Here is a 57,916-nt window from a genome sequence, read left to right on the forward strand (position 1 = left end):
ATATGATCTCCATGTATAATACATAAGGGGGGATATGATCTCCATGTATAATACATAAGGGGGGATATGATCTCCATGTATAATACATAAGGGGGATATGATCTCCATGTATAATACATAAGGGGGGATATGATCTCCATGTATAATACATAAGGGGGGATATGTTCTCCATTTATAATACATAAGGGGGGATATGATCTCCGTGTATAACTACATCAGTGGTTCATATAGTGAAGTCATTCATCCTGAGGTCATCACAGAGGACAAGGGGGCGCTCTTTATGTCTGGAGGAAAAGAAATGTAATCTCCAAACACGGAAAGGTTTCCTCACAGTAAGAGCTGTGAGAATGTGGAATAGACTCCCTCAAGAGTTGGTTGTGGCCAGCTCAGTGGATTGCTGTAGGAAAGTCCTGGATTCTTTCTTGGATACACAGAATATAACTGGATATAACATTTATAGGTAAAGTTGATCCAGGGAATATCCGATTGCCTCTCGGGGGATCAGGAAGGAATTTTTTCCCTGCAGGAGCAAATTGGATCATGTAGCACAGTGGCTAAATGGTTAGCACTTCAAATCCCAACCACAGTACCACCTGCCTGGAGATTGTATTTTCTCCGTGTGGGTTTCCTCCGGGTACTCCAGTTTCCTCCCACACTCCAAAGACATGCTGGTAGGTTAATTGGCTCCTGTCTAAATTGTCCCTGGTATGTGTATGTATGAATGTGAGTTAGGGACCTTAGATTGTACGCCCCTTGAGGGTTAGGGACTGATGGGAATGTACAATATATATGTAAAGCGCTGTGTAAACTGATGGCGCTATATAAGTACCTGAAATAAATAAATAATAAATGCTTTGCTGGGTTTTTTTTGCCTTCTTCTGTATAAATGGTGGGTATAGGATTATAACTTTTTTAATGATTGTACTAGATGGACAATTGTCTTTTTTTCAGCCAGACTATGTTGGTATTCCTCCTATTAGAACCAAGGATGAGTTATTGATTACTTCCCCTGATCCCAGGGCATGGTCTACCCCCACTAGCCACAGTCCAGCCCCCTTAAAGCCTAAAACTGGCCCTTTGTTTAGAACGTTTGGAGACCCCTGATCCATACTTTCCCTTTTCATACCTTTATTCAGGAATGGCAGCCTTTATGATCCTCTGGATCAACTGTGGGTGTAGGATTATAACTTTTTTTAATGGTTGAACTAGATGGACTTTTGTCTTTTTTCAGCCAGACTAACTATGTCGGAAGAAAAATAAATTCAGACTTATCCAGACTTCTTCATATGATTACAATACAGCATACTTTATAAAACCCTTCAAATAATCAGCAACCAGAGATGAGCTTGAGTTCAGTCTGAATATGGAAGCTTGCTGTATCGTTGGGACAATGCACTGTGGACCGAAGATATCCCCCGCCTTGCATGGCACATATACAATGGGGTGGTGATGCACATGACACCATTGATCCAATATGGCCACTTAGCCATTGAAGGACATAGACTCAATATGACCACCTAGCCATTGAAGGACATAGACCCAATATGGCCACCAAGCCATTGAAGGGCACGGATCCAATATAGTCGCCTAGCCATTGAAGGACACAGATCCAATATGGCCGCCTAGCCATTGAAGGACACAGACCCAATATGGCCGCCTAGTTATTGAAGGACACAGACCCAATATGGCCACCTAGCCTTTGAAGGACACAGACCCAATATGGCCGCCTAGCCATTGAAGGACACAGACCCAATATGGCCGCCTAGCCATTGAAGGACACAGACCCAATATGGCCGCCTAGCCATTGAAGGGCATAGACCCAATAAGGCCGCCTAGCCATTGAAGGGCATAGACCCAATATGGCCACCTAGCCATTGAAGGGCATAGACCCAATATGGCCACCTAGCCGTTGAAGGACACAGACCCAATATGGCCACCTAGCCGTTGAAGGACACAGACCCAATATGGCCACCTAGCCGTTGAAGGACACAGACCCAATATGGCCACCTAGCCGTTGAAGGACACAGACCCAATATGGCCACCTAGCCGTTGAAGGACACAGACCCAATATGGCCACCTAGCCATTGAAGGACACAGACCCAATATGGCCACCTTTTTTGTGGTTTTTTTTTTTTTTTAGCACTGATCAGTTCCCCCCCCCCCCCCCGTGTCATAAGTCCCGCTATAAGTCGCTGTTAACCCCTTCCTGCCCAGTGTCATTAGTAGCGTCAGTGCTTTTTATTAGCACTGATCACTGTATTGGTGTCACTGGGGATGTCAGCGACACCAAGTCAGTTTTCCCCCCAGTGTCAGAATGCCCGCCGCAATCCTGCTATAAGTCGCTGATTGCCGCCATTACTAGTAAAAATAAAAAAATCCCAGTATATATACTGCCATTTGTAGACGCTATAACTTTCACGTAAACCAATTAATTTACACGTATTGGGATTTTGTTTTTCAGCAAAGACATGGAGCAGAATACATTCTGGCCGAAATTTATGATGAAATTTGATTTTTTTTTTTTACTGAACATGTTTAATAGCAAAAAGTAAAAAATATTGTTTTTTTCTCAAAATTATTTTTGTTATAGCGCAAAAAATAAAAAACCGCAGAGGCGATCAAATACACCGAAAGAAAGCTCTATTTGTGAGAAAAAAGATTCTCAAAATTAAAAGCTGACTCTAAACTATAGTGTGAAATAATTTTTTGTGGGTTTTTTGATGTTCAGAAAGATAGAACTTCCGTGTAAAACATTTCCCGCACTCAGGACATGAATATGGCTTTTCCCCCGTGTGAGATCTTCGATGTATAACAAGGTCTGATTTTCGTGCATAACATTTCTCACACTCTGGGCAGGAATACGGCCTCTCCCCTGTGTGAGATCTCAGATGTATAACAAGGTCTGATTTCTGTGTATAACATTTTCCACACTCAGGGCAGGAATGTGGCTTCTCCCCCGTGTGAATTCTATGATGTTTAACAAGTTCTGGTTTCCCTGTAAAACATTTCCCGCACTCAGGACATGAATACGGCTTCTCCCCTGTGTGAGATTTTTGATGTTTGACAAGGTCTGCTTTTCGTGGATAGCATTTCCCGCACTCAGGGCAGGAAAACAGCTTTTCCTGCATGTGGCATATCTGATGTGCAGTAAGTCTACACTTCTGAGAAAAAGATTTTCCGCACTCAGGACAGAAATACGGCTTCTCCCCCGTGTGAGCTCTTTGATGATTAACAAGGTGTGATTTCCATGGGAAACATTTCCCACACTCGGGGCAGGAATAAAGCTTCTCTCCCGTGTGCAATCTCTGATGTATAGCAAGATCTGATTTCTGTGAAAAACATTTCTCGCACTCAGGACAGGAATGTGGCCTCTCCCCGGTGTGAATCCTCTGATGTCTGTAAAGACTAGACTTCTCTGAAAAACATTTCCCGCACTCAGAGCAGGAATAAGGCTTTACACCTGTGTGAGACTTTTGATGTCTAAGAAGATCTGAGTTCCGTGTATAGCAGTTTCCACACTCGGAGCAAGAGTACGGCTTTTCCCCAGTGTGAGATCTCTGATGTCTAACAAGGTCTGATCTCCGTGTGAACCATTTCCCGCACACAGAACAGTAATGTAGCTCCTCACCTGTGTGAGATCTATAATGTATGACTATATCTGATTTATGGAGAAAACATTTCCCGCACTCAGAACAGGAATGCAGTTTTTCACCCATGTGAGATCTCTGATGTACAGTAAGATTTGATTCAGAATTAAAAGTTTCCCCACATTCAGAACAGGAACATTTCTCCTCCTCCTGAATTCCGGCACCATCCCCCACAGTACGAGGTTGCTCAGAGTCAGAGGGATTTGATGGTCCATCCACACTGTGAAGTCCACCATTCATAGCTGAGCTCATTGTCGTTTCTCCTGCACAATCTCTTGTGATCTCCTCATCTTCCATTTTACAGCTTAGAGGTGAAGTGAGACGATCCTTTGAGGGTTCCTCGATGGTGTGTCCTGGAATAATATAAAAACATGATCAATAGATACACGAGGGTGAGTTCACCTAAATCAAGATTCCATCTGGATCAGGTAGGTTTTAGTGACCAGATGTTCTCTGTAGATGTCCCAACCAGCTGTGACTTCCCCTCTTCAGTAAAAGGTCCTTTGGTTCTCCCCCAGATCACATCTACAGTAAAAGGTCCTTTGGTCCTCTCCCCAGATCACTTCTACATTTCCCCAGCCTTGTCAGAAGAGCAGGAACCAACAGAAACTGGGAGGGGCATGCTCTTCACACAACCACAAGCCTAGGTACTGGGTCATGTGATCTCTGATAAGGAAGAGGCTCAATGTTCAAACCCTTTGGCATAGACCAAAGTGACCACAAGCCTAGGCACTGGGTCATGTGATCTCTGATAATAAAGAGGTCCAAAGTTCAGACTTGGGAGAACCTTTAGTAGAGAACAAGTCACCATGGGCCTAGGTATAAAATCAAGATTCCATCTGGATCAGGTAGGTTTTAGTGAGCAGATGTTCTATGTAGACATCCCAACCAGCTGTGACTTCCCCTCTTCAGTAAAAGGTCCTTTGGTCCTCCCCCCAGATCACTTCTACATTTCCCGAGCCTTGTCAGAAGAGCAGGAACCAATGAGGACTGGGAGGGGCATGCTTTTCACACAACCACAAGCCTAGGCACTGGGTCATGTGATCTCTGATAATGAAGAGGTCCAAAGTTCAGACTTGGGAGAACCTTTAGTAGAGAACAAGTCACCATGGGCCTAGGTATAAAATCAAGATTCCATCTGGATCAGGTAGGTTTTAGTGACCAGATGTTCTCTGTAGACATCCCAACCAGCTGTGACTTCCCCTCTTCAGTAAAAGATCCTTTGGTCCTCCCCCCAGATCACTTCTACATTTCCCCAGCCTTGTCAGAAGAACAGGAACCAATGAGGACTGGGAGGGGCATGCACTTCACACAACCACAATCCTAGGCACTGGGTCATGTGATCTCTGATAATGAAAACGGTCAGACTTGTAGAACCTTTAGCATAGAACTAGTGACCATAGACCTAGGCCTCTTTTGATAAACAGCACCAGAAGGTGCTTGAAACATTATTTTTTTCTGGAAATAAGGGTTTCAGGTTTTGATGTTACTCCTTATTGCCATGAGCTGAACATACCTGGGTTTGGGGTTCAGGGTACGTTTGTCACCTAAGTGCGGATGCCAAAGTCTGAACCCCATTGAAATAAATGGATGATGAATTGCAGAAATCAGTAACAACCATTATCCACACTAAGAGGCAAGGAATTCATAATCAAAAAGGGGGTTTGGCACTGCCCTGTGGAACACAAAAAAAAATCCCCTCATCTATACCAGACCTTTAACTTGGATTAGGTATTGTATAGATGTTAATGGGTGACCCAATGCAAAAAAAAATAAAAAATCTTTAGGTTTCCTCTAAAAATACATAACCGACTATATCCTTGATGAGGGTCTGGTATGGATATCAAGAGGGACCTCCCAGAAAAAAAAAAAAATGGCATGAGATATGAAACCCTTATCTGAACATGCAGGGAGGGAGGGGGGTGCGTGGGGGTAAGCATATGCCCCCGCTCCCCAAACATATCAGGCCACATGTCCTCAACATGAAGGATACCTTGCTAGGGGGAGACTCCACTGGCAGAGAACATTGTTCAAATGTTGATGAGAGCAAAGGCTTCTTCCCCCACAACCCTGGCACAGTGGTTGTGGGGGGTCTGCGGGGCAAGATCACTGTAATCTGGAAAGCCCCTTTAGAATAAAGGGTCCCACTGACATCCCCTTCCTTCTGGGCTAGCCAAGCTGCATTGCTCAGATGATAGTCTGGTATGGATTTTGGTAGGGGAAGGGGCCACATTTTTTTTCTTGTTCTTTCGATTCGGTTCACTCTTAAGTGCCCGTTCATACCGGTGCGATTTGGGGATTGAAACGGCACCTGAAATTGCATCTAGTGAATGTCGGCATCTTAACCTGTGTGATTGGCTGCAGCGCAATTTGCGTGACCTTTTCTTAGTTTCTATTATAAAATTTTGTAAACAGGTAATTTTTCTCCATCGCTGATGTGCTTTGATGAGGCTGCACTGATAGGCAGCACTGATGGGCACTGATAGGAAGTACTAATGGGCACTGATAGGCAGCACTAATGGGCACTGATAGGCAGCACTAATGGGCACGGATAGGCAGCACTAATGGGCACTGATAGGCAGCACTGATGGGCACCGATAGGCAGCACTAATGGGCACGGATAGGCAGCACTAATGGGCACCGATAGGCAGCACTAATGGGCACCGATAGGCAGCACTAATGGGCACCGATAGGCAGCACTAATGGGCACCGATAGGCAGCACTAATGGGCACCGATAGGCAGCACTAATGGGCACCGATAGGCAGCACTAATGGGCACCGATAGGCAGCACTAATGGGCACCGATAGGCAGCACTAATGGGCACCGATAGGCAGCACTAATGGGCACCGATAGGCAGCACTAATGGGCACTGACAGGCAGCACTAATGGGCACCGACAGGCAGCACTGATGATGCTGCACTGATATGCAGCAAAGATGGGCAATGATAGGAGCCCCAATGATCAGTGCCGATCTGCTCTCTGACAATTACTGGTTATCGGCAGTACTTCCCTCATGCAGTGGCAGCGTGAGGAAAGTGCAGCCGACCGGCAACTGTATTTGCTCCGTGATCGCTGTGTCATTGGACACAGCTGATCACGTGGTAAAAGGCCGCTGTGATTAGCCTTTTACCACATCATGTGATCCCCCTTAAAATTCAGACCAGACCTGAAGGATCTCGCATGAAATTTGGGGAGGACCCCACACGTTTTTATGCGTCAGCCACTATCTCAGCCATGACTGGTTGTTAGGACAAGGTCAAGTATGCAAAATTTGAACCACACCTAAAGCCCATCCCTACTCCTTACTTTTTATCCCAACAAGACTGCTGATAGAGTTGTACGTTAAAATTGAGCCATAAGTCAACTCAAAGAAGAGGGACAAACCTAAGAATCTACATAAATCATGTCTGAGTACATAAATTGTGTCTACAACACAGAGAAGGGGGTTTATCTGAGAGGAGAGAAGAAATAACTCGTAGGTTGGGTATCCGTGACTATTAGCAACCTATTATTGGCTGACATCACTCATCTCCCTCCCTACTCTGGACCAATCAGTGAGCAGTAACAGAGCAGAGATAACAGAAGAATATATTGTGGCTCACCTGTGCTGATCTCTGTAGGAGTGTCCTCCTCTTTGAATGTCCTCATTATTCCAGCCTCCTCCGTATATTGCTGATCATCCCTCACATACGTCTCTTCTACTTCACCCTCAACTTTCATCTTCATCAGATCTTCACCCTAAACCAACAGAATGGCAGAAATAACATCTGTAATATAGAAGGATTTATGATGTGAGATCACATAGAAAATATCATCTTGTAGAGTCCACACATCGTCTCCACATGTCAGAGTGTTCCATCACTTTATGTTCCAGACCCTCAACTCCACCGACCTGATGATGGTGAGGGATGGTGTGACCTTCCTGTGTGGAATCCCGGGAATACAGAGGATGGGGACATCTCTCTGGTGGGTTCCCATGACTGGATCCATCTACCTGATGATGGTGAGGGATGGTGTGACCTTCCTGTGTGGAATCCCAGGAATACAGAGGACGGGGACATCTCTCTGGTGGGTTCCCATGACTGGATCCATCTGTAGGAAACACACACACTGACTGAATCCATTGTTTCTATGTGTTTATCAGATGATGGGGGATCTAGGTGGATCCTCCGTACTGCTCTCTCCTTTACAATAAAGTCTCCTCTTACCCGGTGATGTGAGGGGCGGCTGATTGTCCATCATGACGTCCTTGTAGAGATCCTTGTGTCCTTCTAAATACTCCCACTCCTCCATGGAGAAATAGACAGTGACACCCTGACACCTTATAGGAACCTGACACACACAATGATACAGTCACCATCCAGACACATCCCTTGTCTGTTACTGGAGAATGTCCCAGAATTCCCGGCACCGCTCACCTCTCCTGTCAGCAGCTCCATCATCTTCTTGGTGACTTCTAGAATCTTCTGCATGTTGTGTCTCTCAGGTTTTAGGGAGTCACATGGAGGCACTGTGATGGTCATATGATCACCTGACTTCAGAGGAGAAAATCTCTGTATTCAAACAAAAATGGTAATATGTCACATTCCCAGAATCCTCCTCACCTCTCCGGTCAGGTCTGTTTTATTAATAGAAATGAGTGATGTCATGTGACCTCCCAGAATCCTCCTCACCTCTCCGGTCAGCTCTGTTTTATTAATAGAGATAAGAGTGATGTCATGTGACCTCCCAGAATCCTCCTCACTTCTCCGGTCAGGTCTGTTTTATTAATAGAGATGAGAGTGATGTCATGTGACGTCCCAGAATCCTCCTCACCTCTCCAATCAGGTCTGTGTTTTGTAATTATAGAGATAAGAGTGATGTCATGTGACCTCCCAGAATCCTCCTCACCTCTCCAATCAGGTCTGTGTTTTATTAATAGAGATAAGAGTGATGTCATGTGACCTCCCAGAATCCTCCTCACCTCTCCGGTCAGCAGGTAGATGATCTCCAGGGTGAGGTTTAGTATCCTCTCAGTCATGTGACTCCGGTCCTCCTCCATCCTCATTGATGTGGTCATGTGATCTATGCAGGTTTCTCTGTAGATGGATAGCAGGGAATTATCTGGAAGGTATTGATTGTACAATATTAGGATGGGGATGTAAGGGGTTAATAGGTGGACTCTTTGCTCTCAATTTCTCCTTCATGGTGATCACTGCTGTTCTTAACCACTTCAATACCGGGCACTTTCACCCCCTTCCTGCCCAGGCCATATCTCAGCTTTCAGTGTTGTCGTACTTTGAATGACAATTGCTCTAGTCATGCAACATTGTACTCAAATGAAATCTGTATAATTTTTTTTGGCAGATAGAGTTTTATTTTGGTGGTATTTAATCACTACTGGGTTTGTAATTTTTTTGCTACATAAATGAATAAATACAGAAAATGTGTGTGTGTGGGGGGGGGGGGGTAACTCGCTTTTTCTTAGTTTCTGCTATAAATATTAGCAAATAAATAATGTTTCTGCATGAACTTAGGCCAACATGTATTCTGTTACATTTCATTGGTAAAAATAACCCAACTCAGTGGATATTGTTTAGTCTGTAAGAAAGGTACAGAGTCTACACACTATGGTATATATATTTAGAGATCGATCAATCCTGATATACTGACGGCCGATCTCATTTCTTGAGGCCCTGAAATGTGAGGATAGTACAAATACCCCCCAAATGAACCCTTTTTGGAATGTAGACAGTATTTAGTATAAGAGGTATTTAGTATGAGCCAAGATGGGTTCTTTGAAGCTGTAATTTTTTTGTCACAATTTTTTGGTTAACGGGGAAACTAAATACATTTTTTTTTTCATAAAGTTGTCATTTTACAAGATATTTCTCACACAGTATAGGCATACTTACAATTACACCCCAAAACACATTCTGCTATTCCTCCAGAGTATGGGGATACCACATGCAAGACTTTTTCACAGCCTGTATGCATAGAGGGGCCCAAAATCCAAGGAGCACCTTTGGGCTTTCAAAAAGTATAAATTACCGCCCGTAAAAAATATGGCCACGGGCCGGCTTCAGAACTGCACCTTTTATGAATTAGGTCTTAGAGGGCTGGAAGGGAAGCCAAGAGTGGGAGCACCACCCAGCCTGATCCTATGCACTTCAAATTTCCTGCCTTCTTTCCCTCTCTGCCAAACAGTCCACTTTCATTGCCTCCCCCCACCCCCTTCCTCTCCTGAACCTGGTCAAGCTACATCTTCTTTTCTTATTAGGTCTCACTGCCTCTTCTTCGCCCCGCCTGGTGTGTGTCATTCACTGGAGGACAGGACATGGACTCTGTAGGAGAACTTGGAGAAGAGGACAGACAGATGGTGATGGGAGGAGCCACCCGGAGGACCATGCCTGACTGATCTGCATATGAGCCAACAGAAGGAGATCAGTGACAGGCAGCTCCTGTCTCTTGTGGGCACAGAAAGTCTGCAGGGGAGGGGTCACTGATAAAAGGGGGAATGAATACACCAAGGTAAGGGAGGACACTGATATAAAGGTTCCTCCTTATATCAGGAACTCTCCCTTACCTTAGTGTAGAAGGTGGTCTGTTCCAGGCATTCCCCCTTACATCATAGTCTGCAGGATTCCCTTACAATACATGGGAGAACTCTGGAGTGTGGACCCTGATGTAAAAGGGAACTCTGAAATAAAGGGCAATGCTGTAGACCCTGGTGTAAGTGGGAACTCTGATGTAAAGGGGAACACTGTGGACTCTGATGTAAGGGGGGCCCTGGTATCCAGAGATCACCTTACATCAGAGTTCCCCTTTTCACCAGAGTCCGCAGCATTCCCCCTTACATCATGTTACATCAAAGTCCGCAGAGTTTTCCCTTGCACTGTAAAAGGGAACCCCGCAGACTCTGATGTAAGGGGGAACTCTGTGCTCAGTTATGCAAGATAGAAGGGTGGAGCTTCCAGAAACATAAACTCAATACAATAACCGTAGCCTCCAACACTCATGAGAGAGAACATAAAATAATAATCCTTGTGTGGTAAATAGCAAGGCACTCAAAGTTGTAATGGGGTGTCAACAGAGGAAACTAGTCCTGATCTCTGAAAGAACCCCAGACCCTTGCAGAAAATGGAAGCACCACATCTCTTCAGAGCCATGCTAGGGCTTAGAGAAGTGATACCAGGGAAAGCCCCCTAGTGGAAAGAGAGGTGGGGAAATGGGGTCAAGCTATGCCATTTATTTAACCCATCCCAGACTGCCAAAAGTAGGGTTAGACAGCATGCATGGGGGAACTCTGTGGAGTGTGGATCCTGATGTAAAGGGGAACTATGATATAAAGGGCAATGCTGTAGACCCTGGTGTAAGTGGGAACTCGGATGTAAAGGGGAACACTGATGTAAGGGAGCGGCCCTGATAACCAGAGATCACCTTACATCAGAGTCCGCAGCATTTCCCCTTACATCAGAGTTCCCCTTTACATCAGGGTACGCAGAGTTCTCCCTTGCACTGTAAAAGGGAACCCTGCAGACTCTGCTGTAAGGGGGAAACGGTGTCAAGCTATGCCATTTCTTTAACCCAGTGTTTCTCAACTCCAGTCCTCATGGACCCCCAACAGGTCATGTTTTCAGGATTTCCATTATTTTGCACAGGTGATTTGATCAGTTTCACTGCCTTAGTAATTACCACAGCTGTTTCATCTGAGGGAAATCCTGAAAACATGACCTGTTGGGGGTCCATGAGGACTGGAGTTGAGAAACACTGCTTTAACCCAACCCAGACTGCCAAAGCAGGGTTATGCAGAAGGGGCTGCCAGCCCTCTGTGTGAACCGTCAAGCCAGGGTGCATGCGCCAGATTGCGGCCCGCCAATGATTTCTCTGGGTCAACCTATCATTTATCATGGACATGGAAGGTTTCAATTGACAATACACATCAGGGAGCCAGGGGGTACAAAGAGAGATCTGGTAAACCTAGACCACCTTTAGTGCGACACAAAAGGTTATAAAGATGGCTTGCTAATCCACACAAACCAGGGGCGGACTGACAACTCATGGGGCCCCCGGGCAATAGGGGATCATGGGGCCCCTGTGTCCTTGCCCAAACTCAAAAAAGCCTATAAAAAAGGTACCAGAGGCATTTCATGGGGCCCCCTACTGACCCCGAGCCCTCGGGCAGCGCCCGAGTTTCCAAATGGTCAGCCCCCCCCTGATACAAACCTAGTAAATTCACAACGTATCTGAAGGAAACACATCTTAGGCAGTTTTATGGGGACCATTTGTAAGAGGAGTGCCATTTTTAGGGTATTTATCCTGCCAAGCCAGGTAAATTGCACTTTGCCCCAGATTTTTAGATCTTCCCTTACTGCTTGAATAAGAGAAGGGAAATTAGAGCGGAGGGGAGAACTGAGCGATCAGAGGCCTTTGATCACTCAGTTCTCAGTCTTAGAAGTGGCCAATGCTGCATCCACCTCAGAGAGTATGTATGTTTTTTTGCAAACCCACACTTCTCTTTTAATTATTATTAATATAACTTCTCACCAAATGGATTTTTTTTAACCACTTGAGCCCCAGAGGATTTACCCCCCTTAATGACCACACCTTTTTTTGCTATTTGGCGCTGCACTAATTCAAATGATAATTGCGCGGTCATGCAATGCTGTACCCAAACGAAATTTACGTCCTTTTTTTCACACAAATAGAGCTTTCTTTTGGTGGTATTTGATCACCTGTGTGCTTTTTATTTTTTTGCGCTATAAACAAAAAAACCACGAAAATTTTGGAAAAAAAACAATATTTTCTACTTTCAGCTATAAAAAATATATCGTAAACTCAAAGTTAGTCATAAATTTAAGCCAAAATGTATTCTGCTACATGTTTTTGGTAAAAAAAATCCTGTGCATTAGCGGGCAAACTGGCGCTATCTAGGAGGGGCGCTAACACTATCGGAAGTCACCAGTGACACTAATACAGTGATCAGTAAAAATCTGTTCACTGTAATCAATGACACTGGTGACAGGGCAGTGAAGGGGTCAACTCGGGGGGGGGGCGCCATCAAGGGGTTAGACGGGATTACTGGTGTATTAGCGGGCAATCTGGCGCTATCTGGGAGGGGCGCTAACACTATCGGAAGTCGCCAGCGACACTGATACAGTGATCAGTAAAAATCGGTTCACTGATCAGTGACACTGGTGACAGGGCAGTGAAGGGGTTAACTGGGGGGGGGGGGGGATTAAGGGGTTAAATGGGATTACTGGTGTACTAGCGGGCAATCTGGCGCTATCTGGGAGGGGCGCTAACACTATCGGAAGTCGCCAGCGACACTGATACAGTGATCAGTAAAAATTGGTTCACTGATCAGTGACACTGGTGACAGGGCAGTGAAGGGGTTAACTGGGGGGGGCGATCAAGGGGTTAAACGGGATTACTGGTGTACTGGCGGGCAAACTGGCGCTATCTGGGAGGGGCGTTAACTCTATCGGAAGTCGCCAGCGACACTGATCAGTAAAAATCGCTTCACTGATCAGTGACACTGGTGACAGGGCAGTGAAGGGGTTAACTGGGGGGGGGGGGCGATCAGGGGGTTAAATGTTACCTAGAGTGTTCTGTCGGTGTAGTGTTTTACTCACTGTTTGGATGTCTTCTTCTCTGTCTGGAACGGAATGTGTCCAGGCAGAGAAGAATGACATCATATCCTGTCCTGTGTAAATGTCAACAAAGGACAGGATAGGACAGGGACCGATCATGTGATTTCAGCCACAAATCACTGGCTGAAATCTAATGATTGATCCCTCCTGGATCGAATCCTGTCACCTGCGGGTCGACGGGAGCGCGCGTGCGCCCCCTACCCGCGAATGTGTCGGGAGCGCGGAGCACGTTTTAAAACATGGTTTTGCGCTCCACTGCCGCCCTGCACACGTATATACACAGTGGCAGGGCGGCAAGCGGTTAAAGATCCATTTTTTGGTCCATGTCCCCCAGGGCAGTGCCCAGCCCCCCCCCCCCATACCATTTGTCTGACAACCTCTTGCCTATTAACCTAAAAAATGGCCATTACTGTTTTCTTTAACATTCGATTCCCATTGACCTCAATGGGGTTCAGATTCGGCACCAGAACGTTGGTTGTGTTCTGTGGAGCCGTCTCCCCCCAAACCCAGGTATGTCCATCTCATCTCCAGGGAGGAGGTGACCCATCTCCACAATGAGGAGAATGTTCCGGCCCCGGAAGTGGGGGAATGTTGTGCCCCTGAAGGGGTAAATCTGGGTTCCCACACTATATATGTGTGTATCATCATCTGCTGGAGATAAAAGACGTCACAGTGACTATGGAGGAAGAGGACGGACGCGACTATGGAGGAAGAGGACAGACGTGACCATGGGGGAAGAGGACGGACGTGACCATGGGGGAAGAGGACGGACGTGACTATGGAGGAAGAGGACGGACGCGACCATGGGGGAAGAGGACGGACGCGGCCATGGGGGAAGAGGACGGACGCGGCCATGGGGGAAGAGGACGGACGCGGCCATGGGGGAAGAGGACGGACGCGGCCATGGGGGAAGAGGACGGACGGGGCCATGGGGGAAGAGGACGGACGCAGCCATGGGGGAAGAGGACGGACGCGGCCATGGGGGAAGAGGACGGACGCAGCCATGGGGGAAGAGGACGGACGCGGCCATGGGGGAAGAGGACGGACGCGGCCATGGGGGAAGAGGACGGACGTGACTATGGGGGAAGAGGACGGACGTGACGGGGGGGGTTACTGGGTATAAATAGGAAATAACATCTTATTACCTCCTCTGCTGCCACTTCCACCAACGTCTCCTCTCTACTTCCTCCCCAATCACCTCTCACCTGGAACTTCCTGTCTGTACCTGACATCACTACCTGTCTGTATACCATAGAGACTTCCATTCTCAGTATAAGTGAGATTACCACCTAGTGGTGCTCAGAGGAACTGCAGCCCTGAAAAATGTCTCGTAGTGTGAACATGGCCTTGTGCTGCCTAGTCCAGCCTTTCTCAGCCAGGGGTCCTCCAAAGGTTTCTAGGAGTTCTTTGAGCAATGAACAATTTCTGTCTCTCAGTAACAACTGACATCAATGATCTGTAAGGGGGGCAGTCTTCTCACTAATGATGATGTAAGAATGTCCTTCCCCCACTGACCACTGATATACGGGGGTCCTTCTCCCATCGGTCACCAATGTAAAGGACCACTACACTGACCACTCATATAAGGGGGTCCTTCTCCCATTGCTCACCAATGTAAGGGACCACTACACTGACCACTGATATAAGGGGGTCCTTCTCTCATTGGTCACCAATGTAAGGGACCATTACACTGACCACTGATATAAGGGGGTCCTTCTTCCATTGGTCATTAATGTAAGGGACCACTACACTGACCACTCATATAAGGGGGTCCTTCTCCCATTGGTCACCAATGTAATGGAACACTACACTGACCACTGATATAAGGGGGTCCTTCTCCCATTCCTCACCAATGTAAGGGACCACTACACTGACCACTGATATAAGGGGGTCCTTCTCTCATTGGTCACCAATGTAAGGGACCATTACACTGACCACTGATATAAGGAGGCCTTCTCCTATTGGTCACCAATGTAAGGGACCACTACACTGACCACTGATATAAGGGGGTCCTTCTCTCATTGGTCACCAATGTAAGGGACCATTACACTGACCACTGATATAAGGAGGCCTTCTCCTATTGGTCACCAATGTAAGGGACCACTACACTGACCACTGATATAAGGGGGTCCTTCTCTCATTGGTCACCAATGTAATGGAACACTACACTGATCACTGATATAAGGGGGTCCTTCACCTATTGGTCACCAATGTAAGGGACCACTACACTGACCACTGATATAAGGGCTACTTGTTCAGTAGGAGCCGAGCATCACATAAAGAAATTATATTTCTTCCACTTTTATATATGACAGCTAACCACTGTCACTAATTTCTAAGGAAGCAGTAGGTGCTTGCACCCGTGACGTCCCTAGAAACCACTGATGTCATGGGGAATCCCCACCATGTAAGCAAAGTAAGCCACTGGCCATATTTGGGGAATCAAGTCACCACTATCTCCATTCCTTCCTTTAGATAACAGATGACACCATGGGGAGCTGTCATTTGGCTAGTAGGACCATGTACTATGTACCCCATACTCATTCATGTTGGGTGGAATCTGGGGACCCCTTATTATTAAAGGAGCTTCCAGATTCTAATAAGCCCCAAGCCTACAGATCCCCACAACCACCAGCCAGGGTTGTGGAGAAAAGGCCCTTGTCCTCATCAACATTGGGGCAAAGTGCTTTACCTCAGCCAAAGCCCCCCCCCATGTTGAGGGTACGTGGCCTGGTATGGTTTAGGAGGGGTGGTGTATGCCCGCTCCCTTCCCTTTCCTGGCCAGCAAGGCTGCATGCTCAATTAAGGGCCTGGTATGGATTTCCTGGGTGACCTGGGTGACCTTGTGCTTTTTTTTTTTTTTTGCATGAGGATCCTCATTAAAAAGGGTCTCAAAAGGTCTGGTATGTATTTTAGAGGGGCTTAATATGATTTTTTAATTCTTGCCGTAGGCTGTGATAGAGAAGAGCAGAGATGCCCCTTCACAGGCAGGATTAGGACCCCCCCCCCCCCCCCCCCAGGCATGTTGTTTGGAGTTGAAAGGAATTGAAAGTTTCACTGTAAGCATGTTCCCCAGGACAGTGCCCCCCCCCCACCATGTTGATTTTTGACACCCTAATGCCTATTAGCCCAGATAATGGACGTTTTCCATTTGGCTCCCATTGATCTAAGTAGGGTTCAGGATTCGGCATCTGAACATTTTGAAGCTTTCTGAACACTGCTTGAACTGAAGTCAGGGCAGTTTGGTTCATCCCTATTAGAGAGCCAGTGCCACATCCCCGACCACCCCATTCAGCTGTGGCTTTCAGGTAACCAAATGGGAGGAATTTGCCCCCCCCCCCCCACCTAAAATAATACTAATGCTCTTCAGGTTAAATATGGATTACAAAGGCAGCCCAATGCAAAAACAAAAAAAAGTGGGGTCCTCCCCCCAAAATTCATTTCAGTCCCGAAAAACAAACAAAAAGCACAGGGTCCACCACAGAATCTATACTAGACCCCTGTTCAAGCCTGCAACATGGCTGGCCAGGAAAGGGAGAACATGCATGTGCTTCACTCTACCTCCTCAACCATACCAGGCCACATGCCCTCTACATAGGGGGAGCATCTTGCCGAGCTCATTCACTCCTGGATGAAAAGTTGAACAAGTTCAATGCATGAGCTCCTATTGGGGAACATGAGGAATCTGTATAACCTAAGGCATTGGGAAACGTATATCTGTCTGCATAAAACAGGGGAGATATTGGAACTCTAATTCATGGTCACCTGGAAATAATCAAAAGGAGAAAGTCCATCAAAAGGAGAAAGTCCATCAAAAGGGGAAAGTCAATCCAAACCGTGAGATTGGTCAGACTCCCCTTGGTATCACTCTGTGCATTGCCAGGCTAGGTCTTGGTTACAGAGTGAATGGTGATGCTGTTCATACGATATGGAACCCTCATCTCCATCATGGACATTTTCTTCAGCTTCTTTCTCTTCTTAGTAAATATGATAGAGACCTTCACAATGATATAAAAGAGTTGGGGTCCGGAGTAGTCATGGAAAAGCCCAGCACCCCAATAGTAGAGGAAGAGGTGGTCTGGTGACATTGAGAAGACTCCGGTCAGTCTCTGGATCTCCATCATTGGAAACACGGTGAGACAACAAATACTCCAGGATGGTGGAGGAGCTGTTGGTGTCAGTGTGGAAATGGACAGAACACGGGAGGATGACACTGAAAGAACAATACAGCTTCATTCTACGATATGTCAAAGAGAGAGAACGGTGCAGGAGAGACTTTTCTCTCTAATAAATATCAGCAGAAGACCCAGAGAAAGCCTGTTCTGTGTTCTGAAAGAGCCAATGGAACAGTTCTTCTTTATTATTATTACTCTATACCTAGTGACTGTATGACTGGCATGGCTCTAATACTCTACTTTACCTGACCACTGCACTCTACAAAGGGCTGTATATGAAGTACTCCTGACCACTGCACTCTATACACAGGGCTGTATATGACATGCTCCTGACCACTGCACTCTATACACAGGGCTGTATATGACATGCTCTTCACCACTGCACTCTATACACAGGGTTGTATATGACATGCTCCTCACCACTGCACTCTATACACAGGGCTGTATATGACATGCTCCTGACCATTGCACTCTATACAAAGAACTGTACTGTATATGACTTGTTCTTGACACTGCACTCTTTAAGATGGGCTATATATAACATACTCCTGGCCACTGTGTTCTGTACACAGGTCTATATAAGAAATACTTCTGACCATTGCACTCTGTATGTTGGGCTGTTTATGACATGTGCCTGATCACTGCACTCAGGGCTGTATGTTACATCCACTGCACTCCGTACACTGAACTATGTATGGTAAGCCCTAGACCGCCACACTTCTTAAGATGGGCTATATAAGCCATTTACTGGCCAATGCAATCTCTACACAAGCCTGTATAAGATATGCTTCTGGCCACTGCACTGTAAGATGGGCGTTATATGACATGTTGCTAACCACTGCACTCTGTATAGTGAATTGTATATTGTATACTCTGTTCTGACCACTACATTCTGTATACTGGGCTGTATATGACATCCACCTGACCACTGCACTCTGTATGGAGGCTGTATATGATATACTGCTGAGCACTGCACTCTGTATGCTGTTCTATATATGGCATCCTCCTGACTAGTGACCACTGCACTCTGTATGCTGGGCTGTATATGACATCCTCCTGACCACTGCATTCTGTATGGAGGTTGTATATGATATACGCCTGAACACTGCACTCTGTATGCTGTTCTATATATGACATACTGCTGACTACTGCACTCTGTATGCTGACCTGTATATGACATCCTCCTGACCACTGCACTCTGTATGGAGGCTGTAAATGATATACGCCTGAACACTGCACTCTGTATGCTGTTCTATATATGACATACTGCTGACTAGTGACCACTGCACTCTGTATGCTGGGCTGTATATGGCATACTGCTTACTAGTGACAACAGCACTCTGCATCTTGTACATGACATACTGCTGACCACTACACTCTGTACGCCAATATATACATGACATCCTCCTGACCACTAAACATTGTATGCTGAGTTGTATATAACATCCTCTTGACCGCTGCACTCTGTATTGAGGCTGTATATGATATATTCCTGAACACTGCACTCTGTATGCTATTCTATATATGACATACTGCTGACTAGTGACCACTGCACTCTGTATGCTTGGCTGAATATGACATCCTAATGACTACTGCATTGTGTATGGAGGCTGTACTGTACCCCCCATATCCAGCAAAAGACACCCCCCCCCCATATCTAGCAAAGAGACAGCCCAATACCCAGCAAAAGACATCCCCCATATCCAGCAAGAGACATCCCCCATATCCAACAAATAGGAATGTCCCATAACCAGCAAAGAGAACGTCCCATATCCAGCAAAAGACACTCCCCCATATCCAACAAAGAGACTACCCATATCCAACAAAGAGACAGACCCATATCCAACAAAGAGACAGACCCATATCCAACAAAGAGACAGACCCATATCCAACAAAGAGACAGACCCATATCCAACAAAGAGACAGACCCATATCCAACAAAGAGACAGACCCATTTCCAGCAAGAGACAGGTCCATATCCAGCAAGAGACAGCCCCATCCAGCAAATAGATAGCTCAATCCAGCAGAGAGCCCAGTCAAAGATACAGCCTCATATCCCATAAGAGACAGGCCCATATCCATCAAAGGGACATCCCAATATCCAGCAAGAGACATCTCCCATATCCAAAAAAGAGACAACCCCATATCCAGCAAGACACAGCCCTATACCCAGCAAGAGACATCCCCCTATCCAGCAAAAACTGCCCCATATGAAGAAATAGACAGCCCCATATCCAGCAAGAGACATCCCCCATATCAAAAGAGATAGTCCCCATATCCAACAAAGAGAGATTCCCATATCCAGCAAGAGACAGCTCAATATCCAGCAAAGAGACAGTCCCATATCCAGCAAGGAACAGCTCAATATCCACCAAAGGGACAGGCCCATATCCAGCAAAAGACAGCTCAATATCCACCACTGCAGTCTGTACCCTGGGCTGTATATGATATACTCCTGACCACTTTACTCTGTACCCTGGGCTGTATATGATATACTCCTGACCACTGCACTCTTCACCCTGGGCTGTATATGATATACTCCTGACCACTGCACTCTGTACCCTGGGCTGTATGTGATATACTCCTGACCACTGCACTCTGTACCCTGGGCTGTATGTGATATACTCCTGACCACTGCACTCTGTACCCTGGGCTGTATATGATATACTCCTGACCACTGCACTCTGTACCCTCGGCTGTATATGATATACTCCTGACCACTGCACTCTGTATGGTGGGCTGTATGTGATATACTCCTGACCACTGCACTATGTACCCTGGGCTGTATATGATATACTCCTGACCACTGCACTCTGGACCATTATTAGATTGCCTCTAAACTGATGACCTCTTAAAACGTTGCCCATGAGAAATTTTTGAGCATCAAAGTTTGCCGTCATTACACACAAACACAATTTTTTTTGTTCAATACATTTTTTTTATTCTAATTTAACATTTAACAAGACTGCAGTAACAAAAGAAAAATTAGGAAATAGTACAGGCAGAAATCCGATTGGTCAGGAAAATCATTTGTCTGCAATGTGGAGGCGGAGTCATTATTCATTTGTCTACAATACAAAACGTGTTACAGCGCCTTGAAAAAGTATTCATAACCAAAAACATCCATGTATTTTATTGGGATTGGATGTGATAGAGCATGGGTGTCAAACTGGCGGCCCTCCAGCTGTTGCCAAACTACAAGTCCCATGAGGCATTGCAAGATTGACAGTTACAAGCATGACTCCCAAAGGTAGAGGCATGATGGGACTTGTAGTTTGGCAACAGCTAGAGGGCCGCCAGTTTGACACCCCTGTGATAGACCAACACAAAGTGGCACATCATTGTGACGTGGAAGGAAAATGAGAAATGGTTTTCAACATTTTTTACAAATAAATCTGTGAAAAGTGTTGCGTGCATTTGTATTCAGCCCTTTATTCTGGTACCTCTAACTAAAATCTAGTGGAGCAAATTGCCTTCAGAAGTCACCTAATTAGTAAATAGAGTCCACCTGTGTGTCATGTGATCTCAGTATAAATACAGCTGTTCTGTGAAGCCCTCAGAGGTTTGTTAGAGAACATTGGGGAACAAACAGCATCATGAAGGCCAAGGAGCACACCGGACAGGTCAGGGATAAAGTTGTGGAGGTGTTTAAAGCAGGATTAGGTTATAAAAGAAATCTCCCAAGCTTTGAACATCTCATGGAGCACTGTTCAATCCATCATCCAAAAATGGAAAGAGAATGACACAACTGCAAACCTACCAAGACATGGCCGTCCACCTAAACTGACAGGCTGGACAAGGAGAGCATTCATCAGAGAAGCAGCCAAGAGGTCCATGGGAACTCTGGAGGAGCTGCAGAGATCCACAGCTCAGGTGGGAGAATCTGTCCACAGGACAACTATTAGTCGTGCACTCCACAAATCTGGCCTTTATGGAAGTGGCAAGAAGAAAGCCATTGTTGGAAAAAAGCCATAAGAAGTCCTGTTTGCAGTTTGTGAGAAGCCATGTGGGGGACACAGCAAATGTGTGGAAGAAGGAGCTCTGGTCAGATGAGACCAAAATTCAACTTTTTGGCCTAAAAGCAAACCGCTATGTGTGGTGAAGAACTAACACTGCACATCACCCTGAACACACCATACCCACTGTGAAACATGGTGGTGGCAGCATCATGTTGTGAGGATGCTTTTCTTCAGCAGGGACAGGAAGGCTGGTCAGAGTTGATGGTAAGATGGATGGAGCCAAATACAGAGCAATCTTAGAAGAAAACCTGTCAGGAGTCTGCAAAAGACTTGAGACTGGGCTGGAGGTTCCCCTTCCAGCACGACAATGACCCGGAACATCCAGCCAGAGCTACAATGGAATGGTTTAGATCAAAGCATCTTCATGTGTTAGAATGGCCCAGTCACAGTCCAGACCCAAATCCAATGGAGAATCTGTGGTCAGACCTGAAAATTGCTGTTCACAGACGCCCTCCATCCAATCTGACAGAGCTTGTGCGATTCTGCAAAGAAGAATGGGCAGAAATGTCCTCTCTAGATGTGCAAAGAGACATCCCCAAAAAGACTTGCAGCTGGAATTGCAGCCCAAGGGGGTCCTACAAAGTATTGACTCTGGGGGGCTGAATACAAATCACAGATTTATCAGTCACAAATGTTGAAAACCATTTCTCATTCTCCTTCCACTTCACAATTATGTGCCACTTTGCGTCGGTCCATCACATCCAATCCCGATAAAATACATTGACATCTTTGGTTGTAACATGACAAAATGTGGGAAATTTCAAGGGGTGTGAAGACTTTTTCAAGGCACTGTACATTATTATAACAAAGTATTGTAGAAAAGATCCCAACATAGAAAATGGGGGAAAGGAGGAAATATTCCCGGGTATGAAAGTGAAATCTGTGTACGAGGAACACCTTAACCATGACCACCATTTTATTCTCCGGGGCCTCTGCTTTCAGGAAATAGATGTTTGGGGGCTTTAGCCAATCAACAGGCCCGAAATCTGTATTTTAACATGTGAGAGGGTTAATGGGAGCTACCTGGAATCACACTCCTGGGGTTACACTCTAGAAACTAGAGCGCCCCCTAGCTGCAGCCTGCAGGAGGTTGGTTCATTGAACGACTACATACTCCCAATCGTTATAGAAACGTTTCCTGACAATTAGGGGTCTATTCATAAAAAAATTATATGCCGGTGAAACGTTCCTTCTGTGTGAATGAGTAAAAAACAAATGTTAATCTTTTGCAAAAGCTTCCGCCACAAAATGTACTCAGCCAATGAAAGGTGATGACTCCATTTTTATTCTTCTCCTGCTATCAATGGCCAACCCGGTCCCACACTTCATCCATGTCTTTGGTGACCTCTGATCTCCTTATGAACTGTTTCTTCCATGATGAAGATCAGCCATGGAGTATATCTGAGGTGTATATCAGGGTGTGCTTCTTCCCCACGAGAGCTGGGATGTCCAGCAACATTCATCTAGAAGACATTTCCCGCACTAAAGGTGCTAATGCACCTCCAGGGTTGTGTGGGACCCCGATGTACAGGAAGACAGGACTTCAGTGCGGAACATTTCCCTCACTCAGAGAAGAAAAGTTTCTTCTCCCTTATGTGAGATATCTGATGTAAGTAAAGACTGGACTTCCTTGAAAAACATTTTCCGCACTCGGAACAAGAATATGGCTTTTCCCCCGTGTGAGACCTCTGATGTGCTGTAAGTAGTGATTTTTGTACAAAACATTTCCCGCACTCAGAACAGGAATACGGTTTTTCACCTGTGTGCAATCTCTGATGTCTGTAAAGAATGGACATCTGTGAAAAACATTTCCCGCATTCAGGGCAGGCATGCGGCTTCTCTCCTGTGTGCAATCTCTGATGTGTGTAAAGATTTGCCTTTTTTGAAAAACATTTCCCGCACTCAGGACAGGCATGTGGCTTCTCTCCCCTGTGCAATCTCTGATGTCTGCAAAGATATGACCTCTGCGAAAAACATTTTCCGCACTCAGAACAGGAAAATGGCTTCTCCCCTGTGTGAGACCTCTGATGTGAGACAAGTTGTGATGTTTTTAGAAAACATTTCCCGCACTCAGTACATGAATACTCCTTCTCACCTGTGTGAGATCTTTTATGCACATCAAGATTGGATTTAAAATTGAAACATTTCCCGCACTCAGTACAGGAGAAACTCTTCCCTGTTGGAAGGCCGGCCCGGTCCCGCAAAGTTTGAGGGTCTGCAGGAGAAGAGGAATACGATGGTCCATCTACACTGTGTGGTGCCGGATGGACATTGGAGGGAGCCGGGTTTTCTCCTGGACTATACTGTGTGATGTCCTCATCTTCTACTTTCCAGTCAAGAGACAAAGTGAGACAATCCTCTGAGGTTTTCCTCATCTCCCGGCCATGGACTAAAATACAAAGACAAAAAGGATTACTAGACAGGAGCTGATTGGTTCCCCCAAACCAGGACTCCGCCCACATCAGGCAGCTTGGTCTCTGAGGAGCTTACAATTCCACCCTCAAGGGAACTAGGAAATGGCTCCTCTGATCTCCTACCAGGTCATTTCTTTATTCATGGACCTTAGTCAGAGAGTGAGGAAACAACCAGAACTGTCTTTTATAGGAGGGACAGTGATGAGGGGATTATAGGACGAGGGTCCCCACCCCCTCTATCACTCATCACCATCTTCCCAACACAAGAAGTACTGCACTTCCTTATTTAGTCCATGATTTAGTCATGAAGAACAGCGGGGCTGAGCCCCACCAGAGGTCAGAGAGTGAGGATGGGGGGAGAACAACCAAGATGAAGACTGGACTGATCCTGAAGACCACCATCATTGGGGTATTGACTCCTCCCTCATTATCACTTTCAGTTTAAGGGTCCAAAGTTGGAGGATGTTATCACATTATTATCACCATGTAAAAGTCTGTGCTCCAATCACATCATCCGATATAAAATGTCCAGCTGGTAGGAAATGGGGGGAACAAAAGAGAATACATATTATGCTTATACACTGCTCAAAAAAATAAAGGAAGACTTTGAAAACCCATCAGATCTCAATGAGGACGAATCTCCTGCCGGATCTCTATACTGATATGGACGGGTAATGTGTTAGGAATGTAAGGACGCCCCATTGTTTCATGGAAATGAAAATGATCGACCTACAGAGGACTGAATTCAAAGACACCCTGAAAATCAAAGTGAAAAAATGATGCAGCAGGCGAGTCCATTCTGCTGAAATGTCATTGCAGCAACTCAGAATGGTCCTCAGTAGTTTGTATGGCCCCCATGTGCTTGTATGCATGCCTGACAATGTTGGGGGAGGCTCCTAATGAGACCACGGATGGTGTCCTGGGGGATTTCCTCCCAGATCTGGACCAGGACATCACTGAGCTCCTGGACAGTCTGAGGTGCAACCTGGTGGCGTCAGGTGGACCGAAACATGACATCCCAGAGGAGTTCTATTGGATTTAGGTCAGGCGAGTGTGGGGGCCATTCAATGGTATCAATTCCTTCATCCTCCAGGAACTGCCTGCATACTCTCCCCACATGAGGCTGGGCATTGTCGTGCACCAGGAGGAACCCAGGACCCACTGCACCAGGAGGAACCCAGGACCCACTGCACCAGGAGGAACCCAGGACCCACTGCACCAGGAGGAATCCAGGACCCACGGCACCAGGAGGAACCCAGGACCCACGGCACCAGGAGGAACCCAGGACCCACTGCACCTGTTTAGGGTCTGACAATGGGTCCAAGGATTTCATCCCCATACCTAATGGCAGTCAGGGTGCCATTGTGTAACCTGTAGAGGTCTGTGTGTCCCTCCATGGATATGCCTCCCCAGACCATCACTGACCCCCCACCAAAACGGTCATGCTGAATGATGTTACAGGCAGCAGAACATTCTCCACGGCTTCTCCAGACCCTTTCATGTCTGTCACATGTGCTCAAGGTGAACCTGCTCTCATCTGTGAAAAGCACAGGGTGCCAGTGGTGGACCTGACAATTCTGGTGTTCAATGGCAAATGCCAATCCAGCTCTATGGTGCCGGGCAGTGAGCACAGGGCCCACTAGAGGACGTCGGGCCCTCAGGCCCCCCTCATGAAGTCTGTTTCTGATTGTTTGGTCAGAGACATTCACACCAGTGGCCTGCTGGAGGACATTTTGTAGGGCTCTGGCAGAGCTCATCCTGTTCCTCCTTGTACAAAGGAGCAGATACCGGTCCTGCTGATGGGTTAAGGACCTTCTACGGTCCTGTCCAGCTCTCCTAGAGGAACTGCCTGTCTCCTGGAATCTCCTCCATGCTCTTGAGACCGTGCTGGGAGACACAGCAAACCTTCTGGCAATGGCACCCTGGAGGAGTTGGACTGCCTGTACAACCTCTGTAGGGTCCAGGTATGGCCTCATGCTACCAGTAGTGACACTGACCCTAGCCAAATGCAAAACTAGTGAAAACCAATCAGAAAAGATCAATAGGGAAAAAATGTCAGTGGCCTCCACCTGTAAAACCATTCCTGTTTGGGGGTTGTCTCATTGTTGCCCATCTAGTGCACCTATTAATTTCATTAACACCAAAGCAGCTGAAGCTGATGAACAACCCCCTCTGCTACTTACCTGACCAGATCAATATCCCGGAAGGTTCATTGACTTCATACTAGACTCTGATTACAAAGTCTTCCCTTAATTTTTTTTTTGAGCAGTGTATATAGCAATGGGTGCAGGGTAGACAGCAGAAGTCAGGACTATGTAATGTACAACATATTGTAGAAGATACTATATAGTCCTAACTGTTGTATCAGAATGATGTAATGTACAACATAGAGTGTATAGTGCAGGGGTCAGGAGTATATAATATACAACATAGAGTATATAGTGCAGGGGTCAGGAGTATATAATATACAACATAAAGTATATAGTGCCGGGGTCAGGAGTATGGAATGTACGACATAGAGTATATAGTGCAGGGGTCAGGAGTATGTAACGTACAACAGAGTATAAAGTGCAGGAGTATGTAATGTACAACAGAAAATATAGTGCAGGGATCAGGAGTATGTAATGTACAACATAGAGTATATAGTGCAGGGGTCTGGGGTATGAAACATGCAATATAATTGATAACATATAAGGGTCAGGGCTCACATTAATGGCATTCAGCAATCAGTGGTAGCCTAAATGTTTATTTAACTGAGACAAGTTGCAGAGATCCCACCCCGCTGCCTCCCATCTCCTGAGACTGCACTCAGTGACTTGGGTCTGAGACTATACAGACATATCCCTCCACCCGGCACAGCCAGCAGACTACAGAAAAAGTAACTCTGAAACCCAGAATTGCTCTGACAGAGATCTTGCTAGACCTGGACATGAGATTCAAGGCTCATAACCCTGGTGCCTAGGTTGAGCAATGCCCTATGGGAAAAAAGCAACACTTTTCTGCCAGTGGAACCTCAAAATCTCCATAAATACATTCTAGATACATAAATTGTGTCTGCAGCACAGAGAAGGAAGATTATCCGAGAGAAATCCAGGAATACAGGACGGGGAACACAGCTCAGGAAAGTGACCAGGGGATTACAGGCTGATATCACCCAGTCCCCGCCCTACTCTGGACCAATCAGTGAGCAGTATGGGTGGAGGAATGGATTTAGTGTTCATGACCCACCTGTGCTGATCTCTGTAGGAGTGTCCTCCTCTATAAATGTCCCCGTTATTCCATCCTCCTCCATAGACTGCTGATCATCCCTCACATACGCCTCTTCTTCTTCTGTCTTTATCTCAATTTTAGGATCTCTCAGGTTTCCACTCTGAAAATACAAGAAAAATGACAAATTGTAATAATAAAGATATTTTACAGATCCTAATGATAATAAAAATGACATCAATGGTAACAATGCAGATAATGTACAGATCCTAATGATACTATCAGTGATTGTTCCTCATCTACCTGATGATGGTGAGGGATGGTGTGACCTTCCTGTGTGGAATACAGAGGACGGGGACATCTCTCTGGTGGGTTCCTGTTACTTGATGGCTCCTTGTAGAGAGCGTTCTGTCTCTCAGAAAGCTGCTTCATCACTCCATACTCCTCATCCTCCTCTTTATACTCTTCTTTGACAACAATTTTATAATCCCCGAGGATTCCACTCTGAAAGCACGAGACATTTATTGGAACAAACACACTTTTGTACAAGGAAATTCTATATGCTGCGCTAATGCTGTGGGAGTCTGGAGGTACTACATGTAAAAGTCATTTTTACCTACAATACACCTCCCTCATCAATGTGTATTCAAATGTGCTCCATCACCAAATGCGGGTGTCGATAATGCCTGCCTATGTTCAACCTGTCTGTGTTGGTGTACTTACATGTATTCCATATATATGGCACTTTAACCACTTCCAGTCTGGACACTTTCCCCCCCCCTTCCAGTCCGGACACTTCCCCCCCCCTTCCAGTCCAGACACTTTCCCCCCCCCCTTCCAGTCCGGACACTTTCTCCCCCCTTCCAGTCCAGATACTCCCCCCCCCCTTCCAGTCCGGACACTTTCCCCCCTCCTTCCAGTCCGGACACTTTCCCCCCCCCTTCCAGTCCGGACACTTTCCCCCCCCCTTCCAGTCCGGACACTTTCCCCCCCCCCTTCCAGTCCAGACACTTTCCCCCCCCCCTTCCAGTCCGGACACTTTCTCCCCCCTTCCAGTCCAGATACTCCCCCCCCCCTTCCAGTCCGGACACTTTCCCCCCTCCTTCCAGTCCGGACACTTTCCCCCCCCCTTCCAGTCCGGACACTTTCCCCCCCCCTTCCAGTCCGGACACTTTCCCCCCCCCCTTCCAGTCCGGACACTTTCCCCCCCCCTTCCAGTCCGGACACTTTCCCCCCCCCTTCCAGTCCGGACACTTTCCCCCCCCCTTCCAGTCCGGACACTTTCCCCCCCCCTTCCAGTCCGGACACTCCCCCCCCCCTTCCAGTCCGGACACTCCCCCCCCCCTTCCAGTCCGGACACTTTCACCCCCTTCCAGTCCGGACACTTTCACCCCCTTCCAGTCCGGACACTTTCCCCCCCCTTCCAGTCCGGACACTCCCCCCCCCCCTTCCAGTCCGGACACTTCCCCCCCCCTTCCAGTCCAGACACTTTCCCCCCCCCCTTCCAGTCCGGACACTTTCTCCCCCCTTCCAGTCCAGATACTCCCCCCCCCCCTTCCAGTCCGGACACTTTCCCCCCTCCTTCCAGTCCGGACACTTTCCCCCCCCCTTCCAGTCCGGACACTTTCCCCCCCCCTTCCAGTCCGGACACTTTCCCCCCCCCTTCCAGTCCAGACACTTTCACCCCCTTCCAGTCCGGACACTTCCCCCCCCCCTTCCAGTCCGGACACTTCCCCCCCCCCCCCTTCCAGTCCGGACACTTTCACCCCCTTCCAGTCCGGACACTTTCACCCCCTTCCAGTCCGGACACTTTCCCCCCCCTTCCAGTCCGGACACTCCCCCCCCCCCTTCCAGTCCGGACACTTTCCCCCCCTTCCTGTCCAGGCCAATTTTCAGCTTTCAGCGCTATCACACTTTGAATGACAATTGCGCGGTCATGCAACACTGTACCCATATGAATTTTCTAGCATTTTTTTGAGACAGATAAAGCTTTATTTTGGTGATATTTATTTTTTGCTATATAAATAAAAAAGTCTGACGTATGAGTGCTGCCAGCATTGCTGCAGAGGTTGAAGGGGTGGGGGGTCAGCCTGTCAGTGGGGCCAGCATTGCTGCAGAGGTTGAAGGGGTGGGGGGGTCAGCCTGTCAGTGCTCAGACCATACGCCGCACACTGCATCACATTGGTCTGCATGGCTGTCATCCCAGAAGGAAGCCTCTTCTAAAGATGATGCACAAGAAAACCCGCAAACAGTTTGCTGAAGACAAGCAGACTAAGGACATGGATTACTGGAACCACGTCATGTGGTCTGATGACACCAACATCAACTGATTGGGTTCAGATGGTGTCAGGCATGTGTGGCGGCAACCAGGTGAGGAGTACAAAGACAAGTGTGTCTTGCCTACAGTCAAGCATGGTGGTGGGAGTGTCATGGTCTGGGGCTGCATGAGTGCTGCCGGCACTGGGGGGGGCTACAGTTCATTGAGGGAACCGTGAATGCCAACATGTACTGTGACATACTGAAGCAGAGCATGATCCTCTCCCTTCGGAGACTGGGCCTCAGGGCAGTATTCCAACATGATAATGACTCCAAACACACCTCCAAGACCACCACTGCCTTGCTATAGAAGCTGAGGGTTCAGGTGATGGACTGGCCAAGCATGTCTCCAGACCTGAACCCTATTGAGCATCTGTGGGACATCCTCAAATGGAAGGTGGAGGAGCGCAAGGTCTCGAACATCCACCAGCTCCATGATGACGTCATGGAGGAGTGGAAGAGGACTCCAGTGGCAACCTGTGAAGCTCTGGTGACCTCCATGCCCAAGAGGGTTAAGGCAGTGCTGGAAAATAATGGCGGCCACACAGAATATTGTCACTTTGGGCCCAATTTGGACCTTGTCACTTAGTGGTGGACTCTTTTGTTGCCAGCGGTTTAGACATTAATGGCGGTGTGTTGAGTTTTTTTGAGGGGACAGCAAATTTACATGTTATACAAGCTGTACACTGACTACGTCACATTGTAGCAAAGTGTCATTTCTTCAGTGTTGTCACATGAAAAGGTAGAATCAAATATTTACACAAAATGTGAGGGGGGGGACTCACTTCTGGGAGATACTGTATGTGCATTTCTTAAGTGCTTTTATGCAATAAATACGGTATAACCCTATGGAAGTCTCCTTTCGATTGCTTTACTGCGGGGGAGGAGCATTGTGGCCGTTTGAAGTGTTCCCTTATAAGAGGACTACAGGTTTAAAGGGCAGCGGTTGCTAAAGGGCAAAGGAGACAGATTCACTCTAGTGGCTTGCCAAAGCACCCAAAAGCGCTTTATGACCTACCTTGGTGGTCAAAACCTTGTAGTGAGTGGGGCACTGGAGGGTGAGCACGAGTGGATCACTTATCACCGTTTTTGCTGGCAAGATCACCAAATTGTACCACTATACCACATTGATCATCTTGATGTGGAAGGTGTTTTATAGCACCTGGACTTTATTTTCATGAACTGACCTGTTATTTGCATTTGTATGTGTCACGAATCCCCCACACGCCACGCCCACAGCGACTAGCTAACCAATGCGCGCACGTGCAGCCATGACTTGGGGGTAAGAGGGAATAAAGGGGACTCAACTTTGAATATATAAAACCGTATATAAGATCAGCCGTGAAATACTTCCACAGCCCGCACTACCTTTGGCCACCACCAGATGCAGAGTCCACTCCAATCCAGCTGGTCGACCACAGACTGGCAGATACAAATCTTACATACAATCTGATGCACTGATTAGAGTTGAGGACCAGCTTAGTAATTACACACCCTTCTAGAGTCCCTCCAGCTACCTACAGCATGAACCCCGGTGTTAATCACCCTTCCACTGTCCACACACCCCCACACCAGACACACCACAAAAGGTAGCCTGCCACCACCCAACAGTTTATCCACAGAACGGTCTGTTGGGACACCCTACACACACAGATCTCCGTCTGGCCGATCTGTTACCTTTTACAATCTGCACGCAATCTGCCCACACACAGTGCAATTGCATACAGATTGGCAATGAACTTGACCGAGCGTTTAAAGGCACTAAAATACAATACAATCTAATCTCTCCAATCCAATCTCTCCAAAGATATGAGTCCGTGCTTAAATACACAGAAGTCACTAATTAATTTTAAGCTTTAATTTCCCGAAAGTGGGCGGTGCATAAAATATGTACAAAATATAAAAAGTTACAGAAATACAAAAAATACAAGAAGACACACAAATGACTATTCACTATAAAATAAAAAGGGAATAACACAGAATAAAACTTTTACCAAGATCTATCCTGCGACTGGAGCAAGTCAGAGCGTCAGCAATCCGTTAGTCCAGTGGTCGGCAAGCCGCGGCTCGCGAGCCACATGCGGCTCTTTACACGTTTTAATGCGGCTCTTGTGTGCCGGGCGCCCGCTCCCCTCCCTCCTCTCGGGCGGCAGGGACTCTGCAGCGTGATCCAAAAAAAAACAGCCAGGGCAGCGCGCTCAAATGCAATGATTGGCCAGTCTCGCTGCCACTCACATCCTGATAGCCAGTGATTGGCTGTCAGGATGTGTGTAGGCGGGGCAGCGTGACGAACGTGAGAGGAGCTAGGCTCCTCTCACAGTCCGCCCTGAAGACCGGAATGGCGCGGGAACACGGCGAGAGGAACGCGCGGAGCAAAGGTAAGTGAATTGACACAGGGGGGACTTGGCTTACTACTTGCTACTTACTTACTACTACTATATGAGGGATGAATTAATATGGGGGATGAATTACTATAGGGGGGATGAATTACTATAGGGGGGATGAATTACTATATGGGGGATGAATTACTATGGGGGATGAATTACTATATGGGGGATGAATTACTATGGGGGATGAATTACTATATGGGGGATGAATTACTATATGGGGGATGAATTACTATAGGGGGGATGAATTACTATATGGGGGATGAATTACTATATGGGGGATGAATTACTATATGGGGGATGAATTACTATGGGGGATGAATTACTATATGGGGGATGAATTACTATAGGGGGGATGAATTACTATAGGGGGGATGAATTACTATAGGGGGGATGAATTACTATATGGGGGATGAATTACTATGGGGGATGAATTACTATATGGGGGATGAATTACTATGGGGGATGAATTACTATATGGGGGATGAATTACTATATGGGGGATGAATTACTATAGGGGGGATGAATTACTATGGGGGATGAATTACTATAGGGGGGATGAATTACTATGGGGGATGAATTACTATATGGGGGATGAATTACTATATGAGGGATGAATTACTATATGGGGGATGAATTACTATGGGGGGATGAATTACTATGGGGGATGAATTACTATATGGGGGATGAATTACTATATGGGGGATGAATTACTATATAGGGGATGAATTACTATAGGGGGGATGAATTACTATGAGGGATGAATTACTATGAGGGATGAATTACTATATGGGGGATGAATTACTATATGGGGGATGAATTACTATATAGGGGATGAATTACTATAGGGGGGATGAATTACTATGAGGGATGAATTACTATGAGGGATGAATTACTATATGGGGGATGAATTACTATGGGGGATGAATTACTATATGGGGGATGAATTACTATATGGGGGATGAATTACTATATGGGGGATGAATTACTATGGGGGGATGAATTACTATGGGGGATGAATTACTATGGGGGATGAATTACTATATGGGGGATGAATTACTATATGGGGGATGAATTACTATATGGGGGATGAATTGCTATATGGGGGATGAATTACTATATGGGGGATGAATTACTATGGGGGATGAATTACTATATGGGGGATGAATTACTATGGGGGATGAATTACTATATGGGGGATGAATTACTATGGGGGATGAATTACTATGGGGGGATGAATTACTATATGGGGGATGAATTACTATATGGGGGATGAATTACTATGGGGGATTAATTACTATATGGGGGATGAATTACTATGGGGGATGAATTACTATATGGGGGATGAATTACTATAAAAACTTATTGAAACTAAAAACAGTGTACCATCCTATGTATTTTCAGTTTTAAAAATGTGGCTCTCAAAATAAATTTCAATCGTGGTTTTGGCGAGATTTAGCTCAGTTGAAAAAAAAGGTTGCCCACCACTGCGTTAGTCAAGTAAAACTGGCTCCATACAAATCACAAATGTCACAATGCCCGGGTACTCCTTTTATGGGGATATGGACGTAGGCGGGTCATTAGTCTTCAGCCAATTGACCATGGGGGGCTGCCCCTGTACCTCCATGGGGGGCTGCCCCTGTACCTCCATGGGGGGCTGCCCCTGTACCTGCCCACAGGATGTTCTGGGGGCTGACCGGCCCAAGTTCAATCAGACTAAAACCGGCTTGAAACACCAAGTCTGGGATTGGATTTCCGACACCAGCACATCGGCCCGATCACGACAGTACCAAACACCATTCGACTGTTGCGATCCAGCGCCACCTAACCATTTCCTGCATTTTCCTGGCCTTCTACCTAAGTCACAAATATGATTTTTAGGTGTCGATGTGGCCTACAGAGTGCCCAAACAGAAGGGAGTATGTTCATCTCTCTGCAACTAATATTTTAGCTTTTATGAGAGATGAAACATACCCCTTTTGATGTATGGATATACGTTTTAGCTCCCCCCAGACAGATCGAGCCCCCTGCTTTCATGAAGCCGAAATGTCTCGAGCCACTTCCTTTAAACCGGTTTCACCAGAAGGTGACAACCTTATTAACACAAAGGTGTCACATTCTGGAAGCCAGGCTTTTCAGCCGCTAATTGATGCCTCTGTGTCTGAGTTCCTCTGACTGAATATACATCTTTAATGACAATGGAATGTCCCTACAGTTACGATTACATATTGCTACTGATCACATCTTATCTACTTAAATCTGTACATTTATGTCACATGCACGTTACATCATGTCACATGTACGTTACAGTATGTTTCTCAAATCACTCAATTTGTCTGCACTAACAGTTTTATAGGTGTTCAAAACACTGTACTCTAGAGTAACATTAATAATGGGGGAGGTGTATTGTAGTCCCCATCCTTTTTTATTATTTTTATGGGTTAGGGGCAATTGTAATCACTATAAGGAACAAAACATTATTAAATATATACCTCCTATAGAGGGAGGTGTATTATAGCACTTTATTTATTAGATTGCACCAACACAGACAGGTTGAAGATAGGCAGGCATTATCGACACCTGCATTTGGTGATGGAGCACATTTGAATACACATTGCTGAGGGAGGTGTATCGTAGGTAAAAATTACTTTTACATGTAGTACCTCCAGACTCCCACAGCATTAGCGCAGCAGATAGAATTTCCTCATTTACACACAATAATTTTTGTTTATTGCTAGCAGCAACCTCTGGATTTCCTTTTAACCGCTGCACAGAATTTTGAAGATACTGACTCTTTTGTATAATTCTTATCTATCAGTGATTGTTCCCCATCTACCTGATGATGGTGAGGGATGGTGTGACCTTCCTGTGTGGAATCCCGGGAATACAGAGGACGGGGACGTCTCTCTGGTGGGTTCCCATGACTGGATCCATCTGTAGGAAACACACACACTGACTGAATCCATTGTTTCTATGTGTTTATCAGATGATGGGGGATCTAGGTGGATCCTCCGTACTGCTCTCTCCTTTACAATAAAGTCTCCTCTTACCCGGTGATGTGAGGGGCGGCTGATTGTCCATCATGACGTCCTTGTAGAGATCCTTGTGTCCTTCTAAATACTCAGCACTGCTCACCTCTCCTGTCAGCAGCTCCATCATCTTCTTGGTGACTTCTAGAATCTTCTCCATGTTGTGTCTCTCAGGTTTCAGGGAGTCACATAGAGACACTGTGATGGTCATATGATCACCTGACTTCAGAAGAGGAAATCTCTGTATTGAGGAACCAATAGGAATATCATGTTAGACTCCCAGAATCCTCCTCACCTCTCCGGTCAGGTCTGTGTTTTATTAATAGAGATAAGAGTGATGTCATGTGACCTCCCAGAATCCTCCTCACCTCTCCGGTCAGGTCTGCGTTTTATTAATAGAGATAAGAGTGATGTCATGTGACCTCCCAGAATCCTCCTCACCTCTCCGGTCAGGTCTGCGTTTTATTAATAGAGATGAGAGCGATGTCATGTGACCTCCCAGAATCCTCCTCACCTCTCCGGTCAGGTCTGTGTTTTATTAATAGAGATTAGAGTGATGTCATGTGACCTCCCAGAATCCTCATCACCTCTCCGGTCAGGTCTGTGTTTTATTAATGGAGATAAGAGTGATGTCATGTGACCTCCCAGAATCCTCCTCACCTCTCTGGTCAGGTCTGTTTTATTAATAGAGATGTGATTTCATGTGACCTCCCAGAATCCTCCTCACCTCTCCGGTCAGGTCTGTGTTTTATTAATAGAGATAATAGTGATGTCATGTGACCTCCCAGAATCCTCCTCACCTCTCCGGTCAGGTCTGTAATTTATTAATAGAGATAAGAGTGATGTCATGTGACCTCCCAGAATCCTCCTCACCTCTCCGGTCAGGTCTGTGTTTTATTAATAGAGATAAGAGTGATGTCATGTGACCTCCCAGAATCCTCCTCACCTCTCCGGTCAGTAGGTAGATGATCTCCAGGGTGAGGTTTAGTATCCTCTCAGTCATGTGACTCCGGTCCTCTTCCATCTTCATTGGTGCCATCATGTGATCTATACAGGTCTCCTTGTAGACGGATAACTTTGGGAAATGAAAGTAAGAATGATTTGGATGGTATTGGTCACATGATGAAGATGTGGATGTGAGGGGGGAATAGGAGGGTTGCTGGACATTGAAGAACTACTGCCTTCATGGGAACACATTTAGTTTGGACTGTTTAGTGTTTGCTACAGAACCCTCTTGGCCTGCTGAAACAAGAATTCCCTTTTTCTGTTGGGTTCGTTTTACTTCTGAACTGGTTTTACTTACTTTTACATCTGCAGACAATTAATGATAAATATAATCCTTCCTTTGACTCGTTTGCTCTGAGGTCAATTTAGGGCCATCATGATGTCCAGGAAAGGGAATTTGCTTTCTTTTGGTCAGAGTTGCTGGCTAATCAGGATAATTGCCAGAACTCCAGCTTCAAGGCTCCAATCACCCTAATGACTGACAGGAGTTATGTCAATCTCACTCTCTGCAGTAAGAGAAGGGATTGGATAGAAGGAGGGTGCTGCTAGCGGAGTAAAGAGGAATCTGTTCCCATGCCTCCAAAGCCAGCCCAGTGTGGGTAGGAGGAGGACGGCGAGGGTTGAGGGGATTCCCCCTGTCTGTCCCAGGTTTTATTCCCTAAAGGGTGCACAGCAGTCAGGCACACAGTAGTTTCAATATCTCCACACAATAACCAGGCAGAAGTTTCTTTTTTGTGTTTATTGTTTGAAGAACTTGGATGGGGAATAGTGTGAGCCTTTGGATACTTTAAAACTAGTGCAACTTTCCTGAGGACACTCTAATAGAAACTCCCCTCTCCTAGGCAGGCCTTTAGTGAAAAATGATGTGGACATCCGCTCAGGGGGATCCCGCACTGGAAAATGCCCTAATCTAGTAAATCTAGAACAGTCTCTCACAAAAGAGGACAAAAACAGAAACAGTCTCTCCAGGATCAATCCCTCTCTCAGGCCTCTACTGACTGTGTCCCTGTATACATGGATGCTTCCTTACAGTATCAGCCAGACCTTGTAATGTGAGCCTCCGGGCCAGATCCTCAGCAGACTTTCCTCCAGACTGTTCTCTCATCTTCATCAGTCGACCCACCAGTTCTACCTGAGCGTGGATTGCAATGAACCTCCTACAGTCTTCAAATATATTGCCCAAGAGGGCAGACAGCCCCTTGAGGCTGAGTTTCTGTCCACTAGGTCAAAGGACCCTGCTGTTCTAGGCCCCAGACTATTTATGCACACCTCAGCCTCTTGCTGGTCACCTTCTAGACCAGGGATTGGCTGAGGCTGCATGAATATTCAGCTCGAGGTCCGCCTCTCCCAACTCAGTATATTCCAGAACTTACTGGAATGTGGGGGGGGAGTAGTTGAAACTGTAGCCAGCAGAACCCAAAACAGCCAGGAGCAATCAAACCTGCTCCACTGGCTACAAAGGAGCCAAAAACTGACTGGCAACCTAACTAGGAGGGTGCTACGCCTGGATGCCAACTATATCGGAGTATCTGGACATTGTACAGAGTGGCAGTGGGCTCCTGGGGCTCTGAATTCTAGCACTGGCATTGCCAGAGCCATGGGAAGGCATTGGGCTACCTCCCCCAGTTGCATAGCGTTGACTCCCAGCCACACATTACATGATGCTCCTCTAAAGATGAGTGCCCACCAACAGGTAAAGGAGTGCCCTTCTTCATTCCACTTGATATCTTGGAATATTTTTTTGACCAGTGAGATGGTAAGAAGGTGAAGGTTGCCCTGGAGTTCTGTAAGGAGGTCTGAAATGTAAGGGCAGGTGGGAGGACCATTGTAGACCAAGAGCATCCCTGTATCTTAGTGTTCGCTCCTCACAAGACCTCCTACTTTCTAGCTCCCTGGTCTCCTCCTCCCACGCCCGACTGCAGGACTTCCCCCATCCTCTGGAACTCTCCAACCCAATCCATCAGACTGTCACCTACCCTCTTCACCTTCAGGCGCACCCTGAAAACCCATTTCTTCAGGGAAGCCTACCCCACCCTCACCTAACAGCTGAACTCCTCCACTCCTCCTACCACCCCATCCCCCACAGCCATCTCCTCCTGTATCACCTTCCACTCCCTCCTAGATTGTAAGCTCCAAGGAGCAGGGCCCTTGAACCCCTCGTGTATTGTATTGTTACTGTATTGTCTCATGTTCTGTCCCCCACTATAATGTACAGCGCTGAGCAAACCTTTTGGCGCTATATAAATACTGTATAATAATAATAATAATAAGTGTTCCTCTAAGCTCTACAAAATGATGAGAATATTCTAGCCCCAAAAAGAAGAAAAGGTTCTGACCTTGAAGGGGTTAATCTGGGTTCCCACACTATATATGTATCATCATCTGCTGGAGATAAAAGACGTCACAGTGGCTATGGAGGAAGAGGACAGACGTGACTATGGAGGAAGAGGACGGACATGACAGGGGGGTTACTGGGTGTAAATAGAACATAACATCTTATTACCTCCTCTGCTGCCACTTCCACCAACGTCTCCTCTCTACTTCCTCCCAACTCACCTCTCACCCGGAACTTCCTGTCTGTACCTGCCATCACTTCCTGTCTTTACCTGACATCACTTCCTGTCTTGGTAGAAGTGAGTTCACAATCTTGCGGAGCTCAGAGGAACTGCACCCCTCGAGAAACATCTCCTATAACTTAATATACACTATATTGCCCGCAGTATTGGTCTCCTGCCTTTCCACACACGACCTTTAATGGCCCCCCAGTCTTAGTCCGTAGGGTTCAATATTGAGTTGGCCCCGCCCTTTCCACACACATGACCTTTAATGGCCTCCCAGTCTTAGTCCGTAGGGTTCAATTTTGAGTTGGCCCCGCCCTTTGCAGCTATAACAGCTTCAACTCTTCTGGGAAGGCCGTCCACAAGGTTTAGGAGGGTGTCTATGGGAAGGTTGGACCATTCTTCCAGAAGCACATTTGTCAGGTCAGGCACTGATGTCGGGGGAGGAGGCCTGGCTCACAGTCTCCGCTCTAATTCATCCCAAAGGTGTTCTATGGGGTTGGGGTCAGGACTCTGTGCAGGCCAGTCAAGTTCCTCCACCCCAAACTGGCTCCTCCATGTCTTTATGGACCTTGCTTTGTGCACTAGTGTGCAGTCATGTTGGAACAGGAAGGGGCCATCCCCAAACTTCCCACAAAGTTGGGAGCATGAAATTGTCCAACATGTCTTAGTATGCTGACGCATTAAGAGTTCCCTTCACTGGAACTAGGGGGCCAAGCCCAACCCCTGAGAAACAACCCCACACCATAATCCCCCCTCCACCAAACTTTACACTTGGCACAATGCAGTCAGGCAAGTACCGTTCTCCTGGCAACCGCCAAACCCAGACACGTCCATCGGATTGCCAGACAGAGAAGCGTGATTGGTCACTCCAGAGAACATGTCTCCACTGCTCTAGAGTCCAGTGGCGGTGTGCTTTACACTACGGCATTCAACGCTTTGCATTGCACTTGGTGATGTAAGGCTTGGATGCAGCTGCTCGGCCATGGAAACCCATTCCATGAAGCTCTCTACGCACTGTTGTTGCGCTCATCTGAAGGCCACACCAAGTTTGGAGGTCTTTAGCTATTGACTCTGCAGACAGTTGGTGACTTCTGCGCACTGTGCGCTTCAGCATGCGCTGACCCCGCTCTGTCATGTGACGTGGCCTACACTTGGTGGCTGAGTTGCTGTTGTTCCCAGTTGCTTCCACTTTGTTATAATCCCACTAACAGTTGAGCGTGGAATATTTAGAAGCCAGGAAATGTCACGGATGGACTTATTGCACAGGTGACAACCTATCACGGGACCAGCCTTGGAGTCACTGAGCTCCTGAGAGCGACCCATTCTTTCACCAATGTTTGTAGAAGCAGTCTGCATGCCTAGGGGCTTGATTGTATACACCTGTGTCCATGGAGGGGATTGGAACACCTGAATCACATGATTTGAAGGGTGGGCCCAATACTTTTGGCAATATTGTGTACTGGAATTGTTATTTATTTATACTAGTAATGGTGTTGATCAGGGACTTATAATGGGACTGCAATAGTACTGCGGGCAACGTGGCACTAACTGACAATGTGTGAGAACTGAATAAGTGACACTGACATCTCCAGTGACACTAATACAGTGATCAGTGATAATATACACTGACCCTGCACTAATGACACTGGCTGGGAAGGGGTTACCACCGAGGGGCAATCAAAGGGTTAACTGTGTGCCTAACAAGTGTGAAGTGTTTACTGTGTGCTGATATTACTTAAGGGATGTACTGTCAGATAAGAGCTCTGTGTTGTTTACAATCAAAGAGCTCTTTCCTGTGATTCGCTCTGCCGATTGGTGGGTCCTGGCCATAAATCATTGGACGGGACCTGCTGATTGGCTTGTGGTGTAACGAATGACAGCACAGCTGGGGCTGCAGGCGCATGCACATACCCCCTACCTAGAAGAGCTGGATCACATCAGATATGTGATGCAGCGCAGAGCAGCCACTCCGGAGTGAGACCCCAATAGGCCGGCCCTAGAGGATGCAGAAATAAAAGAGAATGAAGAGTATACTTGCTGATGTTTCAAAAAAAGTTTCTAGACACAACTTTTTTTCTGTGTCCAGAAAGCCATTGTTGGAGCATGTACTTTAATTAGGGGCGGGGCATTCATTTAATTTGATGATTCTGATCCGGATGGTGAATGCTGAAGACACAACAAACCAGAAATATTTGATATGACAGAGTGGACTTTCATTATCACCTTCCTGCCATTTGTCAGGGGCCCCAGGCTGCCCATCCCCCCCCCCCCACCATTACACCCACAGTACAATCCCCCCAGGACAATCTGCCCCCCCTACAATCTCCCCCAGGTCAGTCTGCCCCCCAGTACAACTCCCCCAGGTCAGTCTGCCCCACATTACAATCCTCCCCAGGCCAGTTTGTCCCTAATACATATACCCCAGATCAGTCTGTCCTCAGTACAATCCCCCCAGTTCAGTCTGTCCCCATTACAATTCTTACAGTTTGGTCTGTCCCCAGTACAAACTCCTACAGTTCAATCTGTCCTCAATACAGTCCCCCCAGTTTGGTCTGTCCCTAGTACAACCCCCCAGATCAGTCTGCCTCTCAGTACAACCGCCCAAGTCAGTCTGCCCACAATACAATCTCCCCGGTTTAGTCTGTCCCCAGTACAATCCCCCCTCAGTTCAGTCTATACCCCAGTACAACCCCCCAGGTCAGTCTCCCCCCCTACAATATACCCTAGGTCAGTCTGTCCCCCAGTACAATCCCCCCAAGGTCAGTCTTCCCCCCAGTACAAGTCCCCCAGGTCAGTCTATCCCCCAGTACTTCCCCAGGTTAGTCTGCCCCCCAGTACAATCCCCCCCAAGACAGTCTGCCCCCCAGTAAAAGGCCCCCAGGTCAGTCTATCCCCCAGTACCTCCCCAGGTTAGTCTGCCCCCAGTACCCCTCCAGGTTTATCTATCCCCCAGTACCCCCCCAGGTTAGTCTGCCCCCCAGTACAATACCCCCAAGGTCAGTCTGACTCCAAGTACAATACCCTCAGGTTATTCTATCTCCCTATATCCCCCAGGCCAGTCTGCCCTCCAGTACAATCCCCCCAGATCAGTCTGTCCCACAGTACAACCCCCAAGGTCAGTCTGTCCCCCAAGTACAAACCCCAAGGTGGGTCTGCCTCACATTACAATCCCCCCCGCCAGGTCAGTCTGTCCCTAATACAATTCCCCCAGATCAGTCTGTCCCCAGTACAATCCTCCCAGTTCAGTCTTTCCCGGTACAATTCCCAGAGTCTGTATCTGTCCCCAGTTCAACCCCCCCAGTTTGATCTGCCCCCAGTGCAATCTGCCCCAGTTCGGTCTATCCCCAGTACAACCCCCCACCAGTTTAGTCTGTCCTCAGTACAATCCCCCCAGTTTAGTCTGTACCCAGCAGAGTCCCCCTCAGTTTGGTCTGTCCCCAGTACAATCCCCCCCAGTTCAGTCTGTTCCCAGTACAGTCCCCCCCAGTTCGGTCTGTCCCCAGTACAATTGCCCCCCAGTTCGCTCTGCCCCCAGTACAATCCTCCCAAGTTCGGTCTGTCCCCAGTACAATCTGCCCCAGTTTGGTCTGTCCCCAGTACAACCTCCCCACAGTTCAATCTGTCCTCAGTACAGTCCCCCCAAGCTTGGTCTGTCCCCAGTACAATCCCCCCTAAGTTCAGTCTATACCCCAGTACAACCCCCCAGGTCAGTCTTCCCCCCCATACAATATCTTCAGGTCAGTCTGTCCCCCAGTACAATCTCCCCCAGGTCAGTCTTCCCCCCAGTACAAGTCCCCCAGGTCAGTCTATCCCCCAGTACCTCCCCAGGTTAGTCTGCCCCCCAGTACAATATCCCCCCAGGTCAGTCTATCCCCCAGTACCTCCCCAGGTTAGTCTGCCACCCAGTACAATCTCCCACCAAGTCAGTCCCCCCCCCCCCCAGTACCCCCCCCAAGGTTAGTCTATCCCCCAGTACCCCCCCAGGTTAGTCTGCCCCCCAGTACAATCCCCCCAGGTCAGTCTGCCTCCCAGTACAATACCCTCAGGTCAGTCTGTCCCCCAGTACAACCCCCCAGGTCAGTCTGCCCCACATTACAATCCCCCCCCCCCGCCAGATTCCCCCAGATCAATCTATTCCCAGTACAATCCCCCAGATCAGTCTTTCCCCAGTACAATCCCCCCAGTTCAGTCTGTCCCCGGTACAATTCCCACAGATTGGTCTGTACCCAGTACAATCTGCCCCAGTTTGGTCTGTCCTCAGTACAATCCCACCAGTTTAGTCTGTACCCAGTACAGTCCCCCTCAGTTTGGTCTGTCCTCAGTACAATTCCCCCCTCCAGTTCATTATGTCTCCAGTACAATCCACCCAGTTCATTCTGTCCCCAGTACAACCCCCCCAGTCTGGTCTGTCCCCAGTAAAATCCCCCCCAGTTTGGTCTGTCCCCAGTACAATCCCCCCCAGTTTGGTCTGTCCCCTGTACAATCCCCCCAGTCTGGTCTGTCCCCAGTAAAATCCCCCCCAGTTTGGTCTGTCCCCAGTACAATCCCCCCCAGTTTGGTCTGTCCCCTGTACAATCCCCCCAGTCTGGTCTGTCCCCAGTACAATCCCCCCAGTCTGGTCTGTCCCCAGTACAATCCCCCCAGTCTGGTCTGTCCCCTGTACAATGCCTACAAGTTTTGTGGTATATTTCACATACATTTTTATTGTCATTTTGGTCTTTAATTTCATACAGAGAGGAGCTACACTGGGTGTATACTGGGCATTATTCCTTCTACTGATCAAACAATGGGGCCCTATTCCTTTCCCTGATAACGAGAACAGGGCCCAATTCCTCCCACTGAAATTAATAGTGTCCCAGTGACACCAGCGATAGGGTACATGTCAGGGCTCCGGGGTGTGACCAGAGGTATGTGACTGACGCAGGGAAACGCAGGCTTCAGATATGTTATAAACAATAAGACAATTTATTAAAGACTAACAATACATAAACGCAGTGCAATACTAAAACATAACACAGTGCAAACGAACCAAACCAAACCACCAACAGATAACAATATATACAATGCAAGCGTCGTCAGGCAGGCCGGGTCAATAACAATCGGGCAGGTAGGAACAGGGGGTCAGGCAGAGAATGGTCGGGGTCACAAGCCAGGGATGAAACAGGAGAAGTCAGCAGAGGTCCGGAATCAGGCAGGGTCAGCAACGAATCAGACAGAGACAGGAACAGGAATGCAGGAACAAGATACAGGGCCCAGGAAAAACACACACACCAAGGCAGAGACTGCAGGTCTGGCCATCCCTTAAATACACCTGCATGATCAGTTTCAGATGTTTGGCTGGCTGCAGGGTTGAGTCTCTGATTGCCGGGAGCACCTGCTGGCCAGCCCTGGTACTGCAGCCCACAAGTCAGGTGAGTCCCACCATTACTGGCAAGTCCATTCCTGACAGTACCCCCCCCCCCTCAAGGAGCGGCCTCAGGATGCTCCAAACAGTCCTAGCTGGGCGAAATGTTCCACCGCCCGGGTCTGGTAACTGGAGGGATATCAAAGACTGGCACATCGGGCAGGACTCCGGGCAGCGGCACATTGGGCAGGACACCGGGCAGCGGCACATCGGGCAGGACTCCGGGCAGCGGCACATCAGGCAGGACTCCGGGCCGCGGCACACCGGGCAGAGGCACATCGAGCTGGACTCCGGGCAGAGGCACATCGGGCAGGACTCCGGGCAGAGGCACATCGGGCAGGACTCTGGGCAGAGGCACATCGGGCAGGACTCCGGGCAGAGGCACATCGGGCAGGACTCCGGGCAGAGGCACATCGGGCAGGACTCCGGGCAGCGGCACATCGGGCAGGACTCCGGGCAGCGGCACATCGGGCAGGACACCGGGCAGCGGCACATCGGGCTGGACTCCGGGCAGCGGCACATCGGGCTGGACTCCGGGCAGCGGCACATCGAGCTGGACACCGGATCACCAGGCGGAGCAGCGGGCACCGGATCACCAGGCGGGGCGGCGGGCGCCGGGCCCCCAGGCGGGGCGGCAGGCATCGGGGCCCTCAGGCGGAGCAGCGGGCACCAGGCCCCCAGGAGGGGTGATGGGCATCGGGCCCCCAGGCGAGGCGACAGGCATCAGGCCCCCAGGCGGAGCGGCGGGCACCGGGTCATTAGGCACCACAACGGGCATCGGGTCACCAGGCATCAGGTCATTTGGCTCGCCAGTGGGCACCGCGTCATCTGGCAAGGCAGTGGGCACCGAGTCACCAGGCACGACAGTGGGCTCCGAGTCAACTGGCATGACCGCGGGCACTGGGTCAGACATTGGATCGTCTGGCCCGACAGCGGGCATCGGGTCACCAGGCATGACAGCGGGCACTGGGTCATCAGGCATGGGATTGTCTGGCTTGACAGCGGGCATCGGGTCACCAGGCATGACAGCGGGCACTGGGTCACCAGGCATCAGGTCATTTGGCTCGCCAGCGGGCACCGCGTCATCTGGCAAGGCAGTGGGCACCGAGTCACCAGGCACGACAGTGGGCTCCGAGTCAACTGGCATGACCGCGGGCACTGGGTCAGACATTGGATCGTCTGGCCCGACAGCGGGCATCGGGTCACCAGGCATGACAGCGGGCACTGGGTCATCAGGCATGGGATTGTCTGGCTTGACAGTGGGCATCGGGTCACCAGGTATGACAGCGGGCACTGGGTCACCAGGCATCAGGTCATTTGGCTCGCCAGCGGGCACCGCGTCATCTGGCAAGGCAGTGGGCACCGAGTCACCAGGCACAACAGTGGACTCTGAGTCAATTGGCACGACAGCGGGCATCGGGTCACCAGGCATGACAGCGGGCACTGGGTCACCAGGCATCAGGTCATTTGGCTCGCCAGTGGGCACCGCGTCATCTGGCAAGGCAGTGGGCACCGAGTCACCAGGCACAACAGTAGGCTCCGAGTCAACTGGCATGACCGTGGGCACTGGGTCAGACATTGGATCGTCTGGCCCGACAGCGGGCATCGGGTCACCAGGCATGACAGCGGGCACTGGGTCATCAGGCATGGGATTGTCTGGCTCAACAGCGGGCATCGGTTCACCAGGTATGACAGCAGGCACTGGGTCACCAGGCATCAGGTCATTTGGCTCGCCAGCGGGCACCGCGTCATCTGGCAAGGCAGTGAGCACCGAGTCACCAGGCACGACAGTGGGCTTTGAGTCAACTGGCATGACCGCGGGCACTGGGTCATCAGGCATTGAATCGTCTGGCAAGACTGCGGGCACCGAGTCGTCTGGCAAGACTGCGGGCACCGAGTCATCTGGCAAGACCGCGGGCACCGAGTCAACTGGCGGAACAGCGGGCATCGAGTCAACTGGCGGAACAGCGGGCATTGAGTCAACTGGCGGAACAGCGGGCATCGAGTCGTCTGGCAAGACTGCGGGCACCGAGTCAACTGGCAAGACTTTGGGCACCGAGTCAACTGGCGGAACTGCGGGCACCGAGTCAACTGGCGGAACTGCGGGCACCGAGTCAACTGGCGGAACTGCGGGCACCGAGTCAACTGGCGGAACTGCGGGCACCGAGTCGTCTGGCAAGACTGCGGGCACCGAGTCGACTGGCGGAACAGCGGGCACCGAGTCGACTGGCAAGACTGCGGGCACCGAGTCAATTGGCGGAACAGCGGGCACCGAGTCAACTGGCAGAACAGCGGCCATCGAGTCAACTGGCGGAACAGCGGGCATCAAGTCGTCTGGCAAGACTGCGGGCACCGAGTCAACTGGCGGAACAGCGGGCACCGAGTCGTCTGGCATAATAGGATCATCAGGCTGGATCAGTTCATCGGGCTGGGTAGAAACATCATGCTGGGTAGAGACATCAGGCTGAATGGAGGCATCAGGCTGGGTGGAGGCATCAGGCTGGGTGGAGGCATCAGGCTGAATTGTGGGCGCCGAGGCACCAGGCTGCACCTGTTAGGAATGGACTGGCCAGCAATGGTGGGACTCACCTGCCTTTTGATCTGCAGTACCAGGGCTGGCCAGCGGGTGCTCCCAGCAATCAGAGACTCAACCTTTCAGCCAGCTAACACCTGGAACTGATGATACTGGTGTATTTAAGGGATGGCCAGACTTGCAGACTCTGCCTTGGTGTTGTGTTTGTCCTGGGCCCTGTATCTGTCCTGCTTCCTGTTTCTGTTCCTTTGCTGACTTCTCCTGCTCTGATCCTGGCTTGTGACCCTGACCATCCCTCTGTCTGACCCTCTGTACTACGCTGCTTGCTACCTGTTCTGATCCCTGGCTTGTGACCCGGACCATCCCTCTGCCTGACCCTCTGTACTATGCTGCTTGCTACCTGCTGAACCTGGCCTGTGACCCCGACCATTCTCCGCTTGCTCCCCCTGTACCTACCTGCCCAATTGATATTGACCCGGCCTGCCTGACGACGCTTGCTTGTATATACTGTTATCTGTGGGTGGTTTGGTTGGGTTTGTTTGCACTGTGTTATGTTTTAGTATTGCACTGCGTTTATGTTTGTACTGTTAGTGTTAATAAATTATATTGTTTATAACATATCTGAGGTCTGCGTTTCCCTGCTTCAGTCACACACCTCTGGTCATACCTGGGAGCCCTGACATTACACCAAGGCCAATCCTGACCAGAAGTGGCTGCACAGGGAAGCCATCTTGGCTTGTTGATGGGAAGGATGGATCTTGAGGAGGTTGAGTATTTATATCTGCTAGTGTTTGATGACAGGGAGTATGCTTATCAAACTCTGAAGGAGTATACCCGGGATGAATTGCTAGAATGTATACGGCTCGCTCATGTTCTAGTAGATCAGGGCACAGAGTTCTCTGAGGTGCAGCCATTGATTGAGGTTTGTGCAGAGTTGGTTTCATCTGGTTCCCCCGAATGCAGGGATGAATTTTTGCCACCATTTAGTGCAGACCAGGTAGAGTCCCTGGTGTGGTTATTAGAGGATGATGTGGGTTACTTTCTGGAGCGTTATTCCACATGTTCACCACAGACACTGAGAGATTGTATAAACGCAGTGCAGTCATTGACCAGACAGGCTTTGTGTAAGCTCAGCTTTGTTCAACCCCTACTGCAGACATGGACAGACTTGTTGCACCCAGCCTCAGTCAGCTTACAAAGACCCAGTCCTGCTTCTAACTCTACTCCTGTATTCCCACCAGCTCCTCCAGTTACAGCCCAGTATACTTGGCTATCTACCGCATGTCAGTACCCTGTTCCCACTCGCTGCACCTATCCTGCCTTTAACCCTGTAAAAAAGCCCTCTGTAGCAACTGCTCCCTCTCCTGTTCCATCCTCCAGTTCTTCTCTGTCTCCAGCTGCTCCATTCGTTTGCAGACCTACGTTTACTTGCAGTGCTCCAGTAGTTAAAACCAGAAAAAAGCGAAAATTCTTTCCAACCAATACCATCCTGCCAGTATACAAACCGGTGAACCTGCCTTCCGTGGTTCAGACTGATGCCTGTACACAGCCTGAAGCCTCTACTCGGCCTGATGCCTCTACTCGGCCTGATGCCTCTACTCGGCCTGATGCCTCTACTCGGCCTGAAGCCTCTACGCGGCCTGAAGCCTCTACGCGGCCTGAAGCCTCTCCTCAGCCTGAAGCCTCTACGCGGCCTGAAGCCTGTACTCGGCCTGAAGCCTGTACTCGGCCTGAAGCCTGTACTCGGCCTGATGCCTCTCTTCGGCCTGATGCCTCTCTTCGGCCTGATGCCTCTCTTCGGCCTGATGCCTCTACTCGGCCTGATGCCTCTACTCGGCCTGATGCCTCTACTCGGCCTGAAGCCTCTACTCGGCCTAATGCCTCTACCCAGCATGATGAACTGATCCAGCCTGACGATCCTATTAGGCCAGTTGACTCGATGCCCGCCGTTGATCCAGATGATCCGGTACCTGATCCGGTGCCCGCTGTCGTGCCAATTGACTCAGAGCCCGCTGTCGTACCTGGTGACTCGGTGCCCACTGCCTTGCCAGATGACGCGGTGCCCGCTGGCAAGCCAAATGACCTGATGCCTGGTGACCTAGTGTCCGCTGTCATACCTGATGACCCGATGCCCGCTGTCGAGCCAGACAATCCGGTACCTGATGACCCGGTGCCCACTGTCGTGCCTGTTGACTCGGAGACCACTGCCTTGCCAGATGACGCGGTGCCCGCGGTCGAGCCAAATGACCTGATGCCTGGTGACCCGATGCCCGCTGTCCAGCCAGACGATTCAATGTCTGCCCCGGTGCCCGCGGTCATGCCAGTTGACTCGGAGCCCACTGCCTTGCCAGATGACGCGGTGCTCGCTGTCGAGCCAAATGACTTGATGCCTGGTGACCCGATGCCCGCTGTCCGGTCAGACGATCCAATGTCTGACCCAGTGCCCGCGGTCATACCAGTTGACTCGGAGCCCACTGCCTTGCCAGATGACGCGGTGCCCGCTGTCGAGCCAAATGACCTGATGCCTGGTGACCCGATGCCCGCTGTCCAGCCAGACCATCCAATGTCTGACCCAGTGCCTGCAGTCATACCAGTTGACTCGGAGCCCACTGTCGTGCCTGGTGTCTCGGTGCCCGCCGCTCCGCCTGGGGGCCCGAGACCTGTCGCTCCGCCTGGGGGTCCGGCACCTGCCACTCCGCTTGAGGGCCCGAGACCTGCCGCTCCGCCTGGGGGTCCGGCGCCTGCCGCTCCGCCTGAGGGCCCGAGACCTGTCGCTCCACCTGGGGGTCCGGCGCCCGCCGCTCCGCCTGAGGGCCCGAGACCTGTCGCTCCTCCTGGGGGTCCGGCGCCCGCCGCTCCGCCTGAGGGCCCGAGACCTGTCGCTCCGCCTGGGGGTCCGGCGCCCGCCGCTCCGCCTGAGGGCCCGAGACCTGTCGCTCCACCTGGGGGTCCGGCGCCCGCCGCTCCGCCTGAGGGCCCGAGACCTGTCGCTCCATCTGGGGGTCCGGCGCCCGCCGCTCCTCCTGAGGGCCCGAGACCTGTCGCTCCTCCTGGGGGTCCGGCGCCCGCCGCTCCGCCTGAGGGCCCGAGACCTGCCGCTCCGCCTGGGGGTCCGGCGCCCGCCGCTCCGCCTGAGGGCCCGAGACCTGTCGCTCCACCTGGGGGTCCGGCGCCCGCCGCTCCGCCTGAGGGCCCGAGACCTGTCGCTCCTCCTGGGGGTCCGGCACCCGCCGCTCCGCCTGAGGGCCCGAGACCTGTCGCTCCGCCTGGGGGTCCGGCGCCCGCCGCTCCGCCTGAGGGCCCGAGACCTGTCGCTCCGCCTGGGGGTCCGGCACCCGCCGCTCCGCCTGAGGGCCCGAGACCTGTCGCTCCGCCTGGGGGTCCGGCGCCCGCCGCTCCGCCTGAGGGCCCGAGACCTGTCGCTCCGCCTGGGGGTCCGGCGCCTGCCGCTCCGCCTGAGGGCCCGAGACCTGTCGCTCCACCTGGGGGTCCGGCGCCCGCCGCTCCTCCTGAGGGCCCGAGACCTGTCGCTCCATCTGGAGGTCCGGCGCCCGCCGCTCCTCCTGAGGGCCCGAGACCTGTCGCTCCGCCTGGGGGTCCGGCGCCCGCCGCTCCGCCTGGGGGCACGATGCCCGTCGCCCCGCCTGGGGGCACGATGCCCGTCGCCCCGCCTGGGGGCCCGATGCCCGTCGCCCCGCCTGGGGGCCCGATGCCCGTCGCCCCGCCTGGGGGCCCGATGCCCGTCGCCCCGCCTGGGGGCCCGATGCCCGTCGCCCCGCCTGGGGGCCCAATGCCCGTCGCCCCGCCTGGGGGCCCGGTGCCCGTCGCCCCGCCCGGGGGCCCGGTGCCTGCTGCTCCGCCCGGGGGCCCGGTGCCTGCTGCTCCGCCCGGGGGCCCGGTGCCTGCTGCTCCGCCCGGGGGCCCGGTGCCTGCTGCTCCGCCCGGGGGCCCGGTGCCTGTCGCCCCGCCCGGGGGCCCGGTGCCTGTGCCTGTCGCCCCGCCCGGGGGCCCGGTGCCTGTAGCCCCGCCCGGGGGCCCGGTGCCTGCTGCCCCGCCCGGGGGCCCGGTGCCTGCTGCCCCGCCCGGGGGCCCGGTGCCTGCTGCCCCGCCCGGGGGCCCGGTGCCTGCTGCCCCGCCCGGGGGCCCGGTGCCTGCTGCCCCGCCCGGGGGCCCGGTGCCTGTGCCTGTCGCCCCGCCCGGGGGCCCGGTGCCTGTGCCTGTAGCCCCGCCCAGGGGCCCGGTGCCTGCTGCTCCGCCTGGTGGCCCGCTGCCTGCTGCTTCGCCTGGTAATCCGATGTGCCTCTGCCCGGAGTCCTGCCCGATGTGCCTCTGCCCGGAGTCCTGCCCGATGTGCCTCTGCCCGGAGTCCTGCCCGATGTGCCTCTGCCCGGAGTCCTGCCCGATGTGCCTCTGCCCGGAGTCCTGCCCGGTGTGCCTCTGCCCCGGTGTGCCTCTGCCCGGTGTGCCTCTGCCCGGTGTGCCTCTGCCCGGAGTCCTGCCCGGTGTGCCAGTCTTTGATATCCCGCCAGTTGCCAGACCCGGGCGGTGGAACATTTTGCCCAGCTAGGACTGTTTGGAGCGTCCTGAGGCCGCTCCTTGAGGGGGGGGGTACTGTTAGGAATGGACTGGCCAGCAATGGTGGGACTCACCTGCCTTTTGATCTGCAGTACCAGGGCTGGCCAGCGGGTGCTCCCAGCAATCAGAGACTCAACCTTTCAGCCAGCTAACACCTGGAACTGATGATACTGGTGTATTTAAGGGATGGCCAGACTTGCAGACTCTGCCTTGGTGTTGTGTTTGTCCTGGGCCCTGTATCTGTCCTGCATCCTGTTTCTGTTCCTTTGCTGACTTCTCCTGCTCTGATCCTGGCTTGTGACCCTGACCATCCCTCTGTCTGACCCTCTGTACTACGCTGCTTGCTACCTGTTCTGATCCCTGGCTTGTGACCCGGACCATCCCTCTGCCTGACCCTCTGTACTACGCTGCTTGCTACCTGCTGAACCTGGCCTGTGACCCCGACCATTCTCCGCTTGCTCCCCCTGTACCTACCTGCCCAATTGATATTGACCCGGCCTGCCTGACGACGCTTGCTTGTATATACTGTTATCTGTGGGTGGTTTGGTTTGGTTTGTTTGCACCGTATTATGTTTTAGTATTGCACTGCGTTTATGTTTGTACTGTTAGTGTTAATAAATTATATTGTTTATAACATATCTGAGGTCTGCGTTTCCCTGCTTCAGTCACACACCTCTGGTCATACCTGGGAGCCCTGACAGCACCATGGAAGGCAGGTTCTCAGATGGGAGGCTGACCGGTTTGGATACTGGCAGGATGGTATTGGTTGGAAAGAACTTTCGCCTTTTCCTGGTTTTAGTTACCGGAGTACTGTAAGTAAGCGCAGGTTTGTAAATGGATGGAGCAGCTGGAGACAGAGAAGAGCTGGAGGATGGAACAGGGGAGGGAACAGTTGCTACAGAGGACTTCTTTACAGGGTTAAAGGCAGGATAGGTGCAGCGAGTGGGAACAGGGTACTGACATGCGGTAGATAGCAGGGTATACTGCGCTGTAACTGGAGGTGCTGTTGGGAAAGCAGGAATAGAGCTTTGAAGAAATAGATTTGAAGCAGGACTGGGTTTTTGCAAGCTGACTGAGGCTGGGTGCAACAAGTCTGTCCATGTCTGCAGTATGGGTTGAACAAAGCTCAGCTTACACAAAGCCTGTCTGGTCAAAGACTGCACTGCGTTTATACAATCCCTTAATACCTGTGGTGCACATGCAGCATAATGCTCCAAGAAGCAATCCACATCATCCTCTAATAACCATACCAGGGACTCTACCTGGTCGGCACTAAATGGCAGCAAAAAGTCATTCCTGCTTTCAGGGGCACCAGATGAAGCCAACTCTACACAAACCTGAATCAAAGGCTGCACCTCAGAGAACTCTGTGCCCTGATCTACTAGAACATGAGCGATCCATATACATTCTAGCAGTTGATCCCGGGTATACTCCCTCAGAGCCTGATAAGCATAATCTCTGTCATCAAAAACCAGCAGCGACAAATACACAACCTCATCCAGATCCATCCTTCCCAGCAACAAGCCAAGATGGCTTCCCTGTGCAGCCACTTCTGGTCAGGATGGCCTTGGTGTAATGTCAGGGCTCCGGGGTGTGACCAGAGGTATGTGACTGATGCAGGGAAACGCAGACTTCAGATATGTTATAAACAATAAGACAATTTATTAAAGACTAACAATACAAACATAAATGCAGTGCAATACTAAAACATAACACAGTGCAAACAAACCAAACCAAACCACCAACAGATAACAATATATACAATGCAAGCGTCGTCAGGCAGGCCGGGTCAATAACAATCGGGCAGGTAGGAACAGGGGGTCAGGCAGAGAATGGTCGAGGTCACAAGCCAGGGATGAAACAGGAGAAGTCAGCAGAGGTCCGGAATCAGGCAGGGTCAGCAACGAATCAGACAGAGACAGGAACAGGAATGCAGGAACAAGATACAGGGCCCATGAAAAACACACACACCAAGGCAGAGACTGCAGGTCTGGCCATCCCTTAAATACACCTGCATGATCAGTTTCAGATGTTTGGCTGGCTGCAGGGTTGAGTCTCTGATTGCCGGGAGCACCCGCTGGCCAGCCCTGGTACTGCAGCCCACAAGGCAGGTGAGTCCCACCATTACTGGCAAGTCCATTCCTGACAGCACAATTCCTGCCAGTAACACTGTTAGGGTACCTTTTCTCCCAGTGACTCAAATGTTAGGGGACCATTCTTCCCACCAACATCATTTATATAGGGTATTATTACCCACATTGATACCGACTATGGGGTGTTGTTCCTTCTACTGACGCCAAGAATGGGGCATTATCCCTATTACTGATACGAATGACAGGACATAACTCATCCCACTGATACCTATGATGGGTCACTATTCCTTTCAATGAAACAAATGTTGAAGTGCTATTCCTTCCACTGAAACCAAACTTGAGGCACTATTCCTCCTAATGAAAATCCAGGGAACCTCAATGTTGCCACCACCATACAATGGTCACACTTCATTCCTCCTTCACTGAAGTGTGTACACCTCCACCACCACCATACAATGGTCACACTTCATTCCTCTTTCACTGAAGTGTGTACACCCCCACCACCACCATACAATGGTCACACTTCATTCCTCCTTCACTGAAGTGTGTACACCTCCACCACCACCATACAATGGTCACACTTCATTCCTCCTTCACTGAAGTGTGTACACCCCCACCACCACCATACAATGGTCACACTTCATTCCTCCTTCACTGAAGTGTGTACACCTCCACCACCACCATACAATGGTCACACTTCATTCCTCCTTCACTGAAGTGTGTACACCTCCACCACCACCATACAATGGTCACACTTCATTCCTCCTTCACTGAAGTGTGTACACCTCCACCACCACCATACAATGGTCACACTTCGTTCCTCCTTCACTGAAGTGTGTACACCTCCACCAATTTTCTTCAGAGATTTGGACAATGGACATTCAGCCAAGTTCAACCTATTACTATCACTGCTAAATACTATTGCACACCTTCATCCTAAACTGAAATCCAGGGAACCTCAGCATCTCCACTACCACACAATGGTCTAATTTCATTCTTTCTCCACTGAACCAGACAACATTTACAGTGTGGTGGTATTTAGCAGTGATAGTAATAGGTTGAATTTGGCTGAATGCTCATTGTCCAAATCTCTGAAGCAGCAAAATTCTCTCTGAACCTTGGTTCAGACAAAACCTGGAGCCCATTCCTATTGGTCAGTGTAGTAGTCCCTTACATTGGTGACCAATGGGAGAAGGACCCTCTAATATCAGTGGTCAGTGTAGTGGTCCTGTGCATTGGTGACCAATGGGAGAAGGATCCCCTTATATCAGTGATCACTGTAGTAGTCTTGTACATTGGTGACCAATGGGAGAAGGATCCCCTTATATCAGTGATCAGTGTAGTGGTGCCTTACATTGGTGACCAATAGGAGAAGGATCCCTATTTATCAGGGGTCAGTGCGAGAAGGACATTCTTACATCATCATCAGTGGGGAGACTGTCCCGATTACAGATCACTGATGTCAGTTGTTACTGAGAGACAGAAATTGTTCATTGATGAAGGAACCCCTAGAAACCTTTTGGAGGACCTCTGGCTGAGAAAGGCTGGACTAGGCAGTCATATATTTCTATCCCCCTTGGTGGGAGTAGAGATGACCCCATCTGTAACCGCTTGCCGACCAGCTCACATAGAAGTATGGCGGCAAAGCAGCCTCTCTGCACTGGATCACGTACGGGTAAGGAGCATGTGTGTGCATGCTCACCACCCCGGCTGTGCTGTGATTAGTTACAGCACAAGCTGATCAATGGGTCCTGGCCAATGATGGATGATCGGTAAAGCAGATGACAGGACAGAGCTTTGTGATTGTAAACAACACAGAGCTCTGTCTTGACATTGGGGATGTGCTGGGTTTTCTTTCCCTGCAAAGCAGGGAATAAAAACTAGCACATCCCTTCGTAAAATCAGCACACAGTAAACACACCAAGCATTGTTGGGCACACAGTTAATGCTTTGATTGGCCCTAGATTTTAACCCCTTCCCAGCCAGTGTCATTAGTACAGTGTCAGTGTATATTATTAGCACTGATCACTGTATTAGTGTCATTGGTGATGTCAGTTTCAGTTCCTACAAAGTGTCAGTTAAGTGTCAGATTGCACGCTGTACTATCACAGTCCTGCTATCAGTTGCTGATTGCTGCCATTACCAGTATAAAAATAAATACAACTTCCAGTATATATACCATCATTTGTAGACGCTATAACTTTCACGCAAACCAATCAATATACACTTTTTTTTACCAAAAAATATGTAGTAGAACACATTTTGGCCTAAATTTATTAAGAAATTTGATTTTTAACTTTTTTATTGGATCTGTTTTATAGGATAAAGTAAAAAATATTGTTTTTTTCAGCATTTTCTATCCTCTTTCATTTATACCGTATGATAAAATACAAAAAACCCAATGGTGATCAAATACCAACAAAAGAAAGCTCTATTTGTGTGAAAACAATGATATAAATTTCATTTGAATACAGACCGTGCAATTCTCAGTTCAAGTAGCGTAGTGCCAAATAGCAAAAAATGGCCTGGTCACAGCACAAGGCCATGTTGACGTTATGAGACGGTTCTCGGGGCTGAAGTTCCTCTGAGCTCCACAAAGTGGTGATCTCACTTCTACCCAGACAAGGAAGTCTCTATGGAAGACAGGAAGTGATGTCAGTACCGACAGAAAAGTCCATGTGGTGGGAAGTAGCAAGGAGACGTTGCTGGAACTAGAAGCTAAGGAGGTAATAAGTTCTTATTTCTCTTCCGCTCATTGAAGGACACAGCCAGATCTTCATGACTCATGGGTTTGATGTTGCCACCTGCAGGAGCTGGATACTGGGTGCAAATTTTGGTTTTTGCTTAGCACTCAGGAATGAAGACCTAAGAATCTCTTCTCTGCTTTTTTTCTGTTTCAATCAATGGATTTTTGTTCCATTCCATGGATTTCTTCATCTTCGATCGACTGCGGTGCTGGGCGACAGGCAGGATACATAGTCCCCCCACCCCTGTTATAGAGTGCAATGCAGGTTCCCCGCTTTGGTGGGATTGGCTTTGACAACAACAACTCTGCTTGCAGAGTGGCCTGTAGGGTCTTGACCCCTTTGTGAACACAAAAGATGGTTGGACCTGGCCTTTCCGTTGTACCACTGCATTTAGGCTGACATCACCTGGATCATTGAAGGATCAGAGGTGATCGCCTGGATCATTGAAGGATCAGAGGTGATCGCCTGGATCATTGAAGGATCAGAGGTGATCGCCTGGATCATTGAAGGATCAGAGGTGATCGCCTGGATCATTGAAGGATCAGAGGTGATCGCCTGGATCATTGAAGGATCAGAGGTGATCGCCTGGATCATTGAAGGATCAGAGGTGATCGCCTGGATCATAGAAGGATCAGAGGTGATCGCCTGGATCATCGAAGGATCAGAGGTGATCGCCTGGATCATCGAAGGATCAGAGGTGATCGCCTGGATCATCGAAGGATCAGAGGTGATCGCCTGGATCATCGAAGGATCAGAGGTGATCGCCTGGATCATCGAAGGATCAGAGGTGATCGCCTGGATCATCGAAGGATCAGAGGTGATCGCCTGGATCATCGAAGGATCAGAGGTGATCGCCTGGATCATCGAAGGATCAGAGGTGATCGCCAGGATCAGAGGTGATCGCCTGGATCATCGAAGGATCAGAGGTGATCGCCTGGATCATCGAAGGATCAGAGGTGATCGCCTGGATCATCGAAGGATCAGAGGTGATCGCCTGGATCATCGAAGGATCAGAGGTGTTGCCTCTACCTCTGGACCTATGGAATGAGAACTACCCCTTCTCTTCCAATGGTTCCTGATATTGATTTATCTTTCTTGGGGGTTTGGGGTCTGGGGTCTGGAAAGCTGCCGGGGGTATTGTTCTGTGTACGCTGCTTTATTGTTTATGTGCTTGCACTATATGGGGAGGCCAGAAAATATTTCAAAGGAAGAATAAGGACACACGGCAGATGTTTGGCTCTTCTGTCTCTGCTCAGAAATGCATTTTTTGTGGCCAAGAGTCCAGATCATCAACAGGACCTGCAGGGGTTTCTGGACTGTCTACAGGCATTGTACTTGGGCTTCCTACTTCTAAATCGGTGAGAACCAGAGGTTCTAGAAAAATAAGGGGCAGATACCATTCATCGGGGACCTCCTGTACTGGTGGAACATCCACGTAGTCTTGTCCCTCTCTGTTGGCAGTTTGATGTAACAATCGCCACTCAGGACGTAGGGTTGCAGCAAGTTTTGTTGTAGTCACTTCTTAATGGGGTTGGGAACCTCAAAGACTACATCATACACTGGAGTCAGAGGGAAGGGCTGCTTCTCTACCCGATAGGGGTCTGCGCCCACTTTGGATCCAGCTTACTGCCTCTTTCACTTCTGGTGTTCTACTCCAATGCCCAGTCCGCCAGCTACAATGGCAGGTGTAAACCTCAACAAAGTCCTTGAGTCTATCCAGCACCACCTGTTGGCTCTTTGTAACTGATCCCAGTGTTCTTGCACCCAAGTGCTGGGCATGTGGGGTGTAGAACACTTTGGGGAGCCCAGTAAGAGATCCACAGTGGTAATGTCCAAACATCATCAAGAACAGAGTATGGCTCGTGGCTCGGTGTACCGTGTTGTTATAGTGCAACACTACTGCCTCCCATGTGTTGGTGCCAACGGTCTCTATGACCTTCCTCAAGAATCCTCAACATTCCCAACAGGATAAGATTGAACCATCCACAAGCTCCATTGCTCTGTGGATGGTAAGGGGTGGAATGTGACTTTTAGATACCACTGAGGCAGCAGAGTGTGGATATAATTAAAATTCGGGCCTTGGTCTGAGTATATACATTTTGGACAGTCATAGGGTTGGACCACGTGCTCCCAAAATACTTGAGCCATTGTTGGGGTCATCCTTAGTGGGG

At 49.3% G+C, this 57,916-nt stretch overlaps 2 protein-coding genes across 4 annotated transcripts; both read right to left on the reverse strand.

Annotated features, from left to right (window-relative positions):
* Positions 1-2,639: 2,639 nt before the first annotated feature.
* LOC149449850 (uncharacterized) lies at positions 2,640-8,900 on the reverse strand. Its single transcript, XM_089692684.1, has 6 exons — positions 8,612-8,900; positions 8,067-8,201; positions 7,857-7,980; positions 7,541-7,740; positions 7,251-7,386; positions 2,640-4,000 (listed from the first exon to the last, which is right to left on the reverse strand). The coding sequence occupies exons 1-6, from the start codon at positions 8,705-8,707 to the stop codon at positions 2,682-2,684; spliced, it is 2,010 nt and encodes a 669-aa protein (XP_089548810.1). The 5' UTR covers positions 8,708-8,900; the 3' UTR covers positions 2,640-2,681.
* Positions 8,901-20,370: 11,470 nt separating this feature from the next.
* On the reverse strand, positions 20,371-55,572 carry LOC149449851 (uncharacterized). 3 transcript variants are annotated; one of them, XM_089692687.1, is made up of 7 exons: positions 55,475-55,572; positions 35,774-35,902; positions 34,849-35,068; positions 34,635-34,732; positions 27,399-27,599; positions 27,117-27,258; positions 20,371-23,863 (listed from the first exon to the last, which is right to left on the reverse strand). In XM_089692687.1, the coding sequence occupies exons 2-7, from the start codon at positions 35,867-35,869 to the stop codon at positions 23,037-23,039; spliced, it is 1,584 nt and encodes a 527-aa protein (XP_089548813.1). In that variant the 5' UTR covers positions 35,870-35,902; positions 55,475-55,572; the 3' UTR covers positions 20,371-23,036. The 3 variants fall into 3 exon arrangements, with proteins under 3 accessions (XP_089548813.1, XP_089548811.1, XP_089548812.1); XM_089692685.1 differs by lacking the exon at positions 55,475-55,572 and adding an exon at positions 38,336-38,627; XM_089692686.1 differs by lacking the exon at positions 55,475-55,572 and adding an exon at positions 38,169-38,394.
* Between the last annotated feature and the right edge of the window lie 2,344 nt (positions 55,573-57,916).

The sequence above is a fragment of the Staurois parvus genome, unplaced genomic scaffold (assembly GCF_062004578.1).
Source record: "Staurois parvus isolate SC_StPar_1 unplaced genomic scaffold, SC_StPar_1.0 ptg000600l, whole genome shotgun sequence".
NCBI classification, from domain to species: Eukaryota; Metazoa; Chordata; class Amphibia; order Anura; family Ranidae; genus Staurois; species Staurois parvus.

Coding starts and splice junctions, on each gene's coding strand:
- LOC149449850 (XM_089692684.1), bottom strand. CDS start 8,707: ATGACCACATCAATGAGGATGGAGGAGGACCGGAGTCACATGACTGAG. Junction 7,741..7,856: donor GCCGCCCCTCACATCACCGG/GTAAGAGGAGAC, acceptor TGTTTCCTACAG/ATGGATCCAGTCATGGGAAC. Junction 4,001..7,250: donor TCCTACAGAGATCAGCACAG/GTGAGCCACAAT, acceptor ATATTATTCCAG/GACACACCATCGAGGAACCC.
- LOC149449851 (XM_089692685.1), bottom strand. CDS start 38,422: ATGGCAGGTACAGACAGGAAGTTCCGGGTGAGAGGTGAGTTGGGAGGA. Junction 27,259..27,398: donor CCATCCCTCACCATCATCAG/GTAGATGAGGAA, acceptor TTGTATTTTCAG/AGTGGAAACCTGAGAGATCC. Junction 23,864..27,116: donor TCCTACAGAGATCAGCACAG/GTGGGTCATGAA, acceptor TTTGTATTTTAG/TCCATGGCCGGGAGATGAGG.